The sequence below is a fragment of the Stigmatopora argus genome, chromosome 24 (assembly GCF_051989625.1).
Source record: "Stigmatopora argus isolate UIUO_Sarg chromosome 24, RoL_Sarg_1.0, whole genome shotgun sequence".
NCBI classification, from domain to species: domain Eukaryota; kingdom Metazoa; phylum Chordata; class Actinopteri; order Syngnathiformes; family Syngnathidae; genus Stigmatopora; species Stigmatopora argus.
The window spans coordinates 1,638,617-1,710,705 of NC_135410.1; the positions used below are offsets into that span (position 1 = coordinate 1,638,617).

The 72,089-nt window shown below is 40.7% G+C and overlaps 2 protein-coding genes and 2 non-coding genes across 9 annotated transcripts; 1 reads left to right on the forward strand and 3 right to left on the reverse strand.

Annotated features, from left to right (window-relative positions):
• The first annotated feature begins 5,082 nt into the window (after positions 1-5,082).
• LOC144069401 (carboxyl-terminal PDZ ligand of neuronal nitric oxide synthase protein-like) lies at positions 5,083-57,977 on the forward strand. Of its 5 annotated transcripts, none has more exons than XM_077594795.1 (13): positions 5,083-5,521; positions 7,207-7,278; positions 11,162-11,254; positions 21,506-21,564; positions 30,051-30,159; positions 32,736-32,877; positions 39,034-39,251; positions 43,206-43,370; positions 46,629-46,794; positions 48,993-49,169; positions 54,576-54,772; positions 54,889-55,013; positions 57,312-57,526. In XM_077594795.1, the coding sequence occupies exons 1-13, from the start codon at positions 5,417-5,419 to the stop codon at positions 57,370-57,372; spliced, it is 1,689 nt and encodes a 562-aa protein (XP_077450921.1). In that variant the 5' UTR covers positions 5,083-5,416; the 3' UTR covers positions 57,373-57,526. The 5 variants fall into 5 exon arrangements, with proteins under 5 accessions (XP_077450921.1, XP_077450919.1, XP_077450916.1 ...); XM_077594790.1 differs by having other exon boundaries at positions 5,093-5,521; positions 57,184-57,977; XM_077594792.1 differs by having other exon boundaries at positions 5,095-5,521; positions 39,070-39,251; positions 57,184-57,977.
• trnam-cau (transfer RNA methionine (anticodon CAU)) lies at positions 14,713-14,785 on the reverse strand. The gene has a single exon. It is a non-coding gene; the product is annotated as a tRNA-Met (tRNA).
• Positions 15,348-15,420, reverse strand: trnak-cuu (transfer RNA lysine (anticodon CUU)). Its single transcript has one exon. It is a non-coding gene; the product is annotated as a tRNA-Lys (tRNA).
• A 7,424-nt stretch (positions 57,978-65,401) lies between the features above and the next one.
• On the reverse strand, positions 65,402-70,029 carry c24h8orf82 (chromosome 24 C8orf82 homolog). Of its 2 annotated transcripts, XM_077594714.1 has the most exons (4): positions 69,970-70,029; positions 69,693-69,882; positions 69,585-69,633; positions 65,402-65,996 (listed from the first exon to the last, which is right to left on the reverse strand). In XM_077594714.1, exons 2-4 carry the CDS (start codon positions 69,855-69,857, stop codon positions 65,518-65,520), a joined length of 693 nt encoding a protein of 230 aa, XP_077450840.1. In that variant the 5' UTR covers positions 69,858-69,882; positions 69,970-70,029; the 3' UTR covers positions 65,402-65,517. The 2 variants fall into 2 exon arrangements, with proteins under 2 accessions (XP_077450840.1, XP_077450839.1); XM_077594713.1 differs by having other exon boundaries at positions 69,693-70,022.
• Positions 70,030-72,089: the final 2,060 nt, after the last annotated feature.

Consider the following 72,089-nt stretch of genomic DNA (forward strand, 5'->3'; position numbering starts at 1 on the left):
TTGGAATTTTGGTGGAGGTGTGTGTGTGTGTGTGTGTGCGTGTTTCCTTGTGTGCTGTCTGGGTGATGTGTGTCCCTCTTGGCTCCCCTTCCTTATGTGACCAGGTGTGTTTGATTCATAAGTATCCCTTGTGTGTCTATTTATACGTTGCGTCCTGGTATGTCTGATTGTGGGAGTATTGCTGCTACCATTACCTTGTGTGTCCCGTCCAGTAAGTCATGTTTCATTTGCCCTTTTTGTCAGTATGCGTGTTCCTGATTTATTTTGTCACTTTTGTATTCACCATTTTTGGCATTAAAAACCCAAGTTTTGCACCATCAATTTTTGACGCCTTTTTTCCCTGCATCCTGGGTTCAACTTTGCCACGCAGCCGACCCAAAACATGACAGTTGTCTGCTTAAACTTATGCTTGAAAGAAGATGTGGCCAAGTGCCTTCAAAGGACTCGCAGTTGACAACAACTATTTCAAGTTTCAACACTGCTGATGACCTTTTGCGACACTGTGGTGGGATCTACAGTGTTTTATGCAGTGGTCTGTTGAGGATGCGGGAGCACGGAGAAGGACAGGAAGAGGCTGAATAAGCTGTTCAAGAGGGCCAGCTCTGTTGCGGACTGTCCTCTGGACTCTGTGGAGGAAGTGGGAGAGAGGAGGATGCTGGCCAGGATGATGTCCATCATGGACAGCACCTCCCACCCCCTGCATGAGTTTGTGGAGTCCCTCCGAAGCTCTTTGAGCAATAGACTGCTGCACCCTCATTGCAGGAAGGAGCGCTTCCGCAGATCCTTCCTCCCATCAGCTGTCAGGCTCTTTAACAAAAGAAAGGTCTGAATGTTAAGACCAACCGTATGTATCCATATGTATGTGTGTATACATATGTATATATATATATACATGTATATATATATACATGTATATATATGTGTGTGTGTATAGATGTATATATATACACACACACACACATATATATGTGTGTGTGTATATATATATATATATATATATATATATATATATATATATTTCACTCAACACGCTTATTTATTTATTTACTTATTTATTACCTATTTATTTATGTCTAAAATGTATTTTCCTGTGTCTGTATTCTCACCCTCTTGCTACTGTGACAGTGAAATTCCCCAAATACAGGATGAATAAAGTTATCTAATCTCATCTAATTATCTTGTGATTTTTTCACCACCATTTGTCGTTGTGGGCTTGAAGTTTTGCTTGGAGGAAGCTATGGCCACTGAGTGCCTTCAACAAACTCACAGTCGAGCCTCAACCTAAACCACAGCCTGCGGTTGGGCGAAATTGTGTCGCGGGGGCAGGTGATGGGGCTTGTGGTCAGTTAGGAGGACGTTGACGAGTGTTCACGAGTTGTGCGATCACCCCCATTGATGGCGTTTGTCTTGTGGGTTTTACAATAATTAAGTCATCAGAAGCAATTGTCTTTAGATCAATTTTTCTCAAAACGTCTGTCAACAGGCATCGTCGAAGGGGAACTTAAATCCAAACAGGTAAGAAACAGTGTCGATAAATAAAAGGGGTGAAAGATGCCAAATAAATCATAAAACGCTAATGAAAAAAATTAAAAGTTCAATGTAACATTGTTTTGAATTCTTAATTTTATGTTTATTAGATGTGTGTTCATGTATTCGTGTGCTCTCTGCCTTTGTTGCATAACATTAGCTTCCTGACACCTGTGCACATGCGCTTTAACACAAATAGATTTTGCATGTTTATTAATTTTGATGGATTATTAAATTATTTCATGATCATTTTTCATTTTTGTGTCTTCAAAGTTTTCCTACAAAATTGGGACACTGCATTTTTAAGGGTCTAGTTGGTTGTTTTTGTTGGGACCGTGGAACGAATTAGACTATTTAGATATAAAGTACTGCTCTACTTACAAAATTCTCAATTTCCGAAAAAAGTTCTGGAACCAATTCATTTCATAAGTAGAGGTATGACTGTAATCTATAAATTAAAAAAAAAATGTAAATCCTTTCAGTACTGTACTCCCAGTGAAAATATTTCCTCTCCACTTCATTTAATAAAAACAAAAACTGGTTATTGTGATCTTTAGTCTAAGTCCTCTTTGTCAGATTAGAGAGACATTGGATCATCGATGGTATCTTCAGGAGGCGCCGTAGGGGCAGCAGGAGGAGAAATGGCTTTTGTAAAAGGACATGGCACTGTCGAGACAATTGGCAAATTCAATGGCTCCGACCATGTGGTCATCAATCTCCTGGAGACGTTGTTGCAAAATGCGTTCCATATTGAAGATCTCCTGCAGTTGTCTCATTATGCCAGCTTTACGGCCGTATCTACGACATAAATCACTCATACCGACAGTTAATTTTTTTCATTCATAGTGGTTACCACTTAGTGTCCTTGAAAAAGGATATTGTGGCCGTCTTTGTTTTTTCTTGGTAAAATGCACGGTAGATTCATTTATGCCACAATGGCGTGCTACTTTCTCAGCCTTTTTATATAATCTTGTTCTATGGTCAAATATGGCTTCTTCAGCTCCAATTCAGCGCCGAAGAATAAACAGAGCCCTGATTTTTGCCATTTTTGTATCCCATGTCTTCAGTTTACGAGTTTTAGTATGGATTCTGACATTTTTGTGAGCTATTTTTATACTTAATATAAAAAAAAACGTGATGTACTGAACCCGCGAAGTGGTGAAGGATCACAGTATATATAATTATAGCTCTGGATTATGTTCTAATTTTACGAAGAATAATAGCATTGCCTGGAGGCCCAGCAGATGAGTGGTTAGCGCGTCGGTATCACACATCTGAGGTCCTAGTTCGAATCCAGGTCCTTCCACCGGTGTGAAGATCTCCCCGGGCTGGCGTGGGTTATCTCCGGGCACTCCGGTTTCCTCCCACATTCCAAAAACATGCATGGTAGATTGAATGGACACTCTATATTGCCCTTAGGTATGAATGTGAGTGTGCATGGTTGTCCCTCTCCTTGTGCCCTGCGATTGCCTGGCCACCAATTCAGGGTGTCCCCCGCCTCTGGCCCGAAGTCAGCTGGGATAGGCTCCAGCACCCCCGCGACCTTAGTCCGAATAAACCGGTTCCGAAAATGAATTTTAAAAAAAAGATGGCATTGACCATGTATTACTCCTTTGACGGTGATAGACGTCAAATCCGATTTGACAATTTGGACATTGGATCACAGGCAGTGGTTTGGACGTCTTGAATAATAATAATATATAAAATGAAATGTTTTAAAAACCTGCTATTTTTTTCCAACCTGATTTTGATCCTCTATTTAACAGATCAAAGTGGAAGAATTTCAATCTGCTCTTTGCATCCTTTGCTTTTTATCAAAATCACCCTCGGAGAAAAAAGTTTAGAGGGCCCTGCTCTCAAGGGATATTAGGTCCTGAGCAAAGTTCCCTCTAATTTTTTGTTGGTCTGAGCAGAAAGACAACCTCCCTGAGCGCACTGAGTACCAGTGTGAGCGACATCATCGGTACTCGGATGATTCGCCTAAAGACGTTTCGCCGACGGACGTTTGACAGACGGGCAGGTCGCCGAATGGACGTTCCACCGAACGTTCATTCGGCCGAACGGAGGTTTCGCCGAAACGGGATTCGAACGCTCGCCCCGCCGGATCGTGTGTGTACAAGTTTTTCAACCTCGGCCCGCGGGCCATATACGGCCCGTTAGGATTTTTAATCCGGCCCGCCGCCGGTGTTGTCCAAATTATAGTAAAAATCAATGTTCGTCTACCATCAATGATAGCCCGGGAATAAGCACTCTTGGGCGGGCAGATGTAGCAGAACCGAGCCGTAAAATGACAGCAATCGGGTCAAATCCATCCTAAAACAGCATTTAATGATTAAATACAAATACTGGATGATATCGCGATGGAGGCAAAAAAAACGTCTATAGACGTCCATTCGCCAAACGGCTCAAAATGCTCTCAAATTCGGTCAAATCCAGCTGAAAACAGCGTTTAATGATTCAATACAAATACTAGTATTTGTATTTAATCATTAAACTAACAAATACTAGTACGACCTGTCCGTCTGTCAAACGTCCGTCGGCGAAACGTCTTTAGGCGAATCATCCGGTCACGACATCATCATTGCTCGCTATGGGCACACCAGTATCACACCTGCCACAAGCAGGTGCATGTCAATGTTCCCTCTAATTTTTCATGTAAAACATGCTGTAAAACACGAAAAACATGAGTGGACAGAGCTACTGCCACTGGCTGCCACTTAAACGGCGCCATCATGGGGAAAGGGGTAAAAAAAAAAAAAAAAAAAAAATTTAAAAAAAAAAATCGATTTTTTTTTTTACTGCGCGCCATATGATTGCTACTGCGCAGAGAAGACGAGAGTAGTGCACAATTGCGCACGCGCGCAGCTTAGAGGGAACATTGGTCCTGAGTGTTTTTTTTCATTGACCAGGAAAAGCCACTTGATCTAGTATTAAAGGCCTTACCGCCAATTTTCTCCTCCAAATCCATGGTTCCAATAGAGTACAAATGTGTTACGTTGAGGGGAAAATCTTAAGAAAACGCATCGCACGTGGTATTTCTGAGATACTGTATGAATCAAAAGGACATTATTAGAGTCAATATCATAGGGAAGTTTGTAATTCATCCGCTAATGGTTGTTTTCTTACTGCAAAAAAGAAAATATCCAACAAATAGTATATGTTAATTTTCCGACATCTACTGGTAAAAAAGAGTATAGCAACGCTGCAAGTCTTGTGCACATATAAGCCATACCCTTCAGTCATCATTTTTTGAGTTATAAATACTGTTTATATGCGAGAAAATACAGAAAATGTCAACTTGAATAGCTGAATAGAGTAGTGACCACTGTCCCTGAAAGGAATAATATTCACTATCCTTTGGCATTAAAATAAATATAAAGTTGTCCATGGAGCTGCCTGAAGCCACTCCTTTAACTGCTGGAGAGAAAATTCCGGTTCTTTCCGTGCACGTCTGTGAATGCGCGCAGTAGGAAGGGGGCAGGTATCACAAGTGTGCCCCTCCTTCCAGAGAGCCGGTGGCTTTGGTCGAATGGAAACCGCTGGAATGGCCGGCCTGACGCTTCTCTACAAGCCAGGCAGGGGGTGGGTGAGAAGAGAGGGAGGGGGCAGGAGGAGTTCCACACTCAAAGTCAAACTCGGAAAAACACATCCGCTTTTGCACGCCGCTTCACCCTTGATTTTTCTTTAGAGGATAGCAGTACACTTCTGGAAGTCGTCTGCGAAGAAGCGTTCGGATTTGAGTGTGTAAGCGCCGCTGCAATGCCGGGACCGACGACAACCATGGGAAACATGTACTGAGCGGATTTGAAGTTTATTCGTGTCTGCTGTCGACGCGTTGGTGTTCCTTAACGCCCCCACCCAATACTGCAGAGTAGTAAATACTTTGAAAATGCATGGGAAAAGCAAATACAACCTAGTAGATGATGGACATGATTTGAGGATCCCGCTACACAACGAGGAAGCATTCCAACATGGAATCAACTTTGAAGCAAAGGTATGAATTGAAGTAGAAAAGTAACGTTAGGTGTACTTAAGTACTGTATAACAACACCCCGTCTCCTTACTTTTAATTAGCTTGCGTTTTGCTCTATCTGACCTTCAGCGGGCAGTACTGTTTTTTGAAATCTACTAATGTCCGTGTAGGGTTCACTCGCCTGATTTCGGTGGGGTTGGCGCGGGCTTGATTCCCGCTGGTAGCTGAATAATTGTGAGTCGTCTATCTCTCTGTGTGCCATACGGCTGACTGGCGACCAGCCTAGGGTGTAGTCTCCCTTTCGCCCGAAGTCAGATGGGATAGGCTCCAGCAACCCCCCCCCCCCCCCCCCCCCCCAACCCTCACGAAGACGAATACACATGTAAATTAGCGAATTTCTCATCTCATTTTCTGAACCGCTTTATCCTCACTAGGGTCTCGTGGGGTGCTGGAGCTTATCCCAGCGGACTTCGGGTCAGAGGCGGGGGACACCCTGAATTGGTGGCCAGCCAATCGCAGGGCACAAGGAAACAAACAACCATTCACACTCACACTCATACTTAGGGGCAATCTAGAGTGTCCAATCAGCCTACCATGCATGCCTTTGGAATGTGGGAAGAAACTGGAGTACCTGGAGAAAACCCACGCAGGCCCGAGGAGAACATGCAAACTCCACACAGGTGGACTGACCTGGATTTGAACCCAGGTCCCCCACTGTGAGGCCGACACGCTAACCACTCATCCGCCGGGCTGCCCAATTAGTGATTTTTAAAGGTTGAAATTATTTACTCTGGAGCCCTTAAAACACATTGTTGACTAAAGTGAATTTTGACAAGTTAATTACCGTAATTACTCGAATATAACGCGCACTCGAAAATAACACGCAGGTAATTTTGGGCCAAAAAAATCTGGAAAAACGCAGTACTCGAATATAGTGCGCACCTAAAATTTCCCGCTGACGAAAATCAGAAATCTTACCTTTTTTTCTTCGTTTCACGATTGTTTTGTTCAAAACCGGATAGAGAAATCTTCAGGTACGAGCGTTTGAATTTTAGGGCAATAGATGATACACAGAGTGGACAAACATATCATGTAGACATGTTATGTTGCAATACCTTTTAGACTTCCTTGAACATTGACTACATTTCAATTGACAATACCATGTTTTAATTCAAATATCTATTGTCATTCTCAAACAAGAAAAGGAACATACAAATTGAATAAATAAATGATTTGAAGATATGCACAATGGAAAAGACTATCACATGTAACAAGGGAATGTACTGCCCCCCGCTGGACATATTTCTAAATACAAGTACGTACTACACTACAATGTAGTATTCTACTTTCCAGCTTATTAATGCAGGATTGTGATGTTTGTGAGGCTTGACGATCTTTAATATGCGTGTATTTTGAATTCAAAGTTGGAAATTGCACAATGTCCGTGCGTCAAAGTGAGTTTGACAATGCTTTTTTCGATCGAAAATTTGTAATTTATTTTAGTTATTGATTATAACACGCACCCCCAACTATTGGAATTAATTATATAGCAAAAATATGCGTGTTATATTCGAGTAATTACGGTAGTACTTACACACGGAGCTAATAGTTCAGTTTAGGCACGCTATACATTATAAATGATTAATAAACCAATGTAATGTTTTTTTTTGCTTATTAATTTGCTTCGTTCCAATTGTTGACACTAGTACATCGGCAGCCTCGATGTGACAAGACCAAGCAGTCGAGTGGAGATTGTTGCTGCGATGAGAAGGATACGGGTAAATATAGTTTTCAAACGCTTTGCTTTTGGTTTCTTACAACTCTTGCTGACTCTGTAGATACTAAGAATGTGCTACAGAATATATCGACGGCACCAGACTATACTATACAGCAGAGTGCTGACCTATTGACTGTACGCACAGATTTTTGTGTACTTAGGCTTTTTAGCTGCTTGCCATTGACAATAATAGACGTCTACTTAACTCAAACTGCGAAGAGTGGCAGTGAATGGTCATCTTTAAATGCCTTTAAAGGCACTAAACGATCTATTTTGAGCGCCGCCTCTCCTAGTTAAGATGGATTGGACATCAAGTGAGCTTGAATGAAATGGGATTTCTAAAGGCCGATTTTATTTGGGTACTCCCACATCCTAAAAAACATGCATGTTGAGCTAGTTGAACATTCTAAATTTCTATTATTTATGACGGTGAGCGTGAATGGTCTCCTCATTCCCGGCGATTGGCTGGCAAAAAATTCAGGGTGACCCTGCCCGCTGACCATAGTTGGCTGGGATAGGCTCCAGCACCCTGTTAGGCCCATTGTGAGGATAAGAACCACAGAGAAGTGAGACCGATGAACTAACCACTCAGAAGCCGCGTTATTAATATATTTCTTACAATTATTTGAGTAGATTAGGTCATTTTACTTGCTCATTTATTTTGTTTATCAACACGTTTATTTGATTAGCATTTAAACCTCACAGTTTTTGACTTGAGGGTTCAATTCCAGGGGGGCCTCACTGTGTGGAGTTTGCACGGTTCTCCCAGACTTGCGTGGGTTTTCTTCCGGTACTCAGGTTTCCTCCCAAATCCCCAAAACATGCATGTAGGCTGGTTGAACACTCTAAATTGGCCAAAGGTATGAGAGGAAGCGTGAATGGTTGTCCGTCTCCTTGTGCCCTGTAATTGGATGGCCACCAATTCAGGGTCGCCATTGTTGGCTGGGATAAGTTATAACATCCCGATGAGTATCTGATCGTGGTGTGGGGGGGTTTATGTGTCCCAATGATCCTAGGAGCTATGTTGTCTGGGGCCTTGTGCCCTGGTAGGGTCACCCATGGCAAACTGATCCGAGTTGAGGGACTGGACAAAGAATGACTCAGAAGACCTCTTATAACAGTTACATAAATGAACCACATTTTCCCTCGCCCGGACGCAGGCCACCGAGGCCCAACTCTGGAGCAAGGGTTGGGGCTGGGGCACAATAACAAGCACCTGGTGGCGTGCACCCATGGGCACAGTCCGAAGAGGCTACGTGGGTTCCCCTTCCCATGGGCTCACCACCTGCGGGAGGAGCCAAAGAGGTCGGGTGCGCAGACAGTTGGGTGGCAGGCAAAGGAGGGGTCCTATGCGGTCTGATCCCCGGCACTTGGGATGTGGAATGTCACCACCTCTGTGGAAAGAGCCAAACGTTTTGTGAGAGTCTGCTGGGAACGCCTGGCAGAGTCCCCCGTCAGAAGGAGTTTCAACTCCCACCTCTGGCAGAGCTTCTATCATGTCCTGGAGGAGGTGGGGGACATTGACTCCGAGTGGACCATGTCCCTCGCCTCAATTGCCGAGGATGCAGACCGGCCGCATGGTGGTCAGTGCCTGTCGTGGCGGCAACCCCAGGACCTGAGATCCATCCGGAGTTTCTAAATGCTCTGGATGTTGTGGGGTTGTCTTGGTTGACATGCTTCTGCAATATTGCGAGGATATCGGGGACAGTGCCTCTGGATTGGCAGACCGGGGTGGTGGTTCCCCATTTTAAGAAAGGGGACCCGGGGATGTTCCAATTTAATGGGGGAATCACACTCCTCTGCCTTCCAGGGAAGATGTATTTGAGGGTACTGGAGAGGAGGGTCGGCCAGTAAGTCAAATCTCGGATTCAAGCGGAGCAGCATGGTTCTGAATTTGTATTACATCCTATGTTGTGAATGCAGCCTTAGTATTGTGCCTTTGTCGAGGGCACTACTCAGGCATTGCCTCTGTCCTTCAAACAGTACCCAATTCAGTTTGTTTGAACAAATCAAACACAAGATTGAACCGCACCAAAGAACGTGTGTAGGATAAAAACATTCCTGTTTACCTTAAGGAAAGCAAACTAATACTTTGTTTTATAGGTATTTACAAGTCTTCCACAACTACCTGATTCCCATTTAATATTTCTCCCCTCCCACACACCATTTCCTTCTTCAATCTTCTGTCACCCTAATCCCTTTCTTCCCCCCCTCCTCTTTGCCGTCTGCCCACTCAAGCCCTACCCCCAACCAATTCCTCCCGTTTCCCCTTTTCATCTTGGATTGCTCTTTGTTCTGCTACCTACTCCCCCTTCCATTCATATCTTTATCCTTCCTGTCTCTCTGTGATTCATGCCATACGCCCACAACACCAGCAAATTGTTCTAAAGTTAATCTCTCACGCTTGAATGTTTTCTCTCTACTTAGCTGTTTTGCTATTCTTCAGTTGCCATAATTAAGATGGGTTATATTTAGATTCAAAATAGATAAAATGAATGAAGTTAGTTTTTGCTCATTTTAAATGTACTAAAGTTAAATATTGTTTTATCTTTACAACAGTGGCGGCAGCTCAACAATAGAGCTCATCAAAGTTAGGAAAATGTTGGGAAATTGATAAGCATTTGCAAACAAATTAAGTAACGAAAAGAAAAAAAACATCTGTTCAGCATTTACTCATGTAATGGATCTTACTTTCAAACAATCAAAGGGACTATTTTATAATGGAATTATTCTTGCTTTTTTCATACGTTTCAATGGACAGGGATGCCAGTCAAGTAATTATGTATGTATGTTTGTACATTTTTGGAGAACCTCTTGCTGGTCTACAGTTGATCAAATAATGTATATTTTTAAGGGATGTATTATCATTCCAAAGGGCATCCAGGTAATATTTTTACCTTGAGTTGATTTGTGAAAGCTTTCCATTTCATTCACAACAACATTCATCCATTTTCTGAACCGCTTTACCCTCACTAGGGTTGCGGGGGTGCTGGAGCCTATCCCATCTGATTTCGGGCCAGAGGCAGGGGACACCCTGAATCGGTGGCCAGCCAATTGCAGGGCACGAAGAGATGGACAACCACTTACTCTCACACTCATACCTAGGGGCAATTTAGAGTGTCCAATCAGCCTACCATGCATGTCTTTAGAATGTGGGAGGAAACCAGAGTACCCGGAGAAAACCCACACAGGCCCAGGGAGAACATGCCAACTCCACACAAGTAGACCAACCTGGATTTGAACCCAGGATCCCAGAGCTGCTAACCACTCAAGCCGCCGGGGCCGCTATATTGTATGGTATTAAAAATATATATTTTTAAGTTTAAGAATGAGTCTTGGTGTAAAATTAAAGTTAATGAATTGTGCTATTGCGAACCAAAGGTTTTATTCCAAGCATATTTTACTGAATAGTTTTTTGCAATATTGCTGTTGTTTTGTTGTGCTAGAAAAAATAAAACAAGCTTGAAAGCAGAATGGTAAACGGTGAAGAAAGGTATAAGCAAACTGCGTCAGATAATATTAGAGGCAGTTTCATAGATATGATCGTACACTTTGCAAGTCAAGCTTGCTACAAAAGTAAATGTTTATATATATTTATAATTTGGGTCAGTGCACTGTATTAATTTGTTGGTTATCAAAGTTTAACTACCATTTTATTTGCTTGCAATTCAAATGAATTTCACATTCATCAACCTTTAATGAACCAGTTCTTAGAGCTCAGATGTTTTGTCTTGAATGTTATATTGGACATGGAACAAAGACTTTTTGCAAATACATGTTGCAACAATGTGTTTATTTTGTTTCTGTTATACCCCAAGTGTTCTGTCCTTTGATCTAAATGACATAAGAATGAATGTTAATCTCTACGTCTCTTCTCTTTGCAGTATGAGTTCAAGGTGAAAAACATAAAAAAGAAAAAGGTCAGCATCATGGTGTCTGTTGAGGGTGTAAAAGTCTCCTTAAGAAAGAAGAAAAAAGTGAGTGACATCTCTTTCCCCCTTCCTTTTTGTGTACAGCATGCAGTACATACAATACGTGTGTTCTATACATTATATTCATATGTGCTCTTCCCACACACTTCCCCTCCTAATCTTCTTAGACATGTTGAAGGGCACTAAAGTCGTTTTCCAACACTCAAACTGAATGATAAAAAAACCTTTTTGCCAATCAGGTGTCTTAAAAGTGTAATCAGTTGATTGGATTTGGGATGCTGCTAAACTGTCTGTGCGAAATCGGTTGCAACCAAGACCTCAGGGTCCACAGTGGCCCTCGAGCATCACTTAGGACAGTGTTTCACAACCTTTCTGACTTGTGTCACCCCTTTTGCATTGAAAAAATCTCAAGGCACAGCCGCTGCTGAAAATCTTCTCTTAGAACTATGATGCCTATAATAAATATATAAAGTCGTACTCATCAAAGATTTTTCAATTGGAAATAAATAATCCCCCAAGATTTTTACCAAATCTATTTATTTTACTTTTTTTCACACTGACCTAATGTCACAAAAAGTTGATGTCTGCAGACCCCGGACAACTTCCAGTTCGAATGATGTAAAAATAACTAATCTAATGTTTTTAATCTCATACATTTATGATTTTTTTCTCCCAATATTACTTAAATCTCCGAATATTACGTGAAAAGCAATGTAATCACACAGACTTTACATGGCCAAAACGTGATGCCCATGAAACCAAACAACTTCCGGTTCAAATAACGTAAAAAAGAAAACTTAAATCTCGCCATATGATGACTTTTTTACTCCCAATATTACTTCAATCTCCTAACATGATGCAAAGAGCAGTGTTTTGATTATACAGACTTAACGCCGATTATAACTGCGGCAGACACAACTTCCGATTCATTTTACAGAAAATTAAGCAACACGACTTTAAGACTTTGGTATTATAATATGAATCTTGGAATAGTACAATCTATGATTTAATGTTCGTCATATTTTAATTTTTTCCTCGGAAAATTCCAATTTTAATCTCATAATATGAAGATTTTTCTGTCGGATTATTACAGTGTATGATTTCTTGTAATTTCCCGCGACACACCTGACGATCACTCAAAGCACACCAGTGAGTAGGAAACACAGTCTTAGGAGACCTGGATTTCAACAACTTTACACTGTAACTATTACAGTACTCCCTCAAATATCGCGGAGAATGTAGACAAGACATGACCGCGATAATCGAAAAACCGCTAACTAGGTTCACCCCTATTATTACTACATAGCATACTAGAGCTGACAAAAATTGTTATCACAATAAAAAAATATCAGTAGATATTGATAATTATCATGATAACTATCACATCTTTTTTGTTTCAAATCTGAAATTTCAAAATTTGTGAAAAAGTGAATAAATTACATTCCTCCTTAATCAAATAGGACTAATAGGACTGTTACCTTACTTTATAAGAAAAGAGATTCATGAAATATAATGATTTAAAAAAGTATTTTATAAAGATAAGACAACTCCCTCCTTAGACGATGAAAAGAAAAGAAAAAAAACAGCAGAAATTTTGACAGGTGTCTTTATTTGTGCAAATTTTCCTTCAAACCAAAAGGTGCTGTGCAATATGAAACAAATAAAATAATCAACTGAAGAAATTATCACCATTGGCAAGCAGACTAATTTCAGCCTCTCAAAAAGAAACCGAGTAAATTTACCTCACATATGGGAATTTATAAAAAAATAAAATAAAAAGTTTTTAAAAAACATTTTAACCCATATTAACTCAAGAGAAGTTTTAGATTTTTGCAACGTTTTCAGAATATGAACATGATTATGAGAATGATGCGCTGCCTACTGCGCTATTGAGGAATGTTTGTTTCAATATTTTGGAAAAATAAAATAGCATTTCTAGTTACTGGTCCTCCTTTCAATGGCCAATAGTTGTCGATTTTAATTTGGAATTAAAACTGCGCTATTGATCATACCTGTAGTATTATATTGGAAAAACAAAATGCCATTTCGGGTTGAAAACTGTGTTGGTGTTTACCTTTAGTGGTAATATTAGCAAGCAAAATGTCCTATAGTCGTTACTCAGTGAATTCCAATATATATATAATTCACTGAAGTACCTCTCGAGACGAGAGTGGAATTAATTTTTTTGTTAATTTTCCAAGGAAGTCATAACAAACCATTGCCCTAAGTGCCCTAAATGCCCTCAGTGCCCTAAGTGCCCTAAGCAAGAATTGAACTCACAATCTGCTGATTATGAGACTAACGCACTGCCTACTGCGCTATTGCCACCGGTTTTTAGTCATTTGTTTTGAAAAACAAAATGCAATTTTGGGTTACTCACCTCCCGTTCAATAGCCAATAGTTTATCGATTCTAATATTGGATTAAAACTGCATGCTTTGTTTACCTTGAGTGGTAATATTAGCAAGCAAAATGCCCTATAGTCGTTACTCAGTGAATTCCAATATAGATAATTCACTAAAGTACCTCCCGAGGCGAGAGTGGAATTAAATTACTTTTTTTAAAATGAGAAGTTAAATTTGCAAGGAAGGCGCTTCAATCCAATGCCTCAAGTGAGGGTTGAATTCACGACCTTCAGGCTGAGTCTATTTAATCTGGGATTAAAACTGCGTGTTGTATTTACCTTCAGTGGTAATATTAGCAAGCAAAATGTCCTATAGTCGTTACTCAGTGAATTCCAATATAGATAATTCACTGAAGTACCTCTCGAGAGGAGAGTGGAATTAATTTTTTGTTTGTTTGAAGGGATCAGTTAAATTTGCAAGGAGGTCATTACAAACCACTGCCCCACGTGAGAGGTAAACTCACAATTTTTCAGATTATGAGAATGACACACTGCCTCCTGCGCGATTGAGGCATACAAAAAATGCCATTTTGGGTTATTTACCCTCCTTTTAATTGCCATATTTGTCTATTTTAATCTGGGATTAAAACTGCGTCTTGCATTTATCTTCAGTGGTAATATTAACAAGCAAAACGTCCTGATGCTCAGTAAATTCAAATATAGATAATTCACTGAAGTACTTCTCGAGACGAGAGTGGAATTAAATTCCTTTTTTTTTAAGTGATTGGCTAATTTTTTTAAGGAAATCATAACAAACCATTGCCCGAAGTGAGGGTTGAACTCAAGTCCTTCAGATTATGAGACTGACGCGCTGCCTACTGCGCTATTGAGGCACACCAACTGGCTGCTCTGGAAAAATAAAATCCCCTTTCGGGTTACTTACCCTCCTTTCAATTGCCAATATTTGTCGATTTTAATCTGGGATTAAAAATGTATGTTGCATTTATCTTCAGTGGTAATATTAGCAGGCAAAACGTCCCATTGCTCAGTAAATTCCAATATTGATAATTCAGTGAAGTACTTCTCGAGATGAGAGAGGAATTAAATTGCTTTTTTTTAAGTGTTTGGCTAATTTTTTTAAGGAAATCATAACAAACCGCTGCCCCAAGTGAGGGTTGAACTCACGACCTTCAGATTATGAGACTGACGCGCTGCCTACTGCGCTATTGAGGCACACCAACTGTGTATGTTGGAAAAATGAAATGCCCTTTTGGGTTACTTACCCTCCTTTCAATTGCCAATATTTGTCGATTTTAATCTGGGATTAAAACTGCGTGTTGCTCAGTAAATTCCAATACAGATAATTCACTGAAGTACTTCTCGAGACGAGAGTGGAATTAAATTGCTTTTTTTAAAGTGTTTGGCTATTTTTTTTTAGGAAATCATAACAAACCGCTGCCCCAAGTGAGGGTTGGACTCACGACCTTCAGATTATGAGACTGACGCGCCGCCTACTGCGCTATTGAGGCACACCAGCTGGTCAATTTGGAAAAATAAAATGCCCTTTCGGGTTACTTACCCTCCTTTCAATTGCCAATATTTGTCAATTTTAATCTGGGATTAAAACTGCGTGTTGTATTTATCTTCAGTTGTAATATTAGCAGGCAAAACGTCCCGTTGCTCAGTAAAGTCCAATATAGATAATTCACTGAAGTACTTCTCGAGACGAGAGTGGAATTAAATTGCTTTTTTTGAAGTGATTGGCTAAATTTTTTAGGAAATCATAACAAACCATTGCCCCAAGTGAGGGTTGAACTCACGACCTTCGGTTTAAGAGATTGACGCGCTGCCTACTGCGCTATTGAGGCACACAAACAGGTTAATTTGGAAAAATAAAATGCCCTTTCGGGTTACTTACCCTCCTTTCAATTGCCAATATTTGTCGATTTTAATCTGGGATTAAAACTGCGTGTTGTATTTACCTTCAGTGGTAATATTAGCAAGCAAAACATCCTAAAGTTGTTGCTCAGTAAATTCCAATATAGATAATTCACTGAAGTACTTCTCGAGACGAGAGTCGAATTAAATTGCTTTTTTTGAAGTGATTGGCTAATTTTTTAAAGGAAATCATAACAAACCGCTGCCCCAAGTGAGGGTTGAACTCTTGACCTTCAGATTAAGAGACTGACGCGCTGCCTACTGCGCAATTGAGGCACACCAATTAGTTTGTTTGGAAAAATAAAATGCCATATCGGGTTACTTACCCTCCTTTCAATTGCCAATATTTGTCGATTTTAATCTGGGATTAAAAATGTATGTTGCATTTACCTTCAGTGGTAATATTAGCAGGCAAAACGTCCCATTGCTCAGTAAATTCCAATATAGATAATTCACTGAAGTACTTCTCGAGACGAGAGTGGAATTAAATTGCTTTTTTTGAAGTGATTGGCTAATTTTTTTAAGGAAATCATAACAAACCATTGCCCCAAGTGAGAGTTGAACTCACGACATTCAGATTAAGAGACTGCCGCGCAGCCTACTGCGCTATTGAGGTACACCAAATGGTTAATTTGGAAAAATAAAATGCCATATCGGGTTACTTACCCTCCTTTCAATTGCCAATATTTGTCGATTTTAATCTGGGATTAAAACTGTGTGTTGCATTTATCTTCAGTGGTAATATTAGCAGGCAAAATGTCCCGTTGCTCAGTAAATTCCAACATAGATAATTCACTGAAGTACTTCTCGAGACGAGAGTGGAATTAAATTACTTTTTTTGAAGTGATTGGCAAAAAAATTTAAGGAAATCATAGCCCCATGTGAGAGTTGAACTCACGACCTTCAGATTATGACACTGGCGCATTGCCTACTGCGCTATTGAGGCACACCAACTAATTAAGTTGGAAAAATAAAATGCCCTTTCAGGTTACTTACCCTCCTTTCAATTGCCAATATTTGTCGATTTTAATCTGGGATTAAAAATGTATGTTGCATTTACCTTCAGTGGTAATATTAGCAGGAAAAACGTCCCGTTGCTCAGTAAATTCCAATATAGATAATTCAGTGAAATACTTCTCGAGACGAGAGAGGAATTAAATTGCTTTTTTTTAAGTGTTTGGCTAATTTTTTAAAGGAAATCATAACAAACCGCTGCCCCAAGTGAGGGTTGAACTCACGACCTTCAGATTATGAGACAGATGCGCCGCCTACTGCGCTATTGAGGCACACCACCTGGTAAATTTGGAAAAATAAAATGCACTTTCGGGTTACTTACCCTCCTTTCAATTGCCAATATTTGTCAATTTTAATCTGGGATTAAAACTGCGTGTTGTATTTATCTTTAGTTGTAATATTAGCAGGCAAAACGTCCCGTTGCTCAGTAAAGTCCAATATAGATAATTCACTGAAGTACTTCTCGAGACGAGAGTGGAATTAAATTGCTTTTTTGAAGTGATTGGCTAATTTTTTTAGGAAATCATAACAAACCATTGCCCCAAGTGAGAGTTGAACTCACGACCTTCAGATTATGAGACTGACGCACCGCCTACTGCGCTATTGAGGCACGCCAACTGATTAATTTGGAAAAATAAAATGCCCTTTTGGGTTACTTACCCGCCTTTCAATTGCCAATATTTGTCGATTTTAATCTGGGATTAAAAATGCGTGTTGCATTTACCTTTAGTGGTAATATTAGCAGGCAAAATGTCCCGTTGCTCAGTAAATTCCAACATAGATAATTCACTGAAGTACTTCTCGAGACGAGAGTGGTATTAAATTAGAAGAGAGCGGCTATGTTTTTAAAGGAAATCATAGCAAACCATTGCCCCAAGTAAGGGTTGTGCTCATGATTTTCAGATTATGAGACTGACGAGCTGCCTACTGCGCTATTGAGGTATACCTGTAAATTAATATTGGAAAAAAAATGCCGTTTTGGAAGGGATCAGTTAATATTGCAAGGAAGTCACAACATTTCACTGTCACAAGTGTGGGTTGAATTTATGATCTGCAAATTAGGAGACTGACGCGCTGCCGACTGCGCTATTGATGCATAGCTCCAATTAAAATTTTGGAAAAATAAAATGCCATTTCGGGTTACTGACCCTCCGTTCAATTGCCAATATTTGTCGATTTTAATCTGGGATTAAAACTGCGTGTCGTATTTACCTTCAGTGGTAACATTAGCAAGCAAAACGTCCTACAGTCGTTACTCAGTGAATTCCCATATAGATAATTTACTGAAGTACCTCTCGAGACGAGAGTGAAATTAAATTACTTTTTTTTTAAGAGAGCGGCTATATTTCAAACTATTGCCCCAACTGAGGGTTGAACTCACAATATTCAAATTATAAGACTGACGCGGTGCCTACTGCTCAATTGAGATACACCTGTAAATTAATTGGAGGGTGGGTAACCAGAAATAGCATTTTATATTTCCAAACAAACAAAGGTTTTTCAGATGGTTGTGTCCCTTGAGATTCTTTCAATGCAAATAGTGTGCCACTGCTCAATAAAGGTTCGGAAATACTGTTCTAAGGCACCAGGATTTTTAAATGCTGGACAGGGTAGGTAGGGGGCAGTTGATGATCTCTGCAGGTTGGTGTTTAGTTCCTCCTTCATGAGTACTCTCAGAAAATGTAGCCTCTGGTGCGCCTTTTTGACGAGTGCTGTGGTGTTTGGCGCCCAAGTGAGATCAGCAAAGTTGTGGACTCCTAGGAATTTGAAAATCTCCACCCGCTCCACACATTCGCCATTGATATACAGGTGGGACGGAGAAGCCTTGTTCCGTTGGAAGTCTAGGATGAGTTCTCTCGTTTTGGAGACGTTCAGTACCAAGTTCTTGAGAGCACACCACTCGCTGAGTCTAAGCACCTCATCTCTGTAGGCCATCTCATTCTCCCCTGTGATCATCCCCACCACGGTTGTATCGTCCGCAAATTTCACAATGATGTTCTCAGGGTGCCTGGGTCTGCAGTCGTGTGTGTAGAGCTAGTGGAGTAGTGGACTCAGCACACAGCCTTGTGGCGAGCCAGTGCCGAGCGTTCGGGCAGATGAGAGATGGCGACACAGCTTCACGTGCTGGGGTCGTTTGACCAGAAAGTCCTTAATCCAGGAGCATGTGGAGGGTTGGAGCCCCAGGTTTGCCAATTTGGGGATAAAATTGTCCGGACTTATGGTGTTAAAGGCTGAGCTGTAGTCGATGAAAAGCATTCTGACATAGCTCCCTCTTTTCACAAGGTGGCTCAGTGCAGCATGGAGGGCGGTGGTTATTGCATCTTCGGTGGATCTATTCGGCCGATATGCAAACTGATGCGGGTCGTGGATGAGGGTAAGGCGGGCTTTGATGTGTGTCAGTACCAATTTTCAAAGCACTTACTGATGTCTCATGTGAGAGCTACTAGGCGGTAGTCACCCAGATTGCTAGCGGGTGACTTCTTGTGTACTGGGATGATGGTGGCCGATTTTAGACAGGCTGGGACGGAAGCTTTTTCTAGTGAAAGGTTGAAAATGTCTGTGAAGACTAGTGCTAGTTGGTAATCACAGGCGTGAAGTACTTTGCCTGGTATTCCATCCCGTCCTGTGGCCTTCCTGGGGTTGACTGCATGGAGCACATGTCTCACATCCATTACCTCCACAGCGAGTGGGGTGAAGCTTCTTCCCGAGCTTGATGTGGGATGTGCCGAAGTTTGAGGTGGTGTGACTGGGTGGTGGGATTGTGACTCAAAGCTGGCAAAAAAGTTGTTTAGGTCCTCTGCCAGTGCCGCATCTGAGTCCGCAGGAGTTGCAGCTCGGCCATTGTAGTTGGTGAGGGTACATATGCTCTGCCACATTATTCATCAAGTAGCCCTTTTATCTTCCCCATTGTTCCAATACGTGAAAAAAACAATGTAGTCCATTAAATAGCTCTTGATTTGTGTGGCTCTTAATTAATTTTTTAAAAATCTTTTTTTTTTCATTTAAAGAACTTTACCATGTACAGTGGTACCTCGACATACGAGTGCCCCGACATAAGAGCAATTTGAGATACGAGTAAAATTTTGAGCAGATATTTATCTCGAGACAAATTTTGATATATGAGCAGACAGCGGACGCGAGATGCTGCTCATTAGAACATCATGGGCAGTCTCTCTCCCCACAACTCCCTCGTGTAATGTCTCTGCTGTCGCAACTCCTTCTTTGTAATGTCTCTGCGAGCACTGGGCGGAGCATTGCACTTTTTCAGTGTTTTTTTTCTTCCCGTTAGTCATTGCGAATAGCGTATATAATACTTCTCGTTGGCAAGTGGTCGTGCGTTATCCTATTGTGAGTATATTTGTGTGCATCATTTTAACTTAAACAACCCTCGATATTGACTGAAAGTCAGTGTGGAGGCGGGGCAAATAGAGCCAACCCGGGAGAAGAAAGGTATCAAAATGTCAAACAAAATTAGAATTAAGTTTAGTGTTAGGTTAGATTAAATGTATTTTTGAGTGTCTGCATCGTAATCCAAGTTCATTTAAATTTGTTTGTTATGTTACGAGTGGCTTGCCGTGCAAAAAGTCCCTCCCCCCTCTGTAGTTTAGTGTATTGTGGGATCGAGTAAATGTGCATTTTCAAGGCGTTGTGGGCTTGGTTCCTGCTAAAATGGAAAACCGACAGACTTTTATAGTGGTAGAGGCGGGCCACAAAGCAGTGACAACAATCGGCTTGGGCATCGTGATGACAAAACTGCGTGTTTGAAACGCCTAAAATACAAACTGGCAATAATCTGACCAAAAGTGTTTATGCATATAATTCAGAGATTCAGCACTCTTTCTCAGATTGTTCCCATGTTTTCAGCACTTATTTTCATACAGTACCCTACACCACCTTTAATTGTTTTCAAGTCTCATCCTATATCAATATAAGCTTTTGTGGCTGAAATATTGGTTTATGAAAGAAATATCTTCGTGTTTGATTGTGTTTGGAATCATTTGTTTGCAAGTTAAAATGTCATTTGGCTGTCAGAAATTTCAATCTAAGTCTGGGTACAATAATGCCCTAAAGATAGAAATGATTGAAATACTGGGCAAACAAAGCCTCAATGAGATAGGAATCAATATAAATAATTCGTTTGTTGACATTTTACTGTGACATTAAACTTTCATGGGGTAGACTGTCAAGGGAAATTTGGGTGTGGGTTTGTGTTCATCTGTGTGTCAAGCACTGCTCAGCGTTGCCCAATGTCAACATTTGGGATTACCTGAAAGAGAGTAGCTAACAGTAAATATAAAGGGGTTTGGACCATTCATGGTTTAAAATGATGAAACCATTGGTATTTTTCTTTGATCTTGGTCTCTGAGAATGACAGTACTAATGCCTCAAATTATGAGTTTCCCTGTGCACGGGAAAAACTCAGTGACCCAGTATTTCGGCCGTGTACATGCCAGCATGGCAAGTCAAGGCTGTGGGGTCCAAATTTTGTGGTCCGAGCGCCGGCTGGCTATTACCCAGACACAGCCGTTAACTAACCCTAACTGGCAGGCGACTACATTGCTGTTTAAAAGCAATGTGGAGTGGGATTTAATTGCATTTTATGGTATTTATAACAGCAATTTATGTGGTCACTATACAAGTATAATGAGATGTAAAGCGTTCACCGCGTAGTGCACAAATAACAACAACAATGTCGATCTCTCTTCTCATTTTCTGAACTACTTTATTCTCATTAGGGTCGTGGGGGTGCTGGAGCCAATCCCAGCTGGCCCAGAGGCGTGGGACACCCTGAATTTGTGGCCAACCGATCACAGGGCATGAGAAGACAGACACAACAATGTAGATGTGTAGTATATTACTTTGAGTAAGGAGCAGCAAAACTTCTATAATAAAGATGTTAAAGAACACTCAAAACCCTGAAACCTGCTCATGCTGCAAAGAAATGTTATTTATTGTTTAATATCAGGAGTCAATATGTTTTTTTTATCGTTTTCAATGCAGAAGAGAGAATGGATGTGGGATGAAAACAAAATGATGGTGATGCAAGACCCCATTTACAGGTAAGGTCTCAGCGGCATTTTTTAAAACATACGCTAGCATGCATTCTAAAGTATGTGTCATGCTAGCACAACCATAGCAGTGTGTCCTTTGAAATGAAGTGCCCTTTGTATTGACAAAAAACTGAAAATACACCCCAACTGAGACCGTGCCATTTCAGGCGGTGCGCTCTATAGGTGTGAAAATATATTATGCATATCCTATATATATAGGATTGGATTTGATAAGTTTATTCATCCCGTATTAGGGAAATTTCGTTGTCACCGTAGCAAGAGGGTGAGGATGCAGAAATAGGAAAGGCATTTTAGACATAAATAGATAGGTAATAAGTAAATAAATAAATATATAAATAAATAAGTGTGTCGCTGAAGTATATATATATATTTATATGTATGTATATGTATGTATATGTATGTGTGTGTATATATATATATATATATATATATATATATATATATATATATATATATATATATATATATATATATATATATATATATATATATATATATATATATATATATATATATAGTTGTGGTCAAAAGTTTACATACACTTGTGAAGAACATAATATCATGGGTCTCTTGAGTTTCCGGTTATTTCTATAACTCTGATTTTTCTCTGATAGAGTGATTGGAACAGATACTTCTTTGTCACAAAAACATTCTTGAAGTTTGGTTCTTTTATGACTTTATTATGGATGAACAGAAAAAAAGTGATCAAATCTGCTGGGTCAAAAATATACATACAGCAGCGCTAAAATTTGGTAACATGTCCCTTGGCCATTTTCACTTCAAGTAGGCACTTTTGGTAGCCATCCACAAGCTTCTGGCAAGCTTCTGGTTGAATCTTTGACCACTCCTCTTGACAGAATTGGTGCAGTTCAGTTAAATTTGATGGCTTTCTGACATGGACTTGTTTTCAGTATTCTCCACAAGTTCTCAATGGGGTCAGGACTTTGGGAAGGCCATTCGAAAACCTTAATTCTAGTCTGATTTAGCCATTCCATGTGTGTTTGGGGTCATTGTCCTGTTGGAACACCCAACTGCGCCCAAGACCCAATCTTCGGGCTGATGACTTTAGGTTATGTTGAAGAATTTGAAGGTAATCTTCCGTCTTCATTATCCCTTTTACTCTCTGTAAAGCACCAGTTCCATTGGCAGCGAAACAGCCCCACAGCATAATACTACTACCACCGTGCTTGACGGTAGGCATGGTGTACTTGGGGTTAAAGGCCTCACCTTTTCTCCTCCAAACATATTGCTGGGCATTGTGGCCAAACAGCTCGATTTTTGTTTCGTCTGACCACAGAACTTTCCTCCGGAAGGTCTTATCTTTGTCCATGTGATCAGCAGCAAACTTCAGCCGAGCCTTAAGGTGCTGCTTTTGAAGCAAGGGCTTCCTTCTTGCACAGCAGCCTCTCAGTTCATGGAGATGCAAAACACGCTTGACTGTGGACACTGACACCTGTGTTCCAGCAGCTTCTAATTCTTGGCAGATCTGCTTTTTGGTGATTCTCGGTTGAATCTTCACCCTCCTGACCAATTTTCTCTCAGCAGCAGGTGATAGCTTGTGTTTTCTTCCTGATTGTGGCAGTGACAAAACAGTGACATGCACTTTATGTTCTTCACAATTGTTTGCACTGTTGCTTTTGGGACCTGCAGCTGCTTTGAAATGGCTCCAAGTGACTTTTCTGACTTGTTCAAGTCAATGATTTGACTTTCCCATGACTTTCCCATTGTAGCATTTGTGGGCGTTTGCATCCAATGAGCCCTGTTTAAATGGCCTCAGAGAAATCACCAGCTGTAGTCACTCATAATCACTCACAAGAAGTTAAGAGGCCATGCTATGAAGCTCATTTCACTGACAACTTTCTAAGTCACCAAAATTGCTAATTCGTGTTGCTGTATGTATATTTTCGACCCAGCAGATTTGATCACTTTTTCTGTTAACCCATAATAAAGTCATAAAAGAACCAAACTTCATGAATGTTTTTTGTGACAAAGAAGTATCTGTTCCAATCACTCTATCAGAGAAAAATCTGATTTGTAGAAATAACTGGAAACTCAAGAGAGCCATGACATTATGTTCTTCACAAGTGAATGTAAACTTTTGACCACAACTGTGTGTGTATGTATACCGTATTTTAACAACTATAAGGCACACTAAAAAGTCTTAAATTTTCTCCAAAATAGACAGAGTGCCTTACAATGCAGAGCGCCCTGTGTATGCTCTGAGCTCCAAAGCCTGACTGAGCACTTCTTGCCGACACGCTTCTTATATAGAGAGAAGGCGGACGTGGGGGGTTCAGACGCTAAAGGCAGACGTTGGTGGGGTAAAGCTTGCGGAGGGGGTGTGTGTGAGAAGACGCTAAAGCCACGCCCCTACAAGGTTCCTATATACGTATACTAGTGTGGGCATGAGCTTTATTGCAAAACGAATAATGAATAATACAAAGAGGCACGCTTACGAAGCTCAGTTCAAGCTTCAAACCTTCAATTATGCACTCCCACACTGTCGAGAAGAAGGGGACTAGCACGGTGGCGAAACGAACAACGGGGCACGAGAAGTCGGCTTTTACTGTCGTTCTCGCTTGCCATGCTAATGGGCAGAAGCTACCACCAATGGTGATTTTTAAGCGAAAGACGCTGCCGAAAGAAAAGTTTCCAGCCGGGATCATCGTGAAGGCGAACCCAAAGGGCTGGATGGACGAGGAAAAAATGAGAGAATGGCTACGTGAGGTGTATGTCAAGCGACCGGATGACTTTTTTCACGGCTCGCCGTCACTTTTGATTTGCGACTCCATGCGTGCTCAACTCACATCAGCGGTGAAAAACCAAGTCACGAAAATGAACTCAGAGCTTGCCATCATTCCCAGAGGCTTAACTAAAGAACTCCAACCGCTGGACATCGGCATCAACCGGGCTTTCAAAGCAAAGTTGCGAGTGGCATGGGAACAGTGGATGGTAGCTGGTGAACACAGCTTTACGAAGGGTGGCAGGCAGCACCGGGCTAGTTACGCTACGATTTGCGAATGGATTGTGGCCGCCTGGGCGAACGTTTCTGCTTGCTTGTTGTTCGAGCTTTTGCCAAAGCCGGCATCTTCTCTATGGAGCCACATGGCAATGACGGTGACTCTGAGAACGAAGAGAGGGAACCCGGCGTTTTCGATGACTCATTTGGACAATTGTTCAATTCGGACACAGAAAATGAGAACTTTGATGGATTTTGGGTGATAATGACTTTGAGTACATTGTAAAATGGCTAAATAAAGTACAACCGAACTCAGTTTTGCTTCCGCTGCCTTTTTAAAAAGGTGTTTTAGCATGTGTCCATATGTTTAAGCTGGTGTATGTTGCGCCTATAATATAATTAAATAGGCCTTAAACATAAATTATAATACAAAATATAGCACTGAGCAACTTACGAACAAATTCAACTTATGAACAATCGCTCAGAACCTAACTCGTTCGTAAGTAGGGGAGCGTCTGTATATATATATATATATATATAAACAGACGCTCCCCTACTTACGAAAGAGTTAGGTTCCGAGCGATTGTTCATAAGTTATATATATATATATACATACAGACGCTCCCCTACTTACGATCGAGTTAGGTTCCGAGTGATTGTTCCTAAGTTGAATTTGTTCGTAAGTTGCTCAGTGCTATATTTTGTATTATAATTTATGTTTAAGGCCTATATAAGTATATTGAAGGTTTATATAAGTGCATTTGTATGTTTAAGGCTTGTATAAGTAGCACGCATTGGTTTGTACTGAAAAAAACATTTAATAAAATGGAGAGAATACATACAGTACTGTATACATACATTAGAGAGAGAGAGAGAGAGAGAGAGAGAGATTGAGATTTACTAGAAACTGGCCGAAAGAAGCTATCTAATGACGATTGCAGTTTTCTTTTTTTCATCATAAATGATGCGGTAGCACTGTATGGCATCATTCAATTGATTTGCAAACTTTGTGCAACGTTCAATATTTGGGTCCTGCTGCTCGATCTTTCTGTTTATAAATGGTACTGACGGTCGAATGATTCAAGTTGTATTCCCGTGCAACACTCACCCCTTTGTCACCAGCATCAAACTTCGTTATTATTGCCACTCATTTCAAATGAAATGGCTTGCTTCTTCCTTGCACCTCCCTCAATAGAAGCCTTTCGCTTTTCACCAACCATATTGAATAATGGATGCACAAGATATTTAATGATAAAAATGAAAAAGGTTCTTTGCGCACTGGAGATACGTTCACGCACTTCCGCACTGCAACAAATTGGGCAGAAGAAGGTAGATGCTGGGTGAGCTGAGCTCTCACAGCGCCAGGCGTCGGAGTTATCGGCGGAAAGAAGCTCTACTCGGAAAAAGGCGCGCAAGACAAAATCGAACTTATGAACATTTTTCGACATAAACGATAAACGCAATTCGCAGACATGTTCGTATGTACCGTTGTTCGTAACTCGAATGTTCGTAAGTAGGGGAGCGTCTATATATATATATATATATATATATATATATATATATATATATATATATATATATATATATATATATATATATATATATATATACATACACATATACATGTATATACCGCAATTTCACACATGGTTCCCTGGTTTTATTTCTTGCCGGCACGCTACTTATTTCGATCAACCCAGCGGACGTTCACCCTAAAAATAGCCTCCCCGCGCGTTCCAAGTATTACGATAAATCCATTCAAAACATCCCAGGGGAGTGGCAAGGCATTTGACTTCTGTGTGTTTGCAGCGCTTTTAACCCTCAAAAACACTCTCAGTACTTAAAGATACAGCATATCAGAGCTCTACAGAGGAAATGCCTGGCGTGAATGACAACACAATGCGGGTGTGAACGCTTGGAAAATGGACTGAAGCCATGGATCAAACACAATTTAACAGCTTTGCTAACGGATTGCTAACAATGTAGTTCGGGCACGCAGCGTCGCACGTCTTACGTGACGATTTGGAATGAATTGTCTATGCCGATATAACAGCGAGGAGAATCAAAGGCTTCGGAATGATGCATGTCGCGAGTTACAATGGATTGTGGATGACTGGGCTCAAGTGTCGGCCAGCTCTGTTGTTTGAGCTTTTGCTAAAGCTGGAATCAAGTTCCCACAATATACACAACTCTGACTGACAGTGGAGCCTAGCGTGTTAAACGCCGAACTCTTTATATCAGAGTGTACTTTGGACCTCAATAAAGCATTATCAAACTTAGTTTTGCTCGTGCTGTCTTTAAAAAAACTAGTGCCAAGCCTAACATACGCTAGTGCCAAGCCTAACATACGCTAGCAGATAGCATAACATACGCTAGCGGCTAGCATAACATATGCTGGCTTAGTGTCATGCTAGCGCCTTTTCTGACAAGGCATCCAATGTTTTGACAAAAAACTGAAAATATACCCGCAAATGAGACTGCGCCCTATCACACGGTGCGTTTTATAGGTGTGAAAATACGGTGTGTATGTATATATATACATATATACGTATATGTATATGCATCTCTCTCTCTCTCTCTCTCTCTCTCTCTCTCTCTCTATATATATATATATATATATATATATATATATATATATATATATATATACATACATACAATGCTGGGTCCCATAACATTATCAGGGTCAGCGTGTTCTTCGTGGCATTTCGTAATAGTGATTCCAGCTTTGACGAAAGCTCAAACTACAGTGCTCGCCGGCACTGTCGCCCAGGCATCGACAATCCATTCCAAATCGTCACATAATTCGTGCGACGCTGCCTGCCTGTCTTTGTATGGAACCTCTATGTTGGCGGCCATCCGACATTCATCACTCCCAACCATTCCCAAAGCTGTTCCTCCTCGCTGTTACATTGTGTTCGATCCATGGCTTCAGTCCATTTTCCAAGCATTCACACCAGCATCTTGTTGTCATTCACGTCAGGCATTTCCTCTGTATAGGTCTAAAGTACTGTTTTTTTGAGAATTGAGAGTGTTTTGCATAAAACGTGAACTCACTTGTACCTGCCTGTGCTCGCTCGGGGCCTCACCATCTTACTGTAGTTAAACATTCTCTGACTGGCCAGACGCGAGTAGCCTTGATACATGTTCGTAGTGTTTACCATGTCAGCACATCCCAATAGTTGCTAAGGCTGATCGAAGGTCTTGCGGTCGATCAATAAAATATCAGCCTTGATACCTGCGTAATGTGTATCTCATGCTATTATTTCACCCAGAGACTTGGTGAACACTAGACTTCTACGGACACATTTCCTGGTCGTACTGCTCATGCTACTTCCTTTTTGAATTTGTCTTCGTGCAGGCAACACCCTTTTGGAACACAGAAAAGAAATTATTGTACATTTGTGATTATGAAATAAAGCAAAATTCCACTTTGATTTTTTTGCTTTTTATTTCTTGTTCGGAAGTGACAACTATTGCAGTAACATGAACCATCGAAAGAATCGAGATATTTCGACATTAGAACCAATATGGCCACCACAACATCTAAAACTTCTGGTAAAAAAAATTGTAATTTCTGTCATTAAAAAGCATCAGGTTCTCGTCAAGATAGACTTCATTTTTCAAATGGAATAATTTGAAATTATGCATGTACAAAGACAGACATATTAACTTCCTTATGATATTAACCCAAATAATGTGCAATCCAGCAGACGATCCTTTGGATTCATACATTTTCTCTTCAAAGTAACACATTTGTACTCCCTATTAAAACCATGAATATGGAGATGAAAATTGTGAATCAGGAAGCGTCTAATACGAGAGAAATTGTAAAATTCAACGATTTAAAGCAATTTTAAAGGTACGTCTTATACGCGAGTAAATACGGTGTGTATGTGTGTGTGTATATATATATATATATATATATATATATATATATATATAGAAAGAGAGGGAGAGAGAAGAGAGAGACTTGATGCCAACTCGCTCGTAACATAACATAAACTCGAAATTTAACTTCAATGAAATTAGATTACTATACACACTTAAAAATAAGTTTTCGTTTTACGTTACACTAAATGTAAACCTCTTGTGCGATAACCGTGGCAAAGATTTTAATGTATTCCACCCCGCCTTTCCAGCCGGAACTTCCTGGCTTGTCCATGCCTCCGAAACGACTGTTCGTTTTTTTTAAATTATCGAACCAGACACGACTTGCTTTGAAGCATTTCGCTGGTGTCTTTTTCAGATGCTTGCTTTGCTTTCAAGTCCATGTAGATTTCTCTGGCTTTTTTGCGGTGATGCTATCTCTAGTAAAAAATGCAACCTGTATGGCCCGGTGGTCATAGATATCTTTACGCGAGGGAAATGCGGCAAGAAAGACAGTGCGATGCTGTTCTCATAAGCAGCCTCTCGCATACTCGATCGACCACCTGGACGGCCGCATTGGGAAGCATCTCGTATGGTCGTATCTCAAATTTGTCTCGTATCTCAAGGCAAAAATTTGCTCGGAATTTTACTCGTATCTCCAATTTCTCGTATGTCTGGACACTCGTATATGAAACTATTGTGTATTTTTTTTTCTAAAAAAAAACTCATTTATCATCCGTGCCATGCATCCTTGTAAGGGTTGGTTGTGAGAGTTGCTGATCTTAGATGATTTGGAGGAAAAGGCAGTCTACACCCTTTACTGGTTGCCAGTAAGCTGTAGGGCACACAGAAAGACAGACAACCATCTGCACTGACAATCATACTGGCACCGCGCGAGGATCGATCTTGCTTGCTCCGAAGTCAGTTGTCTTAGAAACTAAACATTCAATGTAAATCCTATAAATCATTTTTCTGAGTGTGCTAAGTAGTTTTCAAGTATCAGGTGTGTTTTTTATTTACGTTAGTCAAAAGATACAATTTCTTTTTAAAAATGTGCAATTATTACATTACATTTCCAATTATTCTGTCTTATTTAACACAATGTTTCATATGCAAGGATTGAGTGGTTAGCACGTCAGCCTCACAGCTCTGGGGTCCTGGGTTCAAATCCAGGTCGGTCCACTTGTGTGGAGTTTGCATGTTCTCCCCGGGCCTGCCTGGGTTTCCTCCGGGTACTCTGGTTTCCTCCCACATTCAGAAAAAAACAAGCATGGTAAGCTGATTGGACACTCTAAATAGCCCCTCGATATGAGTGTGAGAATGGTTGACCGTCTCCTCTTCCCCACCGATTCAGGGTGTATCCGCCCCTGCCCCAACATTATATGAGATAGGCTCCAGCACCCCTTGCGGCCCTAGTGAGGTTAAATCGGTTCAGAAAATGAATGAATGAATATAATATGCAATGTCAGGCTTGCCCTGCGATTGGCGGGTTACCAATGCACATAGGTTGTCCCCCGCCTGGTGCCTGTATATGACTGGGAGAGGCTCGAGCACCCCCAAATATCCTTGTAAGAATAAGCCTTGCGAAAAATGAATAATTGTCAGCATGCATTTGAATTGTTGTCTTTCTTTTTCTGTCTTTCAGAATATTTTATGTGTCTCATGACTCACAAGATTTAAAGATATTCAGTTACATTGCACGAGATGGCCACAGCAATATTTTCCGGTGTAACGTTTTCAAGTCTAAAAAAAAGGTGAGAACTTCTCTTAAAATTTCAACTCTGAATTGCCACAACTGGTGGTTTTAAAATCAAGCTAGAAAAGTGATTAAATATTAAAATATAATCATTTATTTTCCATTCCGCTTATCCTTACGATGGTCGTGGGGATGATAGAACCAATCCCAGCTAGTTGTGGGCAGTTGGCAAGGAACACTGGAATAGGTTGCGAGCCCATCGCAGGGCACAATGAGGCATACAACCATTTATGCTAACATTCATACAATTGGACAATTTAGATCAGGGGTTGGGAACCTCTTTGCCAGAGAGAGCCATAAACAATTCATATTTTAAAATGTTATTCCTTGTGAACCATACTCATGTTTAAAATAAAAAATACATGAATTTGTGTTTTTGTCATTTTACCACTTCTAAATTACAGAAAGTCTGAACTCTTTTGACAACATTGTTACGCTGTTGCTAATCAATGAATATTAATTAGAGTATGCACGCAACGGAATGTAATGAAAAAAAAGATTAAAATGGCTGCTTGAGGTAGTGTCGGTGCCACAGTGGCGACGGGGGAGTGGTTAGCGCGTTGGCCTCACAGCTCTGAAGTCCTGGGTTCAAATCCAGGTCGGCCCACTTGTACGGAGTTTGCAAGTTCATGAAAATGTCATAATCCACATTGAAACTCCCAAGTAGAAGACAGGGGATAAAAAAATGATGGAAGTCAGAGATGCACTTCATCGGCGATAATTTGTGTGGCACTCAGTGGCCGAGAAAGACGGCGTTTTGCCATTTCCTGTTTTGTTGCGAGTGAATTTCGCATCACACACCTCACCAGTGGAGAAAGACTATGCCCATTGAAAATGCATCCTAAATATTGAACTTCCTTGAAAAATCCAAACCAAGCTCAAAAAGGCGTGGCACGGTTTTTATTCATATGGTAATGTGCGCGATGCAAATTGTGATCAAATGAAAACAGGAAAGGCAAGATGGCTTCCTACTCAGCCTTTTATAATAATCATTCTTCTTCTGAAGTGAAATTGTTCTTCTTTGGCGCTGAGTGCCACCCAATTCAGTGCCAAAAAGCCCTCACTTCCACCATTTTCATCTCCCATGTTTCGGTTGCGATTTCAGAGTGAATTTGGACTTTTTTTACCATTGTTGTTATAAAAATATATAAATCCACGAAGTGGTGTTGTATCACAGTACAGTTATACCTCTACTTACGAATGCCTCCGGGTACGAAAGTTTCAGGTTACGAAATTATTTACATGCAAATGAGTGACTCGAGATACGAAAAAGATCTAAGTTACGAAATCCCCCCAAAAATAAATGCATTTCCTTATCCATTATTTTATCTTGAAATCCCCCCACACGTAAAAGTCTAAAATGTACTACAAATTGAACGGCTTCCGGCCCTGGTTGAACGGGCTCTTGCCGCCACCTATCGCACAAACATGGGTATTACATCTATAAGGGCTGCTTAGAGAGATATTTCTGCGGCGCAGGGCACATTTACGGGCGGCCTGTGGAGCGAGTGGTTAGCGCGTCGGCCTCACAGCTCTGGGGTCCAGGGTTCAAATCCAGGTCACGTCCACCTGTGTGGAGTTTGCACCTCTCCCTGGGCCTGCGTGGGTTTCTTCCGGGAACACCAGTTTCCTCCCACATTCCAAAAACATGCATGGTGGGCTGATTGGACACTCTAAATTGCCCCAAGATATGGGTGTGAGTGTGCATGGTTGTTCGTCTCCTTGTGTCCTGTGATCGGCTGGCCACCGATTAAGGGTGTCCCCCGTCTCTGGCACGGAGTCAGCTGGGATAGGCTTCAGCACCCCCCGCAACCCTAATGAGGATAAAGTAGTTCAGAAAATGAGATGAGAGATGAGAGAGGGCACATTCTCATATGCTTTATTTTAAGACATTAATAAATCATTTCCGTCTAATTTTCTCTCATTTTTGTGTGTTTTTTTCATACAAAATTTGGACACTTTGACCAATTTTAAAGGGTTTAGTTGGTAGTTGTATGAGGACTGTGGAACAAATTAAAGAATTTACATATAAAGTACACCTCCACTTACCAAATTTGTCTTGGAACCAATTAATTTCGTAAGTAGAGGTACGACTGTATATATATGATCAAATACTCCTTTTCGTTCGGCACTCAGTTTTGGGTGTGAGTGGGGCCCCACACTGAGTTGGGAGGGGACAGGCCCTTCGCTGGCTCAGCGGACTTCTGAGGCAAGTCAAGCTTCCGTCGCGTCACCACCAAAGGGTCCAAAATAGAAGCATACAACTGCGGCACGTTTGAAGTGTTCAAGATCAATGTTTCACCTAACCATCAGCTGTCACAGCTCATTTCTGTCAGACAAGGCAGCCTTAAGTTGCTGTCAGCAGAGAACTACCAGTGTGTCTTACAAACAACACAAAAACACAAGACAATTTAACGATCTTTCAACTTCATAAGATTGTGAGCATGTTGATGATCTTAATTATCTAATATCATCATATTGCACACCTCTAATCCCAATATGTATCGCAATATATGGCAAACCTCTAAAAAGTTGCAATGTGTGTTTTTTTCAACATTTTTCTCAACCTCACAGAGTCAAGCCATGCGCATTGTCCGGACTGTTGGTCAAGCATTTGAGGTCTGTCACAAATTGAGCCTGAAAAATGCACAGCAGACTACAGTTGGGCAGGAGGACTGCACCAGTAAAAAGAACAGCAAAAACTCATCCATGACAGGTAAGCACAGCACTGGTAGGTTTGTATGCTTTTAGAGTTTTATGTTGCGTTAACCTTGGCTTTTTTCCCTCTGTTTAACTTATCCTTGTCATTGTCCATTGATTTCACCTGTTGTCACCTCCACTATGTATCTCAGACTCTGTTGTCTTGTGTGTCACCCACCTGTTCTCCATGTCTCGTTAACCCATGTCTGTGTATTTAAGTCCCCCTTCTTTGTTAATTTCCGGTTGCTTTCTTGTCAATGTAACCTTTAGGTGTGCGTTCAAAGTATGTTTGATTCTACTGCTTTTGGTTCATCTTTGTATTTTTGGTTTCCCTGCTCTTGTTTGCAGTTTATTTTTGTCCCTTTACTTAAAAATCTTTGAGTACACATTTGTTCCTGACTTGCCTGTTTTCTAGCGTTTGGCTCCATCACCTGTTCTTTCATGCCCGCACGCCATACCTCGTGACAGACAAGGATGCAAAAAAACCAAACAAACAAACAATGAACAAATTACAAAGCTTCCCTAGAAGGAAGCAGTATCTTCTTGATGATGGAACTGAGGTTAGCACGCAATAGGCGGACACTAGAGCAAGCCTGGGTCCTGTACGGGTTAGCAGCCATCGGGGCCAACAAGGGAGCACAGCTCTAGCCCAAACCAAAAAAGGCACACTCCAGGCAGACACAAAAAATGCGATATCAGCCACCAGCAGAGTTTGACTGTGACCATCTGGCAAAAATTCCCTTTTCTAGGCAGTTTCTAAACTTCTGAACAATGAATGATTAGCTTCGGTTGGTGGTAAGCTCCTAATTCGTATGCCCTCATTCGTGACGGTGTTGTTTTTGGATTTTGTATGATTGTGCTTAATTTTAAGTTGTTAAATTGTGTGTTTACGTGCGTGTATGCCTGTCTACTCACAGTTCCACCGCATTGGAAAATATCTTTGCATTTCTTAATCATTTTAATATATAAATAAATAATTTTCCTATCCTTTTCGGTTTTATTGCAAGTGTTCATACATTTGCATATATATTCCATATAAAATTGGTATACTTTTATAATTTTTAAACGTTTTAGGCAGTAGTATAAAAGATTGTGGAACGGATTGTGCTAATTCAATGTAAAATAGGCTTCTAGAATCAGTACCTCCAGATCGGAGAGCTTGCCATCTCCAGTTCAGGGATGAGGTCCTTTTCTCTAGTGGAGGAATTTAAGTAAAGTAAAGTATTTACTCGCATATAAATCTCATTTGTCGGACAAAGAAAAATGATGACTAAATCGAGGGTACGGCTTATATGCGCTTAAAAAGACGACATACACGAAACTGCAAGGTAACAACGACGAAACGCCAAAACACCGCAACGCAAGACAATGCGGCCGATACGATCATTTATTTCAAAGTAGAGTAAAATTAAACAGATAAAACGCCAAACAACATTTATTTTGACATCTATGAATGAAATTCAAGAAGAAAAAAAACGTATCTTGCATAAAACGTAAAAAAAACTCACTTGTGCCTGTCACTGCTCGCTCAGGGCGCCGCCATCTTACCTAGGGCGCTGTCGTCTTACCTAGTTTCACATGCTCTGACTGGTCAGATGCGAGTAGCCTTGATGTGTTCGTAGCTTTTACCATGTCAGCACATCCCAATAGTTGTTAAAGCTGATCAAAGGTCTTGCGGCCGATCGTTAAAATATCAGCCTTGTATTCCTGCTATTATTGCACCCAGAGACTTGGTGAACACTATACCGCTACGGAGACAGAGCTTACGTCACTTCCTTTTTGAAAGGAAATTATTGTACATTTGTGATAATGAAATAAAACAAAATTATGCTTTTTTTTACATTTCTAGTTCGTAAGTGACAACTATTGCAGTAATATGGACCATCGAAAAAAATCGAGCTATTTCGACATTAATTTCTGTCATTAAAAAGCAACAGGTTGTCATCAAGATAGAATTATTTCTCCTTTCAAATTGAATCATTTGATATTTTGCATTTACAAAGATAGGCATGTTAACTTCCTTATGATATTGACCCAAATAATGTGCAATCGAGCAGACGATCCTTTGGATTCATACAGTGACTCAGAAAAACCACGTGCAATGATTTTTCTTAAGATTTTCCCTTCAAAGTAACACATTTGTACTCCCTATTAAAACCATGGATATGGAGGTGTCTTGGGGTTTTGTTAACAAGTGACGGAAAAATAGAACGAGAGATTGACATGCGCACCGACCGGCGCGGCTTTTGCAGTGATGGGAACTCTGCATTGGTCCATCGTGTTGAAAAAGGTGCTGAGCCAAAAGATGGAGCTCTCTACAGTGGGGCAAATAAGTACTTAGTCAACCACCAATTGTGCAAGTTCTCCTACTTGAAAAGATTAGAGATGCCTGTAATTGTCAACATGGGTAAACCTCAACCATGAGAGACAGAATGTGGGAAAACCCCCCAGAAAATCACGTTACCTGTATTAATAGCATCTGTTTTAACTCATCGGTATAAAAGCGACCTGTCCACAACCACCTCAGTCTCTCACACTCCAAACTCCACTATGGCCAAGACCAAAGAGCTGCCGAAGGACACCAGCGACAAAATTGTTGACCTGCACCAGGCTGGGAAGACTGAATCTGCAATAGGTAAAACGCTTGGTGTAAAGAAATCAAATGTGGGAGCAATTATTCGAAAATGGAAGACATACAAAATCACTGATAATCTCCCTCGATCTGGGGCTGCATGCAAGATCTCACCCCGTGGCATTAAAATGATAACAAGAAAGGTGAGCAAAAATCCCAGAACCACATGGGGGCACCTAGTGAATGACCTACAGCACATGTGTCAAAGTGGTGGCCCGGGGGGCAAATCTGGCCCGCCACATCATTTTGTGTGGCCCGAGAAAGTAAATGATGAGTGCCAACTTTCTGTTTTATGATGAAATTCAAATGAAGATTGTAGATTATTTCCTGTTTCCTCATTTTAAATCAATAATTGCAAAAAAATGTACTAATTTGAATGTCCAAAAATGATCTATCGATTAGCACGATCGTGAAAGCTGTCAATTTATTAATCGATTAATTTTGGCAGCATAGTTGGAAGACATAACGGCCCTCCGGATGTAATTAAAACTACCATGTGGCCCGCGACAAAAAATTAGTTTGACACCCCTGACCTACAGAGAGCTGGGACCACAGTAACAAAAGGCTACTCTCAGTAACACAATGCGCCGCCAGGGACTCAAATCCTGCAATGCCAGACGTGTCCCCCTGCTGAAGCCAGTACACATCCAGGCCCGTCTGCGATTCGCTAGAAAGCATTTGGATGATCCAGAAGAGGATTGGGAGATTGTATTATGGTCAGATGAAACCAAAATATAACTTTTTGGTAGAAACACAGGTTCTCGTGTTTGGAGGAGAAAGAATACTGAATTGCATCCGAAGAACACCATACCCACTGTGAAGCATGAGGGTGGAAACATCATGCTTTGGGGCTGTTTTTCTGCAAAAGGACCGGGACGACTGATCTGTGTAAAGGAAAGAATGAATGGGGCCATGTATCGAGAGATTTTGAGTAAAAATCTCCTTCCATCAGCAAGGACATAGAAGATGAGACGTGGCTGGGTCTTTCAGCATGACAATGATCCCAAACACACAGCCAGGGCAAAAAAGGAGTGACTTCGTAAGAAGCATTTCAAGGTCTTGGAGTGCCCTAGCCAGTCTCCAGATCTCAAACCAATAGAACATCTGTGGAGGGAGTTGAAAGTCTGTGTTGCCCAACGACAGCCCCAAAACATCACTGCTCTAGAGGAGATCTGAATGGAGGAATGAGCCAAAATACCAGCAACAGTGTGTGAAAAGCTTGTGAAGAGTTACAGAAAATTTTTGGCCTCCATTATTGCCAACAAAGGGTACATAACAAAGTATTGAGATGAAGTTTTGGTATTGACCAAATACTTATTTTCCACCAAGATTTGCAAATAAATTCTTTAGAAATCAAACAATTTGATTTTCTGTTTTTTTTCACATTATGTCTCTCATGTTGACAATTACCGTATTTTCTCGATTATAACACGCAGATTTTTGCTATATAATTAATTCCAATAGATGGGGTGCGTGTTATAATCAATAACTAAAATAAATTACAAATTTTCGATCGAAAAAAGCATTGTCAAACTCACTTTGACGCACGGACATTGTGCAATTTCCAACTTTGAATTCAAAATACACGCATATTAAAGATCGTCAAGCCTCACAAACATCACAATCCTGCATTAATAAGCTGGAAAGTAGAATGGCGATAGAGACAAATGGTCAACGCCAATATTTTTCCTGTAACAGCATAAAAACACCATGAACTTACCGTCAGTAGTGCAAAATGGAAGCGTCCATTTTGTATTGCATTCCAGCTCGCTGATTGGCTGATTTTCGGAGCCTGCCGCGCTCGGTACGATTATAAATTTTCGGTTTTACGTCATCTCGTAAAGCCGATCGAAAATCGGAAAGCCGAGACCACCACTGCCCCCCTCTAGCCTCGTACTCGTCTCAGTTCACCCTCTCTCAGTTCAGTTTTGGACATTGTACAAGCAACATGGCATCAAAACGAGCAAGTTATACCACAGCGTTCAAAAGAAAAGTCATCAAAGTGGCAGAGGAATTGGGCAACAGAGAAGCTGGAAAAAAATTCGATATTAGTGAAGCTAACATCCGTGGTTGGAGGAAGAAGAAAGACTCATTATTGAAAGAAAAAGCAACAGCAAAAGCATCAGGACGTGGAAGAAAAGCAATGTTCCCAGAGTTAGAGAAAGAACTTCTTAAAACGATTGCTGAGAGAAGAGCTGCAGGGTGTGCCATCAACACAGTCGAGCTGCGTATCCTCGCCCTGAAAATCATGAAAAAAACCAACAAGGATTCCGGCTTCAAATCGTCTGCATGTTGGTGCTATAAGTTTATGCAACGGCACGACCTATCTGTAAGAAAGAGAACGTCAATTGCCCAAAGGATGCCTGAGGACTACGAACATAAACTGATGGAGTATCAGCGGTTCATAATCAAGATGAGGAAGAAGCACCACTATGCACTTCGGAATATAGGAAACGCTGATCAAACCCCACTGACTTTTGATCTGCCGAACTCACTGCCGAACTCTATTGTCCTAAAAATCAATACCCCTCACCAAACCCCCTCCATATAACCTTTCATCTATTGTCCTAAAATTCAAACGCATAACTCCACCCTTCATTTTGAACAAAACAATCGTGAAACGAAGAAAAAAAGGTAAGATTTCTGATTTTCGTCAGCGGGAAATTTTAGGTGCGCACTATATTCGATTACTGTGTTTTTCCAGATGTTTTTGGCCCAAAATTACCTGCGTGTTATTTTCGAGTGCGCGTTAAAATCGAGAAAATACGGTACAGGCCTCTCTAATCGTTTCAAGTAGGATAACTTGCACAATTGGTGTTTGACTAAATACTTATTTACCCCACTGTATTTAACGGTCGATCTACATTCCTACCCTCAAATATGGACACAAGCTGTGGGTTGTGACCGAAGGAACAAGATATCTTAGAGATAAGATGAGAAGTTTGGTCATCCACGATGGGTTAAGAGTATAGCCGCTGCTATTCCGCATTAAGAGGAGCAAGATAAATTGGCCCGAGCATCTGTTGAAGATGCTTCTGAGCATGTCTCACCGTCAGGAGGCGACAGGGGCGCGCTAGACCACGTTTCTGAGACTATGTCTCCTGGCTGGCCCTGGAACGCCCTTGGATCCTCACGGAACAGTTGGATGAAGTGGCCGGGAAGAACAAAGTTTGGGCTTCCCTGCTGAAGCTGCTGCCCCTGCGACCCGACCTCGGGTAATCGGAAGTAGATGGAGATGAAAACTACGATTAGACTTGTGTTGTCGTAGACGTTTCACAGGCTTGAAATTTGTCTGATTCCTAAGTATGCTTGAGAACATTTCCGGCATCATGAATGCAAACAAACATGAACCATTATTCTATCCAATGCTATAAAGCAAGCTAAATTGCAGTTAGCTAGATTTATACTTATCAATTAACATGATATCAAGCAAGTTGTCAAAAACATACGTTATATATCTTCGAATAATTATTTTACCCACTTTTTTGTGCCCACCATGTGTGCCTGTGTATATGCTCATGTCTGCATGTGTGTATGCAGGAGTGCATGCTCAGCCACCTGTATGTATGTGTTTAGTTGACTCAGGGGCTGAGTTCAAAGGCATGGCAGAGAAGACTTTATCCGTTGCAGAAGAGACAGACATCGATGCCGATGAGGCAAACCAAATACCAGCCGCTGAAGAGCTTAATATTAATAGAGGGGTGACTGATTTGGATGCCACACCCAAAGCATCAGACCTCAGCGACTCAGACAATAAGGTAACAAGTTGAGTGCAAATAACTCTATGTAGTGGACCTCACTACTTGCAGTGCCCATTTCATGATATGATCATTTTTTTTCCAATTTGAAACTTCAAACTTCTGTGAATAAGTAAATAAATTACTTTACTCATTTTCCTCTTATGAAATTAACTATGTTACCTTACTTTATGAGAAAAGAGAATATAAAATATGATGATTTTGAAAAGTACCGCATTTACTCGCATCTGCCGCTTTTGTCAGACAAAAAATGATGACTGAATCGAGGGTACGGCTTATATGTGCATAAAAACACGACATGCAAAAAAATTTAAATTGGCGGCACCACGACACGATGACGTCACTTAAAGATGGCGCCTTTGCGTCGGCGCGTGACGTCACGAATTTGGCCGATACTTTCATTTATTTCACAATAGAGAAAAGACAAACAGATAGAATTCTAAACAACATTTATTTTGACGTCTATGAATAAAATTCAAGAAAAAAAACGTACATATCGTGCATAAAATGTGAAAAAAGTCACGTTCCCGTCACTGCTCGCTCGGGGCACATCCATCTTACGTAGGTCCCGGGCAGCCATCTTACCTATAAAGCTAGTTAAACGTGCTTTGACTTGCCAGACGCGAGTAGCCTTGATTTTGGAATAAAACAAATTTCCACTTTGATTGTTATAAATTTCCTATGTTTTTCATTGTTTTCATAAAAAAGGCATGACAGGCGGACAGCTTACGGTCCTATAGTTGTAGTTTGAGTTGTAGTCTTTAGTAGAGAGCACCGCGAACGTTTCCAGCGGAGTTTGATTCAGTGTTCATCAAAGTTGACTGGAATATGTTGTCAAAGAAGAATGCTCTACATTGTCAATTACTTGGATTTGATAGAAAATAAGCTGAAGAATCATCGGTGTGCCTTCGTCTCTCTCTGAGCGGAGTATCTGGGTAGATGACAAGCGCTATCAAAGAACATCGCAACGCTAAGCTAACTCATTGTGGTGTATTCCAACCTATTAGGGATAAGTTCGTTCAGGACACCTGTTGCACGGTGGCGCACGCGTACTTGGGTGTCTGCATTGTTGCACTCTTTAACGGATGACTGTGTCCGGGCTCTCTTCTTCAATACAGTACACTCACGAATATTGATTTTTTTTCGTTGTATTTCTTGATAAAAAGAGACAACTAGTCACGAGTAGTGATACGAACCATCGAAAGAATTGAGATATTTTGACATTAGAAGCAATATGGCTGCCACAACATCTAAAACTTCTGGAAAGAAAACTGTCATTTCTGTAATTAGAAAGCATCAGGTTCTCATCAAGATAGACTTATTCTTTAAAATTGAATAATTTGATATTTTGCATTTACAAAGACAGGCATATTAACTTCCTTATGATATTGACCCTCATAATGTGCTTTTGATTCATACAGTATATCAGAAATACCACTTGTGATTTTTCTCAAGATTTTTGCTTCAAAGTAAAACATTTGTACTCCCTATTAAAACCATGCATATGAAGGTGAAAATTGGGAATCAGGGGGGCGGCTTATACGCGAGAAATAGTCAAATTAAAAAAATTAAAAATATAGTAAAATATAGAAAGAATATAGGGGAAAAAAGATGTTTGAAGTTTTAAATTTGAAAGAAAGATGTGATAGTTAGCATTGGTAAAAACAATAACAAGCTAATCCTCAGTGCTGTCCCTTATTAAATAAATCAAACTCAAACTTTCACAATTGAATGAGTTAATTTATTCACAGATGTTTGAAGTTTTACATTTGAAAGAAAGATGTGATAGTTATCGTGATAATTATCCATATCGACTGTTTTTTTCTTTATCGTGATAACAATTTTTAACATATCGGCCAGCTCTAATATATCTGATCTCATTTTCTGAACTGCTTTATCCTCTAGGGTCGCGGGGGGTGCTGGAGCCTATCCCAGCTGACTCCGGGCCAGAGTCGAGGGACACCCTGAATTGGTGGCCATCCGATCACAGGCCACAAGGAGACAAATAACCATTCACGCTCACACTCATACCTAGGGGCAATTTAGAGTGTCCAATCAGCCTAACAGGGCCCCAGAGCTGTGATACCGATGCGCTAACCACTCGGGCCACCGGGCCGCCCGCTCTAATATATATTTAAGGTAATCCCTCGAATATCGCGGCTTCACTACATCGCGTTTTTTTTTTCTGAGGGGAAAACAAGAGAAAGCTACCGGGTGCAACATAGACATAGCACACAAATATGGACACACATTTAATAAACACAGCATTAAGAATTAAAACAACAACATTAATCAACAACAAACATTAAGGTTTTATGATTTCTTTGAAAAGTAATTTTACTCCCATTTTATAAGTCACAACTGGTTCTTACCTGCTTCTGCAGTGCTCAATGACGAACATTTTGGAAAAAAAACTATACAAAGACGATTGCCTTTGACGACTTTTAATACTGTTTCTAAAATGCACAAGAAAAACGTCGTCAAAGTGGGCACGACTCGTTAACACTTTTTCAGGATGTTTTTTCCACGAAGTTGGAAAGTTCGTTTCTTCCCCGTTTTTTTCTGATTTGTGCTGTTGCGATGGTGGCTGCTTCCTCCTCGGTTGCCTTCTCGTTGAATTCTTCATGTATTGCTGAGTGTTGCATTTACTCCGCTCCGTTGAGAGTTTGTTCGGGATGTTTTTCCACGAAGTCGGAAAGTTCGTTTCGCCCCCGTTATTTCTGATTTGTGCTGTTTGAATGGTGGCTGCTTCCTCGGCTGCCTTCTCGTTGAATTCCAGGTCAGGTCAAAGCACTCGGCCACAGCTTCCCCACGCATAAATAAGTTTAAGCAGACAATGGGTTAAAGAAAATGGACTGTTGTTTTGAGACCGCCAATCAGAGCCCAGTATATGGTGGAGTGAGCTTCAAAAGCGAGAATCAATGCATCCGCGACAATATTTTCAAAATAAAATAACGGATAAGGACAAGTACTTTTTGGGGGTTTTCGTAACTTGGATATTTCTTCTTATCTCGAGGCACTCATTTGCATATAAAAAGCTTTCGTAACCTGGAAATTTCGCACCACATTCGTAAATAGAGGTATGACAAAATGAAAACAGATATTAATACACCTATGTGAAATTAATCTAATTCACTGTGAATAACGAAAATAGTATGTTGCATATACAGTAATCCCTCGATTATCGCGGTTAATGTAGGCCAGACATGGCCGCGATAAACTAAAAATCGCGAAGTAGGGTCACCCCTATTTTTTTTAAAAATCCCCCAGAAAAAAAATCTGCGATGTAGTGAAACCGCGAAAGTTGAAGCCGCGATATTCGAGGATTACTGTATTATAGATAGCATATTATTGCATTTTTTTAAAATATGTAAATTCCAACTTTAAAAAAAATGTTGAGCCTATCTTTGCTTCCATTAGCTAATAGATCCTACTCCAAAAGGCCATCCATCATATCCTACTCTCATGAAAATCATCTTCTGTCAACAGATGGTGCTTAAAGCCAAGGCTATCATTCATACATGTCCTTCCACAAGACACCAACAGAGCATCTCTAACCTTTTCTGTATTTTTATTTTTTTCCAAACATTGTCTTTTTCTAGGAATTTTACATGTCACAAAATGTATGGCTATAATTTTAGTTTAGCCGCCTGGTGCCGTAGTGGTTCACTCGCCTATCTTCGGTTCGAGCAGGTGCGGATCCGATTCCCGCTACTGGCTGTATAATTGCGAGTGCGAATGGGCATCTGTCTCTCCGTGTGCCTACAGCTGACGGGAAACCATTATAGGGTGTAGAGTCCCTTGCACCCGAGCTGGGATCGGCTCCAGCCACCCCCACTACCCTGACGAGGATCTGCGGTACAGAAGATGAATCAATGAATTTTTAGTTTGCTTTTACTGACGGAGCTATCTATTTGTTGTGTTTAGTGCATCTCGATCTCTCTGTTGAAACAGGTTTCAGAGGAGGCCCCATTGCTTATGTCTAGCCCCAGGTTACTGCTACCTGCTTCAAGTGTGCTTTCACATGGTGCTACTCCCTTGTCGGTTCACCATCAGATTCAACTCCTCCAACAGCAGCTTCAGCAACAACAACAGCAAACGCAAGTCGCTGTTGCTCAGGTGGGCTTGGCCCTTTAATACAGATTTGATTTTTCAGACCATGAAAATGTGATATAATACTACTGTATTTTCCGCACTATAAGGCGCACCTTCAATGAATTACAATTTTGACAATCCACCCAGAATGACGGCGAGCACTGAATTAGAGTGCCCGCCGTCATTCCGGGTGGATTGACAAAAGAACTACCGTGTTTACTCGCATATAAGCCGTTGGAGAAAAAATGAGGACTGAATCGAGGGTACAGCTTATATGCGCATAAAAACACGACATGCACAAAACTGCAAATTGACGACGATGACGTCATGACAAAATGGCGCCGTGACGTCATGACGCAAGACAATGCGGCAGATACGGTCATTTATTTCAAAATGAATAAAACGCTAAACAAAATGTATTTTGACGTCTGAATATAATTGAAGGAAAAAATAAATGTGAAAAAACACGCTCCTGTCACTGTTCGCTCGGGGCACGGCCATCTTACCGTTGTTAAACATGCTCAGACTGGCCAGATGTGAGTACATTTGTGTCTGCTATTGCTCTCTCGGGGCACCGCCTTCTTACCGTAGTTAAACGTGATCTGACTGTCGCGTTTACCATGTCAGCACATCACAATAGTTAAGGCTGATCGAAGGTCTTGCGGCTGATCGAAGGTCTTGCGGCTGATTGAAGGTCTTGCGGCTGATTGAAGGTCTTGCGGCTGATCGAAGGTCTTGCGGCCGATCGTTAAAATATCCTTGATTCCTGCTATTATTGCACCCAGAGACTTGGTGAACACTACGTATAGCGCTATGGGCATATTTCCTGGTTGTGCTTATTTTACTTCCTTTTTTAATTGGTCTACGTGCAAACAACACCCTCCCTTTCGGAACACAGAAAGCAAATGATTGTACATTTGTGATTATGAAATAAAACAACATTCCACTTTGATTTTTTTATTTCTTAAGATTTTCTCTTCAAAGTAACACATTTGTACTCCCTATTAAAACCATAAATATGGAGGTGAAAATTGAGAATCAGGGAACGGCTTATACGCGAGAAAATGTAAAATTCAACAATTTTAAGACAATTTTAGGAGTGCGGCTTGTACGCGCAGGTGGCTTATATGCGAGTAAATACGGTGTATATATCGCAGCATCCACCGCGCATGGGGGAAAATGGTAACCGTAGTTGTGAGACCTGCTGCGGATCAATATTGATCCAGATATAAGGCTGATTGGTGCTCCTTGTGCCCTGCAATCGGCTGGCCACCGATTCAGGGTGTCGCCCGCCTCTGGCCTGGAGTCAGCTGGGATAGGCTCCAGACCCCCCGTGACCCTAGTGTGGATAAAGCGGTTCGGAAAATGAATGAATGAATGATTATTTTAAAACGTATTTTTGTTGTTCTGTTGTGCAATAACGAAAAGACAACTCCCTCTTTACACTATCAAAAGTAAAGAATAAATCATGCAGAAATTTTAACACCTTTATTTTTATAAATGTGCCTTCAAACCAAAAGTTGCTGTGAAATAAATAAAATAATCAACTGTAGACACAATCACTATTGGCAAGCAAACTATTTTCAGCCTCACAAAAGGAAACTAAACTTACCTCACCAATGGCCATTTACAAAAAAATAAAATAAAAGAGTTGGGCGAACTTAACCCATTTTAAGCCAAGATAACAAGTTTTAGATTTAGAACATTTACATATAATGGGGAAACACCTTGATATCAAGTAAGAAAAATATTACAGGCTGTCCTCAAATGAGGACAGTGGGTTAAGACATTTTCAGTAAGGCTGCTCTTTGTGCACAGGTATTTATGAAGCATTTAAAAACAAAAGAAAGAAAACGGCAGGGAGAATTCACTTGGATCCTTTATTGGATCAGCTCTGTGTTGTCCTGCATCTCATAATTGCTCATAGGGCCGTGTTATTGCTCATGCTCCGTGTTAGCCTTCATTGCTAACCAAGCTAAAAACACATGTCCTCACCATCCTCTTCTTCATGACTTTGGCACCCATTTAAAAGTTTTGACTTATTGTTAGTTGTTGCAGGTTTAATTCTATTAGGTGGTTGTTAAAGCATGGTTTAGTTTTTTATTTCTGTCTTTACAATTAATAATACAGACGCTCCCCTACTTACGAACATTCGAGTTACGAACAACGGTACATACGAACATGTCTGCAAATTGCGTTTATGTCGAAAAATGTTCGTAAGTTCGATTTTGTATTGCGCGCCTTTTTCGGAGTAGTGCTTCTTTCCGCCGCTAATACCGACGCCTGGCGCTGTGAGAGGTCAGCTCACCCAGCATCCACCTTCCTCTGCCCAGTTTGTTGCAATGCGGAAGTGCGTGAACGTGTCTCCAGTGCGCAAAGAACCTTTTTCATTTTTATCATTAGATATCTCGTGCATCCATTATTCAATATGGTTGGTGAAAAGCGAAAGGCTTCTATTGAGGGAGGTGCAAGGAAGAGGCAAGCCATTTCATTTGAAATGAGTGGCAATAATAACGAAGCTTGATGCGCGTGATAAAGTGGTGAGCGTTGCACGCGAATACAACTTGAATCGTTCGACCGTCAGTACCATTTATAAACATAAAGATCGAGCAGCAGGACCCAAATATTGAACGTTGCACAAAGTTTGCAAATCAATTGAATTCTGCCATACAGTGCTACCGCATCATTTATGATGAAAAAAAGAAAACTGCAATCGTCATTAGATAGCTTCTTTCGGCCAGTTTCTAGTAAATCTCCCTCTCTCTCTCTCTCTCTCTCTCTCTCTCTCTCTCTCTAATGTATGTATACAGTACTGTATGTATTCTCACCATTTTATTAAATGTTTTTTTCAGTACAAACCAATGTGTGTTACTTATACAAGCCTTAAACATACAAATGCACTTAAATAAACCTTCAATATATGTATATAGGCTTTAATATACTTATTTATGGCCTTAAACATAAATTATAATACAAAATATAGCACTGAGCAACTTACAAACAAATTCAACTTATGAACTATCGCTCGGAACCTAACTCGTTCGTAAGTAGGGGAGCATCTGTATATTCAGGATAAGAGGCATGTTGCCCCCCTCAAAAAATCAATGAGCTTTCTAACGTTCATTTATTATCCATCTTTCAGAGTTCGAGCGCTACAGATGACATAGAATAGCTCGATATTGAATTGCCGTGATTGGAGTGTTCACTTAACATATTTTGTTTTCATGTTTATTCTTACTGGTCATTTGATTTCTGACTCATTCAATACATTTATTTTGGAAGGTTCACCTCTTGAAAGACCAGCTGAGTGCAGAGGCCACAGCTCGACTGGAGGCGCAAGCTCGAGTTCACCAGCTACTTCTGCAAAACAAAGATCTGCTACAGCACATTTCGCTCCTGGTTAAACAGATCCATGATCTGGAGACCAAGATGAATGGACCTAACTCAAGTACGTTTAAGTAAAGCCTTGTCCTCACTACGATACTTAAATGCCTAAACCAGTGGTTCTTAACCTGGGTTTGATCGAACCCTAGGGGTTCGGTGAGTCTGTCTCAGGGGTTCGGTGGAGCCCCTGCCGCGTAGGTCAAGACACATCGACTCATCGTGTCTATTCACGATAACATGCCCATCACTGGCTGCAGATGATCACGTGACATGGCTTGGCCAATCAGCGTGCTGCGAGGAATTTGTATATCTTGAATTTGAAAACAATAATATTTTATTTTACACTAAAGTAGGGTTTGGTGAATGTGCATATGAAACTGGTGGAGTTCGGTGAATGCACATATGAAACTGGTGGAGTTCAGTAGCTCCAACAAGGTTAAGAACCACTGGCCAAAACGAATCATTTACCCAGAGACCATTGGTCCTTCAACCTTTTTTTCACCGTGGGATGGTGGGATGGGGGCTACTACAGCCAAGGAACAGAACTGCAACTTAAACAAGTGTCAACCACAATTGAATTTATTTGTTATTATTTTCACAACTATAATATGACATACCGTAATTACTCGAATATAACACGCATATTTTTGCTATATAATTAATTCCAATAGTTGGGGGTGCGTGTTATCAATAACTAAAATAAATTACAAATTTTCGATCGAAAAAAGCATTGTCAAACTCACTTTGACGCACGGACATTGTGCAATTTCCAACTTTGAATTCAAAATACACGCATATTAAAGATTGTCAAGCCTCACAAACATCACAATCCTGCATTAATAAGCTGGAAAGTAGAATACTACATTGTAGTGTAGTACGTACTTGTATTTAAAAATATGTCCAGCGGGGGGCAGTACATTCCCTTGTTACATGTGATAGTCTTTTCCATTGTGCATATCTTCAAATCATTTATTTATTCAATTTGTATGTTCCTTTTCTTGTTTGAGAATGACAATAGATATTTGAATTAAAACATGGTATTGTCAATTGAAATGTAGTCAATGTTCAAGGAAGTCTAAAAGGTATTGCAACATAACATGTCTACATGATATGTTTGTCCACTCTGTGTATCATCTATTGCCCTAAAATTCAAACGCATAACTCCCAACTGCACGACACTCGACACGCTCGTACCTGAAGATTTCTCTATCCGGTTTTGAACAAAACAATCGTGAAACGAAGAAAAAAAGGTACGATTTCTGATTTTCGTCAGCGGGAAATTTTAGGTGCGCACTATATTCGAGTACTGCGTTTTTCCAGATTTTTTTTGGCCCAAAATTACCTGCGTGTTATTTTCGAGTGCGCGTTATATTCGAGTAATTACGGTAACCCTACTCAGTGTGCCACAAGCCTCATTTGTATAATGAAGAGCACGAGTGAGTGTGCATGCATAGGTGCAGCAGTGTTGACAGATTGGGCCTGTTCCCGAACTGAGTGGGTTATATTTATGATATGATTGGTTTTGGAGTCGTGGGCGGCTACTGAGGATAAAGCGGTCCAGAAAATGAATGAATGGTTTGGAGTCTTTGTGATCTTGCGACCCTAAGGTGCAGCACACCATTGGGTCATGATCTCCGTATATGAGTGCCGATGGTGCCATGTCTGTGAGAGGTTAAAAACATTAATAATATTTTTTCATCAGGCAGATCAGGGATTGTGGACCCCTGGTCTACACTAACGTCTCAGCCCTCCGGTTATTTCTTATTGTGGGGTAGTTAGTATGTAATATTATGAACTATGAGTCGCCGTGCACGTTTGGCCAACTGGGCTGTGCCTTACTCATTCAAAAGAAGCTTAGAGGAGCTGTATGTACCTCTGGCTTCATGCCAAGGCATGAGTAAGAGCCATGAGTTATCCAAAAGTGGTCATTTTTTAGTGAAATGATTTATGAAGTACTTCCCAGAGACATCTTTCTTGATTACTGAAAGGTGACATGCTGTGCTTTCAGGATGTTACGGCTTGGCAGTGTGTTGTGTCAAAATAAAAATATCAGAATTGGGGGACTATATAATAATAATTCCATCAGAATGCCAATAACGTTTTCCCCACACAATAGATGATACATACCTAGCTGATTTTTTTTGTTTTATGAACTCACAATACTATGTAAATGACTATCATGTGTTAATCACAAGCAGGGTAATTTTAACTTGAATGAAATGTTATCTGACCTTGTTCACTTCTTTATTATTAATTTTTCAGTGGGATCCCTGGATAGTCTGCTGGAGATCACCTTCCGGTCTACTGTGCACCCAGTAATCTGTGACCCAACTACGCCTAAACCAGAGGTGTCTGCTCTGAACCTACCACAGCTTTGGACCACTGACGGGGCCTTAAATGCATTTGCATCTTCCAATGGAAACCTGGGAAGCCCAATAGGTAGCGACCAACATTTTATAAAAATTGAATGTTTTAGTTTTCTCCCAGGACCCTATGGGCCTCTGACACCCCCCCCCCCCCCCTCTCAAAACCAACAGGCTTGAGGCGACAAAAATGCCAGAAAATATCGTTATCGCCTTACAATACTAAATCTCAGATCTGCTGCAACTTGACTAGTTTTTGAGAGTCGGGCATTGTCTCAGAGTATGAGTCATTCACAGATGACAGGGATGAGAGAGAGGAAGAGGAAGGGGTGGAGGTGATGGAATTATTTGGTTGGAGAACAGAGCCTGAGATGTTTAAGAATTTAAATGTTCTCAACAAACAAGTAACTTCTGACTGTCTGGGAGATGAGATAGCAGTTTAACGCTAAGATGCTCTTCTGTGGGAGCTCAATTCAGTGAACGCTCGAGTTGTTGTGTTATTCCAACCTCATAGTAGATAACACGTCATGGATTAATCTCTGCTACACAAATACTGTTTGCTATTGTAAAGAGTGTACATGCATATTATGTCATTGTTCCTTATTTGACAATCTGTATGCACTTTTGTATCCATTATCTTTTTGGAGAATCGATCATGAGTTTGGGAGCTTAGTTTTTAAACACACTTTAGGACCCTTCTTTTGTAACATTAGAGCATAAGTCCTAATATACAGAGTTTTGTCTTGTACTCTAAATTACTTAAATCACAACTCAAAAAATAAGTACTTAGTGGGTTAATTTTCTCATACCAATCATCTGAGGAGAGCAAATGAGAATCAGTGATCACCAATAATTTGATCAGTAATCAATAATTTGATCATTAATCAATAATAACGGCACATTCACTGACTTGTAACATGTAAGAAACGTTTTAAATTGCAGGAACATTTTTTTCAGATTTTCCCTTCAAAGTAACACATTTGGACTCCCTATTAAAACCGTAAATATGAAAGTGAAAATCGTGAATCAGGAGGCGGCTTATATGTGAAAAATTGTCAAATTCAACAATTTTTAAGGCCATTTTAAGGGTGAAGCTTATACGCGGAGGTGGCCTATATGCGAGTAAATACGGTACTTTCAGCAAAGCCAACGCAAGTTTCTGACGCATATTCAACAATCAATTGAGCACCAAATTAGTGTGCTCGCCGTCATACTGGGTGTATTGACAAAAGAACTATATATCCCAGCAGTCACTGCGCAGTACTTTTTCTACGGGAAAAAATAGTAGAGTCGGGGGCTGCTTGCCGTAGTTGTGAGAGCTGTAGAGGATGGTGTACCCTATCGAATGATTTATTTTATTTTATCGTGATAACATTATTAGTATTGGTCCATATATAAAGCGCACTGGATTATAAGGCGCCCTGTCTATTTTGGAGAAAATTTAAGACTTTTATGTGCGCGTTATAGTCGTGAAAATACGGTAGTAGTAATAAGTCTGTATTATTTGTGTTTAGCTGCTCCTTCCTGAGTACTCTCAGGAAATGTAGCCTCTGCTGGGCCTTCTTGATGAGTGCTGTGGTGTTTGCCGCTCAAGTAAGATCAGCAGAGATGTGGACTCCTAGGAATTTGAAAGTCTCTAATTGCTCCACACATTTGCCGTTAATATACAAGGGGGGACGGAGCAGCCTTGTTCCATCCGAAGTCCAGGATGAGTTCTCTGGTTCTGGAGACGTTCATCGCCAAGTTGCTGAGAGCACACCACTCACTGAGTCTAAGGACCTCATCTAAGTAGGCCGTCTCATTCTCCCCTGTGATCATCCCCACCACCATTGTATCATCCGGAAATGTCACATTGGTGTTCTCAGAGTGCGTGGGTCTGCAGTCATGTGTGTAGAGTGAGTAGAGTAGTTGACTCAGCACACAGCCTTGGGGCGAGCCAGTGCTGAGTGTTCGGGCAGATGAGAGGTGGCGACCCAGCTTGACATGCTGGGTTTGGTTGACCAGAAATCCTCAATACAGGAGCATGCGGAAGGTGGGAGCCCCAGTTTGGCCAACTTAGGGTTAAGAATGTCCGGTCTTATGGTGTTAAAGGCTGATCTGTAGTCGATGAAAAGCATTCTGACATAGCTCCCCCTTTTCTCAAGGTGGCTCAGTGCAGCATGGAGGGTGGTGGATATTGCAGCTTCGGTGGATCTGTTCGGCCGATATGACAACTGATGTGGATGAGGGAAAGACAGGCTTTGATGTGTTTCAGTACCATTTTTTCAAAGCACTTAGTGATGATTGGTGTGAGAGCTACTGGGCGGTAGTCGCCCAGATTATTAGCAGGTGACTTCTTGTGTACTGGGATGATGGTGGACGATTTCAGACAGGCTGGGACGGTGGCTTGTTCTAGTGAAAAGTTGAAAATGTCTGTGAGCACTGGTGCTAGTTGGTCAGCAGAGGCCTTAAGTACTTTGCCTGGTATTCCATCCGGTCCTGTGGACTTCCTGGGGTTGACTGCACGGAGCAAACCTCTCACATCCACGACCTCCACAATGAGTGGGGTGGAGTTTCTTCCCGAGCTTGGTGTGGGATGTACTGGAGGTTGAGATGGTGTGACTGGGTGGTGGGCTTGGGACTGAGAGCGGGCAAAAAGTTGTTTAGGTCCTCTGCCAGTGCCGCATCTGAGTCCCCAGGAGTCACAGCTCGGGCCTTGTAGTTGGTGAGGGTCCGTATGCTCTGCCACATCATTCGGGGGTCGTCAAGTTGCCCTTCTATCTGTCCCTTGTAGTCTGCTTTGGCAGGCTTAATGCCACTCTTCAGGTTGGCACAAGCTGTGCTGGAGAGTGCCCTATCACGGGATCTAAAGGCTGCATCTCAGGCCCGGAGGAGTGATCGGACCTGACTGGTAATCCACGGTTTCCGGTTTGGGTACACCTGGAAGGTCTTCTCCACAGTAACCATAGCCATGCAGTACTTGATGTAAGAGAGTCAGTGTCTGGGAAGGTTCCCAGATCCTCATGATGGAAAGTTTCCCATTGTGTCTGTTCAAAGCAGTCTTGGAGTCGGGGAATATTTCGCCTTTGTGGCTTTGATTGTCAGCTAAAGGGAATGTAAGATGGGGCCAAGAACAAAGAGGTGTGATCTGACTGTCCCAAGTGTCTGCGTGGTATGGCTCTTTATGCACCTTTGATGTCCGAGTAAACATGATCCAGAGTTTTATCCTCTTGTTGGACAATTAACGTGTTGGTAAAATTTCGGCAGAACAGTTTTGAGATTTGCCTGATTAAAATCTCCTGCAATTATGTATGTGTGCGGCACTTGGGTAGTTCTGGTGGTTCTTGTTTTTGTGTCCATTAGTAGGGTGAGAGCGGTACTTACCTTATCCGGTGGGATGTAGACAGCAGTGTTGATAACAACAACTATCTCTCTGGGCAGAAAGAAGGGTCTGCATCTCACTGACATTAATTCTATGTCTGGGGAACATGTCTAACCAGAACAGTGCTATTGTTACACCATTCCTCATTTACATAAATGCAAAGCCTACCACCTCTTTTTTTTCCTGAGTCGAACATCCTGTCTGATCTGAGTAGCGTGCGTCCTGCTAGCTGCATGGTAGCATCGGGTATTTGTGGGTGTAGCGACATCTGTGATTATTAGCATGAAGCATTTGCGAACAAAGCGATTAGCAGTAAGCTCTAATTCCAAATCGTCCGTTTTGTTTACAATGGATCTGACGTTGGAGAGATATATGCTCGGCAGCGGTTTGAGTGGTTGTTTCCTGAGCTTTCACAACAGGCCCGCTCGACAGCTTCGCTTCTGTTTCCTTTCCCGACGCCTTCTCTTTCGCCAACCAGACCCGATAACAAACCACGGGACCGTCTCTAGGGTTGCGAGTTTCTCCGGTATGTTATGTTCCCCTGGAAAGTCACTAGAAACCTTATTTCGCTGCTGGTAACCGATTTTTAATACGTCTAAACGGTTATAGCTGAATTTAAAGTGTGATTTTGACAAACAACCTGTGAAGTTGCACTCTTAAAGGTCTTTAAATTTTTGGGTAAAAAGCATGATCTTTAAAGAGGAGAGAATGAATGATGAATATGATGGGGGAGCAAGAGACTCAGTCAAAATGGGGGACTAAAGAGCTCAAACCAAATGGTTTTAGAGGGACTTAATTAAAACCCGGGGACATTTTACAGAAATACTGCTGTGTAACTTGACGCCCTTCTAATGCTTATTTATCCATTTAAATACAAAATGAATGAATGCTTGAAAAAAATAATAGTATCCTCCTGTTCACTAAGTGATGAATATTCTTTGCAAGTACAAATAACACTGAACCATTTCCATGTTTTTCCCCCCATTGTTATTGAATGACCTTGGTGGAGGATTACTATTCACTGACAATATGAAAGTAATAAAATATGTTAAGTTTTGATTTTAAGTCCTTAAATTTCCAATTACCCATTTTAATCACTATTTACCGCACATTTTTTATTATACTGTAACACATTGCTATTTGATTAATTCTATGAGTAAGAGTGCACGCATGTGATTAATGTTTTTTTTCTCGTATCTTATTGCTTTGTCTCCTTGAGCTGTATCGTGAATTACATCTGTATTGGACTGGGAACGTTGGCTAAAATGCTTTTGGCGAAATATGGGGACAGTAAGTATAGTCAAATGCTTGTGCATGCAGGCTAGTTTCAAGGTTATACACCTGCTTGGCCAGATTTTGAGGCTCCGTCTGTGTGGCAATATTTCTCTGTCCTTTTATCTGGCCAAGACAATGTATCACTCTGGCATGTGTGTGAGCATGGTGCCAGACTGCACTTAAAGTCATTTAGGTTGCACCTGTTTCTCTACACATCATGAGTCAGAGGCATTTCTGTAATTAAACAAAAATAGCCAAATTAGTTTGACTCAAGAAAGGTTAAAATGGTTTGAAATATGATCACTTTGTGTTTTATTACCTGCATTCCGAGCAACATTTCTCTTCCTGAGGTAAGATCTTACTTGGACTGAAATGAATACCACCTGAGTTTCACCTCAAAATGTGTTATACTGTTTTTCCATTCCTGCTTCCTTTTCATTATTTCACAATGAGCGTGTATTTCATGATAATGTATTTGTATTCAATTGCAAGCTGCATTCCCAAACCAACATGCCTTTATGATTTTGATGTTGTACAGTCAACTTATGGTGTCTATCATGTCACAATGGAATCTATTCTTCAACAAATCATCCAACATCCGTTGTTAATCTTTGTGTGGTGTCCCAATTTGCATCTCTATCTTTAAAGCACTGCTGCAAAGAATTGTCACCTCTCTACAAATAGCAACGTATTTGGCCAAATTTCCCCTGCACCCGATTATAAAAAGACAATATCATAGATGAATTGTTGAGACATTAAATTTAACATCAATCATTTTATGACCTTTATGCTCTGTTTGAATAAGCAATGCATATAGATGTGCCTTTTTGCTCTCTCTATCCATAGTTGATCAAAGTATGTTTGAGAATACTGTTGCCCAGCAACAGAGTCCTCAGACCACCAGGCAAGGCCAGCCCACGACAAAACGAACTCAAGTGTCCCCTAACACTAACCTGAGTCTTGGCTCCTCGGATTCGACTTCATCTGGAGGACAACAGAGGTTGAAAAATGCCATTAATCTAGGCAAAGCTGTCGGGGCAAAGGTGAGAATTGCAAAAGCAGTTTGGGAATAAGAAATACAGTCCATTAAGTTTCAGTATTAAGTACTGTTAAAAAAACTGAGCCAAATGTAATTGTACTACTCTTTCCATCATGTAAGATGAATGACCTGTTGAGGAGGAAGGAAACTAGCCATGTTGAAGACATCGGGGTAACTGAAGTCAACAAGAACGCAGGGGCTGTGTGGAGTTGCATTGACCAAATCAACCAGAATTCTGCAAACAGGTACTCATGAACTCAAAGTTCATAATCAAGTTTCATTTTTTACTCATTAAGTGCAATTTATCATAGACATTTAAATGAAAGCTCTTGTAACTGTGAAAACATTGACACAGGATGCAAGATATCGTCCCTGCACAATGCCATTTTTATAAATTATAAGGAAGAACTTGAACAACTGCAACTTCTTGAGAAAATCATACATAGTACATACATACTAGTAGATGAGCCATATAGCAAGTGTGCTAAGTGCTTTGACATGCTACAGCTACACATAATTAGCTAGCATTTCAGTATTTGGGTCTTGGAGATCTCTAGTAATTATATATTTAGGCAACAGTGCCTAAATCATTCTATGAAACCGAGCTCTAATTAGAATGACTCAAAGTTTGCAAGTTTTGGTCGCCGGTCTTTTGGTCGCGGTCTTTTGGTCGCCCGTCTTTTGATCGCCCGTCTTTTGATCGCGGTCTTTTGGTCGCCCCGACCGCGACAAGGGGCGACGAAAAGACCGGCGACCAAAAGACCGGCAACCAAAAGACCGACGACCAAAAGACCGGCGACAAAACAAGGTAAAACAACACGGTCTATGCATCAATAAAAGCCAACAATGGCCATGAGCAGTTTCACTGAGCCGACGTGTGAGTGTATAAGAGTTTGTATGTAAATGCGTTGTCCCTTTAAGAAGCTACGTCAGTCAAGGTCTTAAGTATGACTAAATAGTAATTCGCAGTTTGTATTTAGGGAATTTGAGCAACGATGTAAATGGTAATTATAACACCTTCCGGGCGACCAAAAGACCGGCGACCAAAAGACCAGCGACCAAAAGACCGGCGACCAATCGACCGTGTACCAAACAAGGAGAGGTGCCCGGCTTCGCCGGTCCCACTTGCTTGTTTAGAACCAAAAGACAGTTGTTGCACTAAGAAAAATTCTCTTTTGAAAAATGGGTTAGATAAGAAATTAAAATTTCAGTTGCATGCATAGCACAGCAAACATTTGTATACAATTATGTACAGCTTTGATACAGAAGTTCAGCACTCCAAATCAATCAATCAAGCAAAGTGTACAGATATGATATGAGAAGCAATTCAGCAGTTCAATTGAATCAAGCCAAAGCGTCAGTAGGATACCAAAACAAAGTAGCACACAATATCAGTTTGAGGAAAATGTAGAAATGGAATTCTCTTTCATGGGGATCCAAAAGAGTGAAAGAAAACATGAATATTCTGGAGAGAGCTAAGGTTAAAATTATGTTTACTTACCAAAAACAGCCCAATCACAACACTTTAAATGCACATTTACAATCATTTGATTGTGTTAACGACAACCATCAACTCGCACGCATAACTCCCCATCCTTCCCCTGTTTAGCACAGGGGGCCCAAAGACAGTCATACCTCTACTTACAAATGCCTCTAGGTACAAAATCTTCAGGTTACGAATTTCTTCTACATGCAAATGAATGACTCAAGATATGAAATGATCCACATTACAAAATCCCCCAAAAAGTAAATGCATTTCCTTTTCCGTTATTTTATTTTGAAAATATTGTTGCGGATGCATTGATTCTCACTTTAGAACACCGCTACCCTCTATTGGGCTCTCATTTCATCACTCTCATGCTATCTCATTTAATGACAATACAGTAATCCCTCGATTATCGCGGTTAATGTAGACCAGACATAAACGATAAACGAAAAACCGCGAGGTAGGGTCACCCCAATTTATTGATTTTTATTTTTTTTACTTCAGTGCTGAGTCCTAGTAGCAAGCGGAGGACAGGAGAGTGGCTTCCACTGGCAAATTTAAGCATGGATTTTCACATTTTTATGAACTTTTAAAAAAAAGTGCAGCATGAAATAAAAGCGATGCATGAAACATTTGCACATACAATTAAAAATTATGCAATGTTGTTTAGTCTGTGATTTGTAAATTGAAATTTTATTTCAACGTTCATCAATCAATTAATCAACAACCAAATCCATTGTTAAATGAAATGATCATCTTGTAACCGCTTAGATACCTTGTTTAATTTCAACGGGTCCAAATTCTCAGATTTGATTTCATTTACAAAAACTGGATGGATTCTTTTTGTTTGTTGTTTAATGAATGTGCTGGTCTATTTCTTTGTAATAACCACTAACACCACATCTTCTCGCCCCGTTTCTGCATTTAAGTCACTTTGCCTTCCATTCCATACCACGGCTGGACCCACCGCCGCCATCGGGAAAGAAGCGCGTTGCCCGGGCATTGAAGACCACACAGGACATGATGATTTCCTCTGACCCGGTTGTCTCATCTCCAGATGCTGCAGACTTGCCCACAACAGTATCCTCCCCGAACAAGCCACCACTTTTTATCAATGAGGAGCCTAGAAGCTCAGACAATGTTCAGAAGAGTGAGCCTGAGGATCCCTCTTCAAATATCATCTCCGATCCAGAGTCAGCTGACAAGACAGCATTAGTTGGAAAGAAGGGGATTTTGGGAAGCAATGAGATGGTGGATGATGCGGTATGTGAAGATGAGTCAAGTGGAGGATGTCGAGAAGACCACCAGCTCCATCTGTCTGTACCAGACCTCATCAACAAAGATCCTCCCTTACTGGAGCCCCGAGTGAAAACCTTGGATATCGAGCAGAAGCCATCAAATCTGGACTCCAGAATGGCCTCCACCCCAAACTCAGGGAAAGCTCACTGTCACGTCAGCCTGAATGAGGAGGTCTTGATTGCTAACAGCAGCCCCTGCAGGAAAGACAATGAAATGAGTCTCGAAGACACAGAGCCACACCCAGATCTGCTGTCTTTTGAATAATACAAGAGACCATCACAATGTCATCCTCATTTGTTTTTATTTTCCATTTAGTATCAAATCAAATCAACCTCTCAGATTAAGTTAGTTCAGAAGAAGGAGCACCCTGTTCCAGAATTTGGGGCGGAAAAGGAAAAAGTGAATTCATAAATCAGAAGCCAAATTTTCTTGAGTTCTTTTTTCATTTTGGGAACATTTGATACCCTCTTTAAACAAAAAACGTGAATTTTTCCTAAGCCATTTGGCTTCTGGAAAACATCTTATATGATGGGGGTTCAGTCTAAAAAGTGATACAAGTTTGAAAATGATTAATGACTGCAATTTAACCACTGTTACTGTTTTATATATGAACACATTTTAATTGAATTGAATTAAATGCTTTTATTGTCATTATACAAATATAATGAGATTTAAATATTTCACCACATACTGCACAAATAACAACAAACAGACAAATAAATAATCAATAAATAAGAAATGAATAAATAAGTAGTCTGAGTGAGGTCAGCGAAGCGAGCTTGTTCCGTCTGAAGTCTAAAATGAGTTCCATGGTTTTGGAGACGTGTAGCGCCAAGTCACACCACTCGCTGAGTCTATGGGTTTGATTATTAAGTATTAACCAAAAAGCCGTCTCGTGGTGTAGAGGTTCACTTGCCTGACTTAGGTGCAACCATGCGCGGGTTCAATTTCCGCAGGTGGCAGTATGATTGTGAGTGCGGATGGTTGTTTGTCTCTCTGTGCCCTACGGCTGACTGGCGACCAATCTATGGTGCAGTCTGCCTTTCGCACAAAGTCAGCTGGGTTAGGCTCCAGCTACCCCCGCAACCCTTTCGAGGATCCGCGGTATGGAAAATGAATGAAAGTAAACAATAATGTGACACTGAAGGACTTAACTGGTGTGAGAAAGATGGATAAAGAAATTAGATGATGTCTCATGTAATGAGGAAGGACGAGTTGATGACGAACACCTCTAAATGAGAATTTTTTAATTCTGGTTTTAGCTGCCAGGTGTAATGAAATCTCCCACTGATTGGTTCAAATGAACCTTCTTTTAATCTATGGTTATGAATCATTAGGCACAAAACAATAATGATAACAAATGTAATCAACCCCAAAGTAACACGTAAAATATCATAAGTGTTGAATTGGATTTAATAACGTGGTGTGACACAATAAGGGAAATGTTACATTTAGGAGTTCAGAACACCTGAGAATTCCTAAACTAATGGTACCTTATCATGCAAACGCTAGCACAGTGTTTCCGTGTGCCGTGAGCAATGGTCAGGTGTGCCGCGGGAAACTGCAAGGTAATACAATGTAATATTCAGAGAAAAACTAATATGAAAAATCAAAATATGAACGTTAAATTATAGATTATACTATTACAAGATTCTAATTGTGAAACAGTCATTTTGTTGCTTATTTTTGTCTAACATGAACCGGAAGTTGTTTGGTTTCTAGGGCATTAACTTTTGACAACGTAAAGCCTGTGTGAGCACAGCATTTTTTGTCTAATATTAGGAGATGTAAGTAATATTTGAAGAAAAGTCATAAAATTATGCGATTAAAAACATTACTTTACTTATTTTTGGATCACTCGAACCGGAAGTTGTTCAGGGTCCGCAGACATCAACTTTTGGTGACATTAGGCCACTGTGAAAAATTAGATTTTCAAATAATTTTGGAGGTTTATGTGATTCCTGCTGATAAAACTTTGATGACAATGACAATTGTTAATATAGGCGACATAGTTTTAAATTAAAAGATTTTCAGATGGTGGTGTCCCTTGAGATTTATTCAATGCAAAAAGTGTGCCGCAGTTCAAAAAAGGTTGGGAAACACTACGGTAGGACATGGGAGATGAGGACCTGTTGGATGAAATAAGGCATATAGAAAGTTGAAAGAAAAAGGAACTCTTTATAAAAGAGACAAAAATATGGCATGACCAAAGACGTGATTTTCTTTGTCTCTTGTTTTTTATCATTTATTTTTTTCTATGGTGTCAGAGTGACATTGGAATTAACATTAGTGTTTTCTTTTTCAATCATTGTTTTGATATCTGATATTCATATTCTAACAGTGTTTGTATAAAATGGTGACATGAAGTCCAAACGTTAAGCAGAGTCCAATCAGAGGCTAGAATGGCTCTTGGATTGGATTGGATTGGACCTTTATTTCATCCCGTATTCGGGAAATGTCCTTGGTTGCAGTAGCAAGACAGTAGCAAGCACAGACCAAGCCATGTGACTTATATAGTTGTTTGCCTTTTAGAGTGAAACCTTTTGTTATTTTACAACCTCAATTGTAATAAAGTTGAGGCGTTGTATTAAACATGAATATAAACAGAATACAATGATTTGCAAATCTATCTATATTTAATAGAATAGACTACAAAAACAAGACATCTTTGTGATGGGCCATTCACCCCACACATTCCCTATACCCACTCCACCAATGGCCAATCAGAGCAAAGTCACTCCAGTCAGTTGCAGATTAAAAAAAAAAAAAATTTTTGATGAAGCTGCATTTCCAAGGCAGATTGTCGTGCATATATATATATATATACAGTGGTACCTCGACATACGATCGTAATCCGTTCCGAGACTGAGATCGTATGACGAGATTCTCGTAACTCGAGCGGACGTTTCCCATTGAAATGAATGGAAAACAAATTAATTCGTTCCAACCCGCTGAAAAAACACCAAAAACAGGATATTGGATTGGAAAAAAATGTTTTATTTCTTCTAATTCGCCATATATTGACAAAGTAATAAATAACGAGTGGTTTAATAGTAATAAAATGTGTTTAATAGAAGTAAAATTAGATGCATTTCGCAGAGGGAGAGGGAACGACACACGGAGGCGGGGGGAGGTGTTGGGGGGACTTTATCCACGGCACTCGTAAACGAACAAACAAATTTAAATTAACTTGGAAGATTTTATACACGAAAGAGATGCAAAAAAAAGACAGTGCCATGGCCACCTGGCCTGGTCGCATCACAAAATTTTGACCGCATCACGGGCGAATTATTCGATCGAAATTTCAGTCGTAAGACGAGAATATTGTATGACGAGCGGTCGTATGATGAGGTACCACTGTATATTAATATATATATATATATATATATATATATATATATATATATATATATATATAAAACTTTCATGCCACAAGAAACTGATCATTTTTAATTGTGACCATGTCCTTGCTCGTATGGAACAAGTTGCAGCTATAAAATACCAAGTCAATGATTTGTTCAAAGTGATCAGTTTGAACATATTCATATATACATAACAATATTTTGTTATTGGAGTCTACAGGCATGAATATAGGTTGCACACAATCTGTAAATCAGTGCATTGTGTTTGTATTTATTTAACACAATGTCACAAATTAATTGAATTTGGGGTTCACATTTTTTGCACTGCATTTAAACATTCCAAATTTTAAATGACAAAGATGTGCTGAAGTGGCCTCTGTTGTTAAGGTGGTGGCCATCTCAATAAAAGGAATGCAGAGTATGATTATGCCTGAGAAAGGCCACATTGTTTGTTGATACATTCAGTCGATTCCTATTCTCTACTTTTGTATCTTTGTCATCCAAGCTGTTTTTGTCCTGAAAAATCTTCATTAAGTTTTAAGCTTTAACCTTGTGGGCCCCATATGGCTAAGAAGACTATCTATTTGCTTAATGGCCACACTCACAACCTCTGTTGTGTTTTAAAAAAAATGTCATCCTGCTTGTACGACTTGGCAATTGGTGTTACCGCATATTCTATAGCATCTGTCACAGAGCATTGGGTTAATAATCACTGTTTCTCTATGTGAAGCAGGTATTGGAGACCTTTTTATTTGGTGCATTAACCTATACTGACAAAAGACCCTTATTTTCATCAAAGATAAAAGCTTCAAGACTCACAAGTTTGTGCTCTGATAGTGTCAAACTGTCTAAAATACTAAAAGGCACTTGTGGGCAAGTTTCCATTTTTAATCTTTATAGAAACCACTTACCTGAGTCCTTTTTATGCTCCCTAACACACAATAGTAGTGCACACTTGATATGAAAAAATGGTTTTCTATGATACTCTTCTGTATATCAATGTGCAGTGGCTGTCTTATAATCAAGTTGAGAAAACAAGTGTTGCTTTGATTATCTGATGAGTGTTTGTTTGTTTTTTTAGATAGAAATTAACTGTATTCCGATGAATGAAGGATGCCACAAAATGTCGAAAAATGAAATGAAGAAAAGAAGCTGCTAAAATTGGGTTCATTTGCATTTTACATGACTGTGAAACTTAAATTTGTGTCTCATGCCACAAAAAAGGATTTAAAAATGTTGAGTTGATTCTGTAAGTTTTATATTCAAAATATGTTGCTTCGACTGTAATCTCTCAAGTGGAAACACCTGGAAAAGAAAATGCTTTTCTTTTGTGTACAATTACCATTTATAAACTTGTCTTTTTCTCAGCCTAAATGCAGCCTCTGTCCAGTCTTTGGGGTTTGTGCCAGTTCCAGCCTTTCATAGTGTGATGGGACAGATCATGTATATTTAATTTTTTAGGTTCACTTCAGTGTTGTATTAATAAGTGACGTTAAGGCTACACCCAAAATATTTGAACTTCCAAACTGCAAATACGGCCTTTTTAACTAAGTACTTATGTAAATGGTAGGTGACGGTAAAAAAGAAAAAACCCACCGATTCACCTAATGTCCAATCAGCATATAGTTCCAGGTTTTGGGACATTTTAATCATTTTAACTCGGTGAATGTAAGCATGACTTGCACATAAATAAAACCCTTGGCCAACTGAATCAGCAAGGTTGCGGGCAGTTGGCAGGACTCAATGATTTAGCTTAATTGCCCAGTTTGTTTTTTGCCTGATGGGGCAAAAAAAATATGAGACAACAGTCGAGAGAGTCCACAATTGTTAAGTGAACCTTTCAGTGGTGTGCCGTCAGGGCCTTCAAGGCCTTCTCTGCTGGCCTAAAAATATCTGAATCATATATTATATTTTGTCCATCAATACTTATTATTCCAAATGGTCTGTTAGCTTCCTTTCATTGCTTTCCCCCCCTGTTTGCACTGCTTCCAGATATGTGTTTTCATATTGAAGCATTTAACCAATCACATTTGAGCCATGATTTGTTGCCAGGGTCAGAAATCTGCCTCAAGGCCTTCACAATCAGTTCTGCAGGCTCTGCTGCATAAAACAAGTGTCAATAAAACTGTTGCTTTAACCAATCAGAATTCGATTTGGCGACACCGAGGCCTTTCCGCAGGCGTAAGGATATGTCATTGCCTTCTTGCAGGCGTAGGGATACCTCATCGCTTTCACCAACTATGATTGGCTAGTGATAGAGTAGGCAGGCCAAAGCCCGAGTGAGCCAGCCAGAGATCGCAGACTCCACCCACAATGGCCGACGGAGGAAAACAAATGGATTTGATTGCAGATTTGCTGACAAAGCCATTTTCCAGACCGACTTTTTCAGCAAAAAATTGACATCATTAAGAAAGGGCGGTCAACTCCGAAGCTAGCAAGCCTGTTACAACCGGGAAAAGGGTTTGTCCGCCACTTTCAGTTCGCTAACTACGAGCGCTACCCCTGGCTCACAGGCTCTGAGGCAAATTGTATTGCTGGGAGTGCTTGTTATTTTCCACTGATCGACATGGTGTTTGGAGCAACACTGGATTTGCAAATTTGACTTGTTTAACTAAAGCTGTTGAATGGACATTTTCAGCCCGAGACTGAATCAAAACTTATGCCAGAAATACAACAGGACAGACTCGACTGTCAGCATTAGCTTTGATGGCGATAGAAAAGAACTTCTTGATGGACCTGAAACGCACGTGTTATCTGTACGACAGAGTAATTGAAATCTTCTTGAGGAAAGAAGGGAGGATGGATTTTGTGTATAAATAAAAAGAATTTTTGGCGAGTAAAATATGTCTATTTTCCTAAATAATATTTCCATTTTTTTAGGTTATTATTGATTCATTTTTATATGTGTCGCAGCTGTAGCTCATTAAAGGTTGTATAGCCATAAAATACTTATTGAGGGTTGGATTGATTCACACACAGCACTACTGAAGGGCTAGGTGTGAAATGCACGGCCCGCCACTGGAACCTTTACATTTAAAAATAATGAGACAATCATTTTTGATCAAGCATTGATTTTGATTACTAGGTTATAGCAATTGTATAGTAGGCCTCATACTGACCAGCACTAGTTTCAACAGTCCAAAGATCAAACAAAAATAGTATGTAAAACTTGCTGAGTTACTGTTTCCACTTCCTAGTTCATTGAGGATGAAGAACTTGAGTTCTGAGTGGAAATTCTATCGTGACTCATTCATTCATCCAGGTCTGTGTCAGTTAGGGATGTTATGCTCAAGCCTCCCTACTCGAATCCGATTCGACCAAACGAAGCAGAAAAGTGTCAAAACAGTGTTCTAACACTGCCTCAGACAATCCTGAAATCACATGACCACTGCAAATGAGGCTCAGTACATCGCAGACATGTCAACGGATTATAAATCTCATCTCATTTTTTGAACCGCTTTATCCTCATTAGGGTCACGGGGGGTTCTGGAGCCTATCCCTTTTTTCTCGTCTTGTTGCACATCATAGCACTTCATAAGAAAGTTGAGTCTCAATTGAAACACTTTTTTACATATGGAGACAATAAATCCAATACAGTGAAATCTCGTTACTATGCCACTCGCTATTATGCCACTTTTGCTCGGTCCCGACAAAATTCAATGCAAAATAAACTTACTATGTACTTACTACCCCCTAATCTCGCTACTACGGCACTATTGTGCGTGTTGTATTTTCGAACTCATTATTTTTTTTAGCCCACAATGTCAGCTCAGAAACGCAAAAGAACCAACTTTACGCTGCAGAAGGAGGAGATAATCGATGGTGCGAAGGAGTCAAATCAGTCCAACCTAGCCAGGGAGAAAAGCAAGAAATGGGCGTCGAATTTAAGAGAACCACCATGAAGGGCATTCTCAGCAAGAAGGATGACATTATTGTCAGCTATTTATTCTAATCAGCCCAGTGAAAATATTTTGTGTTAAAAACATCATACCTAATCAGCACTACATTCTTGTGTGGACTGACCTAGCACAACAGGCAGCGGTGATCTGGTGTCAAGGGTAGGTCAAGTGAAAAACTAGCTTTATAGATTAAATATTGCTCACTTTCTGTCATACAGTACATTCCATTCCTCTTTTTCCTTTTTGTGACCCCTGATTCTGATGGATAACATGAGAAAATAAAGCCTTTTTTTAAACAATAAAAACGTTTTTTTAAAACCTTCGTTACTATGCCACTTTTGCTCGGTCCCAACGGGTGGCATAGTAATGAGATTTGACTGTATAAGAGATCACTCTGCCTAATGTCATTGCTCCAAGATCAACAATCCTTCTAATCAATATTGGAGTGTTATCTTGTTCATTTCCTTTTATTTCGTAAGAAAGTTTTTCTTAACTGTCTCCTTAAACATTTCAACTGAAATAATCTTCTTGCAGTGCGAAAGGTGAGTTAACGAATATGTCCATGTCAAGAAAAATGAAAAAAATAATCATTTTCAATATTTTTAATCACAAAAATATTTGACATGATGGCTTAAGCCTATCGCATTCAATGTCATAAAAGTCACTTGAACGTCATCTTATCATTCCTGCGGCAAGACTTTTCCTATTTTTGCTGAGGAGATTCGCCACCTCCAGCTTCTTCCTTGGGAAAGCTTGATTCCAGCTCATTGGTTAGTTTGTACTGCTGTTTCTTCCACAAGAAGTGTGTGGGGGGCCCTTCTTGATCTCCCACTGAATCGTGGATAAAGAAAGGGCTGAGCTCGATTGCCAGGGCGGACCTCACCAGCCCGATGCCGCCAATTTGATCGGAGCAAGGGTGATAAACCCGTCCGTTGGGTGGATGCATGAAGAGTGCCTCGGGACGAAAGGGAACTGTCAGCTTCTCTCCACCGCCGCAGAAAGACAGCATGTCCTGTTTGCTGGTGGCGTCTTGTACCAATTGAGTAAAAACGACCGGTCGATCATCACAACGCAGGAAGTTCCTCTCTCTCCCACACAGCGACAGGAAGGGGAAGTCTTCCTTGTAGCGTCCACTCTGGTTTACCCGGAGACGACTGAAGAAGAAGGCGAGGAACTTTCTGTCTGACGAAGTAAGATGACAAAAGAGAACACCAAAATAATCCATTAGAAAGTTGAATAAAACAATAATGCTGAGTTCCCACCTAAAACGTGTCACTGTCTCCAACTTAAGTGTGCATGTCAAAAGAAAGTTTGGATTTTTAATTGAGTGCTGGATGGATGCATATTATCGTGGCATATTGATATCATAATATAAAATGATCCACATTGTTATGTGATTTTTTTCCCATATCTCACAGCACTACGCGATCTTAATACTTAACTTACTTACTTAGCTTAACTTACTACTTAATGCCAGTGTTTCCCAAACTTTTTTGAGCTGTGGTGCACTTTTTGCATTGAAAACATTTCAAAGGACGCCAAATATTTTAATTTAAAACTATGTCGCCTATATTCAGTAGGAATTACATAAACCTCCAAAATTATTCCAAAATCAAATTTTTCACACTGACAATGTCACCAAAAGTTGATGTCTGCAGACCCTGAACAACTTCCGGTCCGAGTGATGCAAAAATAATTCATGTTTTTAATGACATAATTTTATGACTTTTCTCCAAATATTACTTAAAACTCCTAATATGACGCAAAAAAATGTGCTTACACAGACTTTACGTCGCCAAAAGTTGATGCCCTAGAAACCAAACAACACCGGTGTGCCGCGGCATGGTGGTTGGGAAACACTGCATTATGAAAAACAAGGTTCAATGGTGTGTTTTTATTTGTCCTTCAGCTACAAATCAGATATTTTTCTTTTCTTACATTTCTCCATGCTTGGCCATGCTGTGGTTGAAAGTCGGGACAAATGGACAGCGTTTTGGCGGGTATACCGGCTTTCGCGAGTATGACGTTTATTTTGACCGACGAAAAACAATAAAATATATTTATTCTAAAACGACAAGATCACGGGCGTCCCGGTGGAGCGAGTGGTTAGCGCATCAGCTTCACAGCTCTGGGGTCATGCGTTCAAATCCAGGTCATGTCCATCTGTGTGGAGTTTGCATGTTCTCCCTTGGCCTGCGTGGGTTTTCTCCAGGTACTCTGGTTTCCTTCCACATTCCATGGACATGCATGGTAGGCTGATTGGACACTCTAAATTGCCCCTGGGTAAGGATGTGAGTGTGCATGGTTGTCTGTCTCCTTGTGCCCTGCGATCGGCTGGCCACCAATTCAGGGTGTCCCCTGTGAAATATGAATTGTATTCTTATATTTAATCTTGCACCCTTCTGCACTCTTATGAATTTAGTCACTAGAATAGAATTTTTACTGACACCTACAGGTCAAGGCCTGTCATCACTTTGTATATAACACACCCCTTTTCGTGTTCCCGCCTAAAGTTTGTCTCCGCCTAACTTCTATAAAATACCATCACCGACCGAGCGGACGGCGTATCTGGTTGGGGAACCTCGACGTGGACGCTGGCTCTGTCCGTCCACTCGCCCCCTTCTTAGGAAGGGTGGGGGCTAGCCAAGGGGGCTAGCCAAGAACAAAGGAAGCGGACCAAGCAGCGACCATTTTGAGAGCGGTCGAGATGAGGCCTCCCTTCCAGATAACCTCCTTCGGCCGGGAGTTAAAAACTACCACGTGTTTTGCTGCTTCCTCTGTATGAAGATTATTGTCGAGGCAACCCAGCTTTGACATCCCCCGCCTCTGGCCCGGAGTCAGCTGGGATAGGCTCTGGCACCCCCCACGACCCTAATGAGGATAAGGCGGTTCAGGAAAAAGAGATGAGATGACAAGATCACAATAATCTTCCAATTTAGAACTAAAATATTAAAGGACTAACACAAATAAAATACACAAGTTAAATACTTACTTACTTAGTTAAATACCCTAACTCGAGTGCAGGGAAGCAGGGAATGGACGAGGAAATTAGTGCTTAAAAGAAACTTTAATCACTTAAACTGGAGGCAAAGAAAATAATAAATAAATAACAAAAGACTTGGCGTCAAATAGTAAACGCAAACCTGACGGAGAAATCACGAGAGGACTTGGAAACATGGAACGAGGAGACGTGGAAACAAGGTAGCACAAATAAGATGGTCCGACAAATAACAAACAATCCGTGAGGTTTAAACAGACAAGACCGGAAATAATTCTCAATGACGCACTGCTGGAAACGAGAGGGAAGGGCAAGCAAGGAAAGACAAACAAGGGTAAAAAGCAAACATACACACACACGGAGGAGAAAATGAAATACCGTATTTACTCGCAGATAAGCCGCCCGCGCGTATAGGCTGGACCCTTAAGATTGCTGAATTTTACAATTTCTCGCGTATAAGTCGTATCCCGATTCCCAGTTTTCGACCCCATATTCATGGTTTTAATAGTGAGTACAAATTTCCAAGATGGCGCCGTTCACACGGGAGCCAGTAGAAGTAGCTCTGTACACTTATGTTTTTCGTGTTTTACAGCCCTTCTATCTTTTTTTAATTACATTTTAATATTTTTTAATACATTCCTTTTTACTTTACTTTGTACTTTATACTTTTTACTGTAATGTTTTTACAACTTTCCTTTGTTCTGTTAGCCTGGCTTCTTTCGGCTACTTTTTTTTTGGAACCATTCAGCCATGCCTACGCTGTCACACACATGGGACTGACTAGCTGTTACAATACGCAGCGGAAGGAGCAACACCTCGGTGCCACCGGGGATTCGGAGCTGGACAAAAGTGCCAGGAGAAGAGGCAACGCTTCTGACCAACCATTCCATCGTGGGATAAGATAGAAGAGCTGTCGGTGCTTACCAGCAACGGAGTCGAGGTGCCCCACTCTGCTACTGTTGTCTTCAGCTCCAGACTACTGAGGAACTGTGCGGATAAGCATGGAAGAGTGACTCTGCATATTCTCTACCTTGGTCACAGTCTGCAGAATTTCCCCATCTTGTGGAAGACTTCTTGTGTGTGGTTCCAGTTTTTGTTTCCATTTTCCAGTTTCCAATGACTTTGATTTGCTTTGTACTTTTTGCTTTTGCTTTGTTGTTGTGCGGCCTTTGCGACTGTACTGTCTAACTTATAACTATGCCTTCTCTTGTTACTGTCACAATGAAATTTCCTGAATACGGGATGAATAAAGTTATCCAATCCAATCCAATCCAAATGTGTTACTTTCAAGGGAAAATCTTAAGAAAAATCATCACAAGTCGTATTTCTGAGATACTGTATGAATCAAAAGCACATTATTAGGGTCAATATCATAAGGAAGTTAATATGCCTGTCTTTGTAAATGCAAAATATTGAGTTTGAAAAAAGAAATAAGTATCTTGATGCGAACCTGATGCTTTCTAATTACATAAATAAAAAATTTCTTAACAGAAGTTTAAGATGTTGTGGCAGCCATAATGCTTCCACTGTGGTCGGACTCATCTCAGGGGGGATGAGTCTGCCTACAGAGATGAGGTCAACAAACTGTCTTCGTGGTGTTTGGTCAACAATCTCACACTAAACACCACGAAAACTTAAGAAATAATCCTGGACTTTAGCAAACGCAGCACAGATCTGTCCCCAGGCAAAATGACCCCATCACATAGCCCGCAAAAATGAAGAATGCTAACAAAAAGAACAACAAAAACAAAAAACGTTTACGTTGTTTATACCTTTGAAACAGGTGACAAAATTCTTCATTTTGGTGTCATCCAGAAACAGCTGCAAAAAAGTCCACAAGTCGACATGTGCTGAACACAAACATGAGCAGCGACACACACCTGTCCTTGGTGATCAATGTAGTAGAAGTATTCTCGGATCCGTGGCTCGGGGCTCTGACCCTGGACATATGCAGCGAAGGTCCTGAGATTGCTGTAGCCGGCGTCATGGCAGCGCAGACCGGCCAGCTGTCTCACGAGCACGACGGTAGTCCCAAGACACAACATGAGCTCTCATCCAAACTGTGGTTTTCTGGAAGTATAGACACGGTATTACTGAATCCAACTTTATCCTTAGCGTGACCGGAATATAAGGGAAAAAAACCTAAAAAATGATTACATTGAACCCAATTGTCGTTACTTCTACGACCCGGAAATGTTTACATGTTGGTGTTTAATATCACTACTGCCACCAAGTGGACAGTCATGGCCTAAATAAAATGATTATTGGAACAGAACAGGGTAACAAAATACGTATGCCTATAAATGTTTCCAATTAAATATTTGCTGCAGCTTTGGAAACTATCAGATTTTACGGGGTTCAGAACTTAAAAACACACTAATTTAATTAATTCATTCATTCATTTTGTGAATACAAAATACAAAACATTACAGACCAACCAGTTTGCATTTACATTGCAGTTTCCGTAAATCAAGAAACTACAAAATGTAAGTACATTATATCAATTAAAATAGTTACGATATGACCTTAAGATAGTGTGAACAAAGTCCAATAAAATACTAAATGAATATATTACTTATTACATATTTCTGAATGAGGTTAAAGTACAGACTCGCATTTATGTTTGTTATCAAGATACTTAACATACTACATTTTGTTTCTTAAAGACCACACTTTTATTAGCAATATCAAAGTCAATGTGACATGGTGATCAAATATTATATATATATATATATATCTATTATAGTATTGATATTTATGTAATGCATTTTTACTGAGGGTGGCCTGGCGGATGAGTGGTTGGTGCGTTGGCCTCACAGTGGAAGTCCTGGGTTCAAATCCACAGGTGCACTGAACTTGTGTGGATTTTGCATGTTCTCCCTGGGCCTGTGTGGGTTTTCTCCAGGTACTCTGGTTTCCTCCCACATTCCATGGACATACATGGTAGTCTGATTGGCCACTCTAAATTGCCTCTAGGTATGAGAGTGAGCGTGAATGGTTGTTTATCTCCTTGTGCCCTGCGATTGGCTGGTCACCAATTCAGGGCGTCCCCTGCCTCTGGCCCGAAGTCAGCTGGGATAGGCTCCAGCACTCCCCGCAACCCTAGTGAGGATGAAGTGGTTCAGAAACTCAAATGAGATGCGTATTTGAACTATGAAGTAAATAGAGCAGGGGTGGCGAACAATGTTCCCTCTAATTTTTCGTTAGTCTGGGCAGAAAGACAACCTCCCTGAGCGCACTGAGTACCAGTGTGAGCGACATCATTGGTACTCGGACAATTCGTCTAAAGACGTTTCGCCGGCGAACCTTTGACAGACGGGCAGGTCGCCGAACGGACGTTCGGCCGAACGTTCGTTCGGCCCGTTCAGCCGAACGGAGGTTTCGCCGAAACGGGATTCGCGCGCTCGCCCCGCCCCCGGATCGTGTGTGCACAAATTTTTCTACCTCGGCCCGTGGGCCATGTACGGCCCGTTAGGATTTTTAATCCGGCCCGCCGCCGGCGTTGTCCAAATTATAGTAAAAATCAATGATTCATTTTCCTTTGCCGCTCATCACTCTCAATTTATTAGTCTACCATCAATGGCAGCCCGGGAATAAGCACTCTTGGGCGGGCATGGCAGCCCGGGAATAAGCACTCTTGGGCGGGCAGATGTAGCAGAACCGAGCCGTAAAATGACAGCAATCGAGTTAAATCCATCTTAAAACAGCATTTAATGATTAAATACAAATACTGGAGCTCTTTGGACATTAGAACCGAGCCCAGGGAAGTGAATTCCTCGGTAAAATGTCGCGATGGAGGCAAAAAACGTCTATATACGTCCATTCGCCAAATGGCTCAAAATGCTATCAAATTCGGTCAAATCCAGCCAAAAACAGCGTTTAATGATTAAATACAAATACTGGAGCTCTTTGGACATTAGAACCGAGCCCAGGGAAGTGAATTCCTCGGTAAAATGTCGCGATGATGTCGCGATGGAGACAAAAAAACGTCTATATACGTCCATTTGCCAAACGGCTCAAAATGCTCTCAAATTCGGTCAAATCCAGCTGAAAACAGCACAAATAGTAGTATTTGTATTTAATCATTAAACTAACAAATACTAGTATTTGTATTTAATAATTAAACTGTTTGAACGAACGTTCATTCGGCGACCTGTCCGTCTGTCAAACGTCCGTCGGCGAAACGTCTTTAGGCGAATCATCCGGTCACGACATCATCATTGCTCGCTATGGGCACACCAGTATCACACCTGCCACAAGCAGGTGCATATCAATGT

What these genes read in the sequence shown, in the direction of transcription:
- LOC144069401 (XM_077594790.1), top strand. Translation starts at nt 5,417, where the DNA reads ATGCATGGGAAAAGCAAATACAACCTAGTAGATGATGGACATGATTTG. An exon ending in CAAAAACTCATCCATGACAG is followed by an intron (nt 32,878 to 39,033) that starts GTAAGCACAGCA and finishes GTGTGTATGCAG; the next exon opens with GAGTGCATGCTCAGCCACCT. An exon ending in CGCAAGTCGCTGTTGCTCAG is followed by an intron (nt 43,371 to 46,628) that starts GTGGGCTTGGCC and finishes TTATTTTGGAAG; the next exon opens with GTTCACCTCTTGAAAGACCA.
- c24h8orf82 (XM_077594714.1), bottom strand. Translation starts at nt 69,857, where the DNA reads ATGTTGTGTCTTGGGACTACCGTCGTGCTCGTGAGACAGCTGGCCGGT. An exon ending in ACATTGATCACCAAGGACAG is followed by an intron (nt 69,634 to 69,692) that starts GTGTGTGTCGCT and finishes ACTTTTTTGCAG; the next exon opens with CTGTTTCTGGATGACACCAA. An exon ending in TTTTGTCACCTGTTTCAAAG is followed by an intron (nt 65,997 to 69,584) that starts GTATAAACAACG and finishes TTACTTCGTCAG; the next exon opens with ACAGAAAGTTCCTCGCCTTC.